The sequence below is a fragment of the Diceros bicornis genome, chromosome 16, assembly GCF_020826845.1.
Source record: "Diceros bicornis minor isolate mBicDic1 chromosome 16, mDicBic1.mat.cur, whole genome shotgun sequence".
Lineage (NCBI taxonomy): Eukaryota > Metazoa > Chordata > Mammalia > Perissodactyla > Rhinocerotidae > Diceros > Diceros bicornis.
Window position 1 is genome coordinate 31,936,594 of NC_080755.1, and position 72,089 is coordinate 32,008,682.

Genomic DNA, 72,089 nt, shown 5'->3' on the forward strand with positions numbered 1-72,089 from the left:
AGGTTCTTCATGAAAATCTTTTCTCATTTTTATAAAAATGTTTGACTAAAGCAAAATTGAATCTGTTTTGGCAAACATTTATTTTTAAATCTTAGTTCTTTCTTTTGAATTGCTAACAGTACATAAAGGAAGAATACAAAGGCTAAAATTGTAACTTTAGATTATCTACAGCAGAATAGGACACCACATAAGACAAATGACTTAATCCAACACTTTAGATTTTGCTTTTTCCTGAAAGCTATTCTTCTTGGATCTACAGAATACACAGCCGTGAATTGGCATCCAGATGGGCTCTAATTCAAGAGATAAGCAGGGGGAGGCCCAAGTACCCCAAAGCGATGGAATTACACCTTGTCTTGAACAGATGGCAGAGCCAGAGACCTGGGATTTCCTAAAATGCAACCAAAAGGAACATTTTGTCTTAGTGCAAATGTGTTAAATATCAACATTATTATAGAGAATGCTCTCCAAAAGCTAGCTTCAACATGGACATGATGTGGGAACAATTAGAACTCTTTGTAATGCCCGATGCTCAAGTGAAAAAGGGTACAAAGTGGTCCTTTGAGGGGCTAGCACTGAGCCTATGACAGGCACAAGGCATATGAATGAATCAATAAAATCACACTCTGACCACTCCGCGATTATTAGTCATGGCCAAATGCAAGCATGTCCCTTGAGCAAAATGTTGGGCTTGTGTAGCCCCTCACTCCCCACTTCCCTCTGATGTCCAGGTGAGCCTCTGAGTAGAGCAGTGGGAGGTCAGAAAAGGCAAGGTCCAGGTTAGGGTCAGCCAGCCCTCTCACTGGTTTATGCAATGTGTAACTTAGGTCTGCCTCTCAGGCAATGACTGATATGTTATCCTCTAATTTACAAAGAAGTGTTCACACACCCACCTCTACACATTTTCTCATGCTGATCCTCCCCACTCCCACATTTTTTCCATCTAACCCATTGAATCAACCCTCACCATTCTTTAGATCTCCTCCAAGAGACCTTTAGAAAAACACATGAAATTGTCATGCCGTACTATCAATTCTTGTTTTATTTACTATCCATTCCACTCACTGGGAACTTTGTTATTAGGTATACCTCACATGTATATCTTATCTGCACAAATCAATTTCTGGGCTCATGAAGCCAGATAAACTCACACATATTTCTTTGCCATGGGTCCTTCGTTTCATCACTCAGTGCATAGCTTAGCATATATATATTTATATATGTGTATGTGTGTGTATACATATATTACAATATATACATACATTATCTATAGCTATATAGATATATAACATATTTTCTTCAGTAACCAGTAGGTGTGCATTACAGGGAAGTCAATTATGACTCAGTATGAAACTTTAGCAATGGTAACAGTTCAATAATGAAATATGGTTCTCCTTCCCAGATTTTGGTGCTCTCCATTCATCCATCCATCATTAAGCTGAGTTTCCTTAGAGATGATATGATGTAACTGCCTGAAGAAAATGCATATTTTTTCTTTTTGGGAAGACCTTTTCCTCTTTCCAAGGTGAGTTGTGCTGGGTAATGGAAAGGAAGTGTCAAAATTCCCTTTATTATTTTATAAAGTCTAGAGCCTAGAACAAGAGGTAAGTAGCCTGATCTTTTTCATTTTCTCTGCTTTTTCCCACTGCCCATTGACTCCTCTTAACACTCTAGATACCAAGCGAAAGATACGCTTGGACTTGTACCAGGGGCCCTGAGCCTTACCGTATCCAGTGCCATTCCATGTGGGAAAGAAAAAGTTAACAAAATACTTTCCTAATAGTCACCATTAGTTCTTATAGTTTATTTCTTTCATGAAATTCCTCTTCTCTCCTCAGTTCTTGGATGTCCACACACAGAGAAGAATGGAAAAAGTCTGCCACGTGCCAACTCTTGTTTGAGTTCTTCAAGTTTTTAGTAGCTATAAAAACTCTTATTTGTCTCCTCACTGACCATCTGTTAGGGTTGCTAGGGCATCACTAAACTGAAGATTTTGGAAAGGAGCAGGACTTGTTTGGAATAAGGGAACTAACACATTTGTGATGTATAGTTATACATTTCACTAGAAGTGTTCAAGCACAGGTTTATATGTTTTGTGTGTGTGTATGTATTCATGGCGGGGGAGGATTGATACATGGGTGGAAAAGCTGGAGAGAATTTCCAGTCCCAGAGGAAATTGTGTGGTCACTCTATTGCTCCTGATTCATATTTATTTGAAATTTGCATCACCATTTCCTATTGCATAGACACATATATCTCATTTGACAGTGGGTTTGACTTCAATTCATGCTTTGTGAGTCACCCATACTCACAAGTTTTGGCATAATCACAGAAAAACTTTCAAGTGGGGCGATTGCATGTACTTAGCTGGTCATTTGGATATTTCAATCGATTCAGCCATTCAATGGAAAGGTCCAGCAAATGCCCCTAACTTGACATTGTTAGTTGTGGGCTATTTTTATCTCCTGTATCAACCACTGTGGTTAATTACAGAGCAGATTCGAATCTTTATGAATTTTTCAGTCTGATACGTGTTCCTTCCCAGCGCTAATTTGCTGTTATCAGAGGAATGACTCTGGTGTACATTGTTGGTGGTGTCTGACTTTATTCTCCTATTCAGACTGAAATTAGTTGAGGGACTGTGGCCAAGGAGGTCATTTGGTAAATCATCTCTCAGAAAACAGGTCTGCTTTAGAGAATGTCTTTTTCTTGCTCCTCTTCATTACCTATCTTAGCCTCTGCTACTGCAGGGCCCTAGCAAGAAAGAACAAGATTCAGTGAAACTTCTACCCAGCATTTCAGAAACTTAAAAAATTGAGTAGAAACCGTACTTATAAAACTTATGTAGAAGGCTAGAATAATTCCTTTCGATGAGCTTTCTGTGTTAACAATGAGGGGGATGTGGCATACACAAGTAAGGGACAGAATTTTCTATAACTGAATGAGAAATAAGGAAAACTGCTTTACTATGTGATTTGTTATACCCATGGGATGTCAGAAGAATCTAGGTTTCCTGGGATGGCAAAGTAAGGTCATCTCATTTAACCTTCTCCTCTGGCTATATAGGAGGAAAGGCAGGGTACAAACCCACCCCCCAGTAAGTTGTTTTCTAATCACAGCTGATTAGTGGCTGGAATTATTAATAAGAATCACACCACTATTTACGTTTGTTGAAAAAGTCATCAGTACTAATTTCCACAAATTGGTTGCAATTTCCAGTAAGAAAATACCAATTAATTCATTCACTAAGAATTGTAATGAGTTAGCCCAATGGAGACTGGCATAGTGGTAAGGGCAGAGAAGTAGTATTCAGGACTTCAAGGTTATAGATTGCACTTGGCAGTCGTCAGTACTTTGGATTTCCACCTTACAAGAATTAAAAAAAAGATAATGTTCCTTACAAGAAATGAAGAGAATATCTCAAAAAGGACTATTTCAATCCCCAGTTTTCTTCCGTTAGCAATTTTTTCCCTAATTTTCCATTGGGAAGAGACAATATCACACTTAATCTCTTTTCTCCTTCATGATTTATATATAATTAGGGGCTCAGAAATGTTATCCTTCAGCTCTAAAAGAAGCTGCTATATTGGAATACAAAGGGTCATTTTACTTATGGGTGTACATACATTTTAATTAAAAATTATTTTATTGCTTTCGTTAAGTAACTAAAATTTAAAAAGTGATTTCTCACAAGTATTTATTAATATTAAGTTGTTTCTGGCATACACCAGTAAATTGCAAGCAATTGCTTTACTCTGCATGTGTAATTAAAGTGACTGCGTAATTATATTTTTTCCTTGAGTATAGTTGACACTGTCACATTTTTCTAAGTTTTGGTTCATTTTTATTTCCATCAGTGAATGCTTCATAGAAGCCAAGATAAGGGATGTCAGTTAACAAGGAGGAAAGCTGCTTCTCTTATTGAGGTTTTGAGAAATACAAAGAAATATTGTGTGACATGTTTGCATTCTCATACTCTTTGTTTTCCTAGATTTCTTTATTCTTCCTTTATCTACCTGCTTTGCATCTCACCATTATTATCTGTATGGCTATATAAACATTTCCAGAATGCATATCTTAACTAAAAAATTCCTAATTTTACATATTTAGACTTTTATTCAAATTGGGACAAACAGGAAGTATATCTATTCAACTACCCCATTTGCTCTGGTGAGTCTTTATCGTATCCTTCTCTCTTGTTCTTCCTAGCATCTCCTTTGAATTCCTCTTTATCATCAGCAAATGCCCCGTAAGAGTCCCCAGTGTGCAGGCTTCATGCCATATGCAGGGACTTCTATGCATATCAACTTACAGTCCTTAGCTGCTGAAGAGCTCAGCCTCAGATGGAGGGAAGGCTGAATCAACATCATGGTTTCCTTTCAAAATAAAGGAGAATGAAAGGTAAACGTGGAACAACACACTTGGAAACATCTGTTACTATTAACCACAATACAGGATGAAGGGCTGTCAGTGCAGTGAAGGTTAAATAATGGTACAGGATCATGCTGAAAGAGGGTCCTTAGGTGAATATCTCAGACAATGAAGGCAGAGCCCAGGTCTCCAGCTTAAGTGGTGCATTCAGAGGAACACAACCAGCAACTCTTCTCTTGGAACAACGTAAATGGAGGGAGCTCTCCTGGATATTGTTTGGAACAAGTCTTTAGTAGCAAGAAAGTTGGGGCTAAACAAAGAATTACTATAACCCAGACTTCTCCTTGGGGCCAAGATGGAGTAGCAAGAACCAGATTTACCCTTCAACATGAGACGACCCCCTGAAAAAAAGACAAAATTTATGAAACAATGGTTTTCAAGAACCTAAACCTCAGACAGTAATCCATGAAAGATGGGAAACAAATGAAGTAAGTCCTACGGTTTCCCAAACTTACTGTCCTAAGCGAGTTTCAGGCTCTGGAGTAGAGAGGGGGAACCCAGAAAGAGCCCAGTGGACACCCTGAGTTGAGGAGATGGGGTTGGGAATTTGAGTAAGTCTAGGTGGCTAGAGTTTGCAGGACAGATTGACAGAGAAGAGAGAGCTGCCCAGAGAGAGAAACCTGGAGATCTGCAGAGGGAGACCCTGAGGACTCAGCAGAACACTGGTCAGCGCCTGCTGTGATGAAACTGCTCCACGCCAGGGAAAGAACCACCCACAAGGATTCGAGGAGAGAGCACCTGGTGCTCGTACAAGCTCATAACAGTGCCTGTTCCCACCAGCCAGACTGGAAACCTCAACATTCATGAGGCTGTGGTAGAGTCCTCAGAAGAGTCTTGCCTTGGTAGTGAGGGATAAGTAGCCCTGGAATAAATGCTGATGTGGTCTTGCCTAAAAACTCTTGAAAGTAAGTCTCAAACGAATTAAACTGTTTCCGGTAACATCATAATCCAGATTTGCAGGAAGCTGGTCTTTGGTGAAGTGGGTAGCAGAGAAGCCTGCATTGTGGAAAGCTCTGCAGGGCTTGCCTTGACTGCTGGTGAGAAATAATGGCCACAAATGGCTTTGAGAATTCACATACGTCAGCCTACCACAAGCCATAATGAGAATCCCTGCAAACTCCAACCTGCCACCAACAGCTGATTCTGGAAGACATTCCCCCATCCCAAGATGAGTAATAAACAAAGATACATAGAATCTACCTTTAAAAATGATCAAAAGAACAGGAAAAAGAAAAATGAGACACTACTAGACAATGATGCCTCATGAAAGAATATGCTCCAGGAAAAGTTACCACAGATCAGCTGGAAAATGGATTGAACATATCACCAAGGTTTTATGAGTAGAAAACAATGCCTCCATCAAATAAAAATACAAGGTAGAACAATGCAGAGGTAGAAGAGATCCTGTAAGATACAGCACGGAGATAGAGATAGAACCAGGATGGGAACAGCTTAGAAAGGAAAAGGGGAAGAAACACAAAACCATCGCAGAAAAAAGGCCACACACACAGCACCGGGGAGAATAGACTCTGAAGAAAACAAACAAACAAGTAAACAAATCAAAAACAAATGAAAAAGAGAGATCCATGTCAGGAGTGAGAAGACTACTGAGCAAAAAAAAAAAATGGGAGGAACAAAATTAAAAACAATGGACATGGTAGATATGGGAGACAAACAAGGAGGTTTGAGGGTAAGCATAAGTAGTGCCCCTAAAGAACAGAAGTGAGATACTACATTAGAAAACTGTATTTAAATATGAAGAAGACTTTTCACAAATAAAGGAAGATTTGAATCTCAGTCAATAGTTCCTTTACTTCTTTCAATTCCCAAGTCAAGATGGGTCTTCCCCAGAAAGCCTTTGTGACTAACTCCACACTGAACTTCCTCTATTCTTGCAGCACAAATTGCTATGTGTTATGATGTATCTTTTCTCCAAAGACTACACTGGCTTTTGTGGTTGTTTTTAGTTTGGAGAATTAAGCACTTTTGTGAGGACTGGGGCTGCGTCTTTCTCCTTTCATGTTCCGTTTTGTACTTCGTACAGACTCTGTGCAGAGTCGGTGCAGTGTAAACAATGGAGCAAATACTTAATTGCAAACTTTCCTCTTGCCTCAGTGCAAGGGTCTCTGGGTGCTGATGTAGAGGTTCCGGTCTGTTACTGAGGATGCCGGTTGGCCCTACTGATTTTCTGTTGCTCTCTTAAAGGTAAGTGAATAACTGAAGAAGGACAAATATTTGATCAGGACATTGGAAGTTAAAATGTACTTTTTTTCTCTTTTTCTTTATTGCCAAATATTCTGAGCCATTTGAAGGTGCAGGCGCTGTCAAGAATGCTGGATGAGGAGTGACGGCACTGGGGCTCTAGTGTAAGGTTTACCACTATCTAGCCATGTGCCCTCGATCTTTGTTCTGTTGTATCTTGGGGCTAGAACAGTTCCTGCCTCGTTATACGCATTTAATAACCATGTTTTAAATGGAAGAATAACTAGTCTGAGTTTCCTCCTATGTTGAATGAGGGGCATGCACTAGCCTGGTCTCTAAAAACTGTTTCCACCATAAAAATCTAAAAACTACCTGCTTTCCTCTGATTGATAAGCTTTTATGCTGCATATTTCAATTGCAGCAACTCTGCAGATGCCTGTTGTTTTTATGGAAGATGTGTTTGTCCCCACATGTGCTATTTACACGTTCCATGTAGATTTTAATGTCCATCCCAACTTGCACAACTTTTGAGAACAGCCAGACAAAAAGTCCAGAGGGCACACTGAAGGATTCTTACAGGAAGCTTATAGCCTGTCTCCTTTGGCTAATTTGCAAAAGCATTTTTTGATTTAAAACAGAAGGAGGGCGAATTCCTGGGAGAAAACTCACATCCACTAATGTTCCTTCTGGAGTGAGTTATGAGAGGAAGCCCCAGATGGATTATAGATGAAGGTTAAACTTTGAGACACTAATTTATTGAAAAGGTAAAGATAGTAAAAGAACAAAAAGTGCCCTGAATGCTATGTCCGCGTGTCCTTTTTGCCCCATGTCCCATGCGTTCCAGTAATTTAGAGATCTCTAAAAGAAATATGTGCATCCGTAGAGGCAGTGTCACCCAGATGCCTAAGGAAAACCTTTCCCCTTTCGAAACAATGGAAATAATCATTCTAATTGGATTCTCCAATTAGTCAATAATGGACACACTTTAAAGAAGACGTTTCATTTTTGAAAAACAGCAAGCCTAATAGAGCTGTGTGGGGGCAATGATTTCAAAGCCTCCAGGGGTATTCCGGAAAAATATTTTTGTGTACAGAGAATACAGTGATATTTGATACCATATCTCATCAATTTGAAGGTGCCCATAATTTTCACATTTTTGAAATCATAACTAACAACATCTCACAATTGCTGTGGGTCAGATAAAAGTTGTGCCCAGTTGTCATCAAGTTTACATATGTGGCCTGGTTATTATTCCTGGTGGTGTAGCCTCGCAGCCATAACTTCCCAATATTTCAGTCAATACACTTTTTAAGGACCATTTGAGGAAGGAATATGCATACTGATTCTTTTCTGAAAAACTTCTGTTGACACCATCTGGTAAGATAAAAAAAGCACCTTCATCTAAACTAACAGAATAGGGGGCAGTGGTTTGGAAGAAAGTTGTGGATACAATAATGGAACACTCTATTAAGAAGTGCTGTATCACCAACATGCTTGAGGAAGGGGACACAGAGGATAATAAATGTAAATCTTTATATATTTTCTGAACATCAGTACTTTGACATCTATTTTTGCTTTTCTTCTTTTCTCCCCAAATTCTGGCCAATAAGTCATGCATCCACAGAGCTCTCATTTGCTACTGTTATCTGAGTACATAGTGAAGAAGTTGTGATCAGATGAACTTTGGAGAGTATACTTTAAAAAAAAAGAATGAGATTCTTCAAAAAGTGTTGAGGTATGATAGGTGAGTACATTAATGGCCTCGCTTAGTGGTTTCTATATCCACACCCTTTGCAATGTGACTTTGCAACCGACGCACCCCTTGTCAAGCCATGCTGTGGCGGCGTCCCATATAAAGTAGAGGAAGATGCGCACGGATGTTAGTGCAGGGCCAGTCTTCCTCAGCAAAAAAAGAGGAGGATTGGCAGATGTTAGCATAGGGCTGATCTTCCTCACACACACAAAAAAAAGAATTGGGAATCTGTTTTTCTACCTCTTGATCCTGGACTGGCCTTGTGATTGTGGTCGAAGAAATAAGGTGGCAATGATGGTGTGCTACTTCTGAGACTATGCCTTAAGATAACTTGCACACTTATGCCCTCTCTCAAAATGTGCCATCACCACATGGACAAACCTGGGATAGCCTGAGGGAGGATCAAAGACCATGTGGAGGAGTCCAGTTGTCCTATGAAGGTCATCCTAGACTACCTTATAGCCAGTCAACTTTCAAGCATGTAAGATAACTCAGCCAAGATCAGCAGAGTTAGCTTACCTTACATATAGCTGACTGAAGACTTATGATTGATCCCAGCCAAGAACAGAATTGCACAACTGACCTATAGACTCATTAGCAAGAAAAAATGCTTATCGTTTTAAGCCACTGTGATATGGAGTGATTTGTTACACAGCAATAGCTCACTGATACATGAGGGGCAGCATATGCTTCTCACATAAAATCAGGTCATCCTGAAGTTCACATCAAGATGCTTTCCCTGAAGGTGTTTTGAAGTTTTGAATCCCATATATCCATCTATTTCTGCATTTCCCAGGAGTAGAAGCACTGAAATTCTGTATGACAGGCTGCTCTTGAGATATTTTCAACTTAGCTGGAATCAGAATTTGCCAGAAATGTCGTGAGACAGCTTGTTTAAGTGAGATTTCCTGCTCAGTTTCTTTTTTTAAAAGAGAAAGAGAAAAAGAAAAAAAAAATAATGATTTTTGGATGGAGTTCATCTGTGCCAGACACATTTGGACGTGTAGCTGAGGAGAACCAATGTGAAAGGATCTTCAAGTTCTTTAGAAACTTTGGCAATGTCTTAATCCACCTGAGAATTCTTCAGATTGAATGTTTGAAGTGTCATTCTAAATTAACAACACTGACATCACAAATTGCTCCCATAAATCAATCTCTCACTCCTCAAAAATGTTCTGTTTACAGATTGCTCTGTTTTCCTATGGCTGCTTTTTATTTAAGCTGGATATATTCTTTTACTATCTTGCTTGTAAATTACAGGAAGATTGTTTTCATTTCTTTTCAGGCCTCAAAATGAAAGGTGAGTTTTAGACACCTTACTATTTGGTTAATATTTTACATTTCAATTTTCCAATTCAAGCTAGGGAACCAGAGAAGGTATGAATAAAATTTAAGCTATAGGTGCACATTTAGAAAAAAGAAAGAGCGAAGGATGAATATGTATGAGACTTATTTAAAATGCCATATTTATGAGGAGAGGAAAAATATTGGAGCCTCGCTTTCCCTTTACATATTTTCAAAACACCACATGGGATTGAGTGGGACCAAGTGAAAAGTATAAAATTTGTTGACTGTGGCGGGTGTTTGAGTGTGGCAGTGCAGTAAAAAGTTGGCACTGCGAATTATCTAGGGCTTGTGGGTAGGAAGATACACTGAGCGCTTGGGATTAAGGAAAGAAATGAGTTCCCTCATGCCGATTTTCAATGGGACATTCGGCAGGTTGCTTTCCTTCTTTCTAGGTCAGTTTATTTCATCCTGGAGACCAAGAGTGTAAAGGCCACTACTTACTCCTCAGCACGCCAGGACATGGGCTCACTTTTGCCTCTGCAGCATCCTTATTGCCTCTGTGCCTGCTCTGTCCCTGCTCCAAATCTGAGTGGTGGTGGCAACAATGCCAACTTGTTAGAGTAACCCGTGAAAGGGAAGAAAAGGCCAGAGGAAATAGTCAACTCAAGGATTTAATTCACCCATTCTGTGCTCAGGCCTGCGTTAGGCCCTGATTGGTTGAAACATGAAATGGAAGAGACAGGGCTGCACACTCTGATCCAGTGATTCCACGTATAGGTGCCCAAACCACGAAAAATCACACATGGGGACAGAACACATGGACAGAGGAGTTAGGGTTCATGAAGGAGGCTCTGGCTAAATGAGGTATGGATAGCTGTTATTTGGGAGTCCATGCAACAGCCAACATGAATAATGTAGATCCATGTATTAGCACAGAAAACCCTCTCATACAGATGGTTGAGTAAAAAAAAAAAAACTTCAAGTTATGAGCTGCAATGTAATACCACTTGGTATCACCATAAACCAACTAATGAAAACTATATATTTCTACCTTCTAAGTATGAAAATTCATAGAAAAAGATTGAGATGGCATGAACAAAACAGTTACCCCTGTAAGGGCACTGGGATGTGGGGAGGGGAAGTATTTTTGTATCTCATCACTTTAATGCATTTGTGTACTAACTGAATTAAATGAACAAATTAAAAATAATTATAATAAGTTAATTATGGGCATAAATAAATAAAACTTATTTGCCAACATTCCCACTTCTCCACCATACACATAAAAACAAAGGCATTTCACTTTGGGTTCCTTATTTTCTTGTAGAAATAAGACTCATAGATATATTTCATATGTTAACAAAATGAGATATGCTTTTTTCTTGATTTCCATAAAACTTTTCTTTTGAGGTGCCCCATCTCTCTTTTTCTCTTTCCCTTTCCTGATCTCTTTTCTTCCTTCTCAATTCCATTACTGTGTGTTTTCTCCGAGGTTTGTCCTCAACAACATTTCCTCATTTCTGGGACCTTTTACCCATTCCCACAGAATCAAAGATAACGTCTAACAAAATGACTTTCTTAATCTCTGTTCCCAGCTTTGCTTTTCCCATTCTCTTGGGCATCACCCCTTGCATGTTCTGCCACTATTTTTGGCTCAGTTTTTCTAAATCTAAAATCATCTCCAGACTTCCCCAATAGATTGTTTATCCCAACTTCTTAATTTCTACCAAAGATTTTGTTATTTTCCATTCTCCCACACATAGGAACCTAGCTTACTCTGTAAATCCCCTTTTTTCATTTCTCTTACCATTTTCAACATCCCATCCAGTCTTCCTTTCCAATGTCTTTTGCATCTATGGTTGCTTCTCCGTTTGTACATTTCCTTATTGGATTCTTACAACCAAAAGCACAACCAAAAGCAAAGTGGACACTTAAGCTGCTTCTTTCTGCAACTGGTGGCCTCCAAATGTTTATTTATCTACATGGTTTGTCTGAACTACGATGGTTATTTTGAACTGTGGTTTGAATTGCATGACCACTTTTTCACTCTCAATTATTAATCAGTCACCAAGAATTTACCAAGTTACCAGTTTTACAATCAGCCATGGGAGATATTATAGACATAGAAGATATGGGCTCTTCTTCTGAAGAACTAATTGGTAATAGAAATCATCAATACATAAAAGAAGTGGCTTGAATAAATTTCATAGCAAGAAGAAGCACAAAACACAGTGGAAACTAAACCCATGAAGCTGCCCTCCTCTCTTCTTTACTTCCACAAACATTAAGTATCTACTATGTGCCAGACATTAATCTGGGAGCTGAGGATGTGGCATAAGTCAGTCATATAATGCCTTGCCCTTGTGGGACCCTTATTCAAGTGCAGGGAAATAGATACTAAACAAGCAAGCAAATAATTAAGATGGTTTCTGAGCATAATAAATGCTATAACAAAAAAATAATAGAGGACAATATGACATAAAGGGCCTGGGGATAAAATTTAGCTAGGAAGGTCAGGGAAGCCCTCTCTGAAGAGCTGATATTTGAATTGAGACCTAATGTCAAAGGAGCCAGCTATGGGGAAATCTGAGTCACAGGCTGGGCATATTCCAAGAGCAAAAGCCCAAGGTGGGCGTGGGCTTGGTGTGCTTGAGGAATTGCCAGATGAAAGAGGCAGTCAAGAATGATGAGAAATAAACTGGGTTATGTTGAATACCATGGGCTGCAGGTCCTTTGACAGCTGGAGATCTAGGACTGGACCTGTTTCAAGGGAGTAAAGTACTTTTAGAGGGAAATTTTATAAATGCCTTCTCTGTGACCCTGGCTTGATGAGCAAGTGGCTAGTTCTGACCACACAGACTGAAAAACCCCTCCAGAACCCTCCTTCTACTCCATCACACACATGTTTCTATGGAGTAGCATTAAGTCAGATGGATAAACAGGGAAAAGAAGAAGGAATTTACCAGGAAAAGGAAAAGCTAAATTAATTAACAACATTTTTCTAATCAGTTTCCAGAAGTGTTTGTCTGTGCGAGAATGAGATGTTTGATATTCTGGTTAAGTTCTTGATTCCAGGTCATCAATTATGATAATAGAACAAATCAAAAAGTTTCCAGCAAACAGAAATTCTTCATTTCCTGACTCCTACTCAAGTTTATTGATTGGACTATTGGGTAAGACTATAAATTTCACGTAGAAATGCTAGAAAAACTTTGGCTTGGCCCTATGCTCTTTCCAATCTTAAAAAGGGTGTGACATGCTTGTGACAGTTTGGATCATTCATCCTTATGGACAGAGGCAGGTGCTTCCTGGATAAAATTGTCTTCACTCTTGTCATGGGAGGAATGACTAGCTATATACATTACATATTGAATTGAATATCTACAACCTTCATTTTCTTCCAAAATATTCCCTCCACTTATCTTCTAAAATGCTAAAATACTAATCATTAGAACCCCTTCCTTAGAGTTATAAAATATAGATTCCTTCTTAAATAAATATATGTTCCTGGGAGAGGGCCCCAGCTGTGTGACTCACTCATCTTTCTAAATAGGTTCATGTTGATATTAATATTTATATGTTAATATTAATGTTACTATTTATACATGGACAGACAGTACAAAGTAGTAAAAATTACATAAAATTTGGATTCCAAAGATCTAAGTTCAAGGCTCAGCTCCTCCTCTCACCAGCTGTGTGACTTGGCAAATTGTTAATATCTATAGATCATAGTTTACTTCTCTGCTAAACCCAAGCTTTATCTGAGATTTAGTAGAGATTTGTTTTTAAGATTTATTTCATCATCATTTTGGAAGTGACTGGAATTCTGAAAAGATTTTAAACAGCAAAATCCCGTGGCTTTTGGGTGAACTTGGAATATAGTAAAAAGAGTAACAATTAGTGATTACTTATCATGTCTTGGAAAAGATGCTAAGTGCCTTACATATATTCTCATTTCATTCTCATAACAGCCCAGTGAGGCAGCTACCCCCAAAATGCAGTGAGAAGTCAGGGTCATATAGGTTAGTGCACTTTCTTAAGGTCACTTACTAGTAACTAATGGCGACCTTCAAAGCTCGAGTGCTTAGGCATTCAGTAACACTGCCTTCCACACTCACCACAGTGCACCAATGCTGGGTTTTAGAAGAAAGCTAGAGTTTCAAAATTTGAGAAATTATAACTCAAGCCAAGTATTTATCGAAGGTGATGGGAGGTAAGAAAAAAGGTTCCCTTGGAGAGCAAGTTGGCAACTATGCTCTTGTTCTTTCCAATTTTGCTTTCAGGTATCACTTGTTAAGACACACCATTTTTTTTCAGTTTTAATGTCCTTCTTGTATTGTGCATTTGGTACCAAGATTGAATGATACCTCCAATCTCCATTCTTTCCGACATAATTCCCTCTTAGACTTCAACCTGTGACTTGCACCCAAAGGAAGAGCATCATGACCTTTGTCACCCTCCCTACCCCTGTTCTCTGACACAATTACCTGGTTTTACCTTCGAGCCATTTGCATTAAACTCCTAACACTCTAACCTTCCACTTATAAAATAGTGATTTTCCTAAGAGCCAGAAGTGGTCTTTTCCTAAAATTTCATTACAGATACTAGTTCAAGACTGGGAATATAGTAAATAATAGATAAATATTCCTGGATGGTTTGTATTAAAGAGATTGGGACTGAGAGTAAGCATAAATGATACTTTCCTTATACCAAATATTCAATTTAATTTGGCACATTGGCTTAATTATTTTGAACAATTTGGTCTTAGGATTTGACACACTGTTGAATGGAATGGGGAGAAAAAATAGAAATAAAGGTTTTTCTGACACTCGAGATATGCATAGTCTTCAGACACCCTGAGTGGTGTATTCGTGCTTAGATGACTGAGTGGAGACCACCTTCAATAAAACACTCTTGAACAGATTCCCTCTTAAAAGTGCCTCTTCCTTGAACTCTCTCTGTTGATATCTCTCCTAGAAATCCCTCGTCAATACCTTTAGGTGACACAAGTTCTCAAGTGAAATTCACCCTACTTTGGGCTATGTCTCCTTCCTTTGAAATCCTAAAGAATGTCATTTCTTTTCCACTCATTAAAATATCTGCTTGTGGAACCCTCTTCTTTAAATAAGAGAACCATATCACCTCAACTGTTTGGACTTTAAATTCTTGGGGGACAGAGATCATGTCTTCTTTAGGTCACTTCTCCAAAAAGGTTTCCAAATCCTGCAAAGTCTGACTCAAGTCCAAGTTCCCTTAGGAAAACTGTTCTGAATATTCCTGCCCAAAGACATACATCTTCGTTCTCTAAATCCCTCTTATATATTTAATCAGTGCTATTTGCTTCATGGTCTTAATTTTTGATGTGGTTGTGTTTTATCTTCCAAATAATGATGTTAAATTCTTTAAGATAAAAGCCATGAATTGACTTTCTATGCATTTCTTGCAATGCCTAGCCAAGGTTTGGGGGAAAAGTGTTCATTTCCCAGTAAATTATGATGAATGAATTGCATGCATACATGCATGAATGAATGAATTTATCTCCTTGTGACTGCATAGCAGCATGACATTTATAATTTTTCTGGCATTTCAGTTGGCTTAGTGACTTTTTATTGGATAATTATTGCACAAATGATTTCTGTATCTCTCCACCACCATTTAAAAAGTCAAATTTAGAGAGCAGATTGACTGTCTGTTTGCAGAAACGTCTTTCCTTTTCTCAAGAAAACCCAGCCTTTTACCTTCTTCCATCTGTGACTGAGAATCTGCCCTCTCTCACTAATAAAAATGATTGAAAAGCACCTTGAAAATACAAAGTGCTATATAAATGCTAACTGAGGCAATAATAAAACAGTAATAATAACTGTTTGCTGATAAACGTCACTTTCAAGCCCAGGGGAGACATTTCGCAGAGGGGAAGGAAGAATGAGTCCTGTGCTTGTCCCCGGGCCATGCCTCGCTCTGAATTATACTATTCTCCCTCCATTCGGACACTGTCATTTGCAATGGTCATGAAATAGTACTGATATGTAAAATTATTGTCATCACCCACATTGTAGAAAGCAATGTGTAGCCAAGTAATCCATTCCCTGACAATTGCCAGGGCTACCTCACTCAAGCTGATGGTTTAGAAAATAAATGGACTTAGGAGGGAGTGCACAAAGACTGCGCAGCTCCTGTTGGCCACAGCTCAGCCCTGAGGTAGCTGCAGCATCCATTCCAATTTTGCTCAGCCCTGAGCCAAGTGGTATCAAGGAACTGGCTCAGTGTGGACCCAGAGGAGTTACCAGCCAATATGGTGAGGTTTGAGGAGTCTTTTGCCATGGACTTCCTCTGTGTATCCATACCCCCTTCTCTGATAAGAAATAAGAAAGCAGGGACAGAGAGGATGAGACACAGGGCAGAATGTAATGGGAAATTGGAAGAAGAAAAGAATCCAGAGCATAAAATGCCGACCTAAGAGTGCGTACCTGTAAGAGATGAAGACGGTGTTCTAAGAGAAGCAGTCACCCCAGATCCCTGCAAGTAAGAGAGGAGGTGTAGGGCATTCTGGCACACTGGGATTTGACAACAGAAGGAGAGAAAGAATATGTGAGGAAGGGACGTCCAGGTATGATGAAGACAGTGTTGTTCACACTAATTGTATGGACTATGTCCCCTCCCAATGAGCATTTACAAGCAGACAAATTCTCATTCTCCCATGTAGGCCCCTCGTCCTCTGCTCAAGTCTCATGGTATTCCTTGGTCCTCTCTCTTCTCTCTGCAGTGTCCAATCGAATATATCTTTTTCTCTTTGTCTCCATGGCTACCACTAAAGTTCACCTGGATGTCCCACATTCAACTCACTCTACTTGTCCAAAAGTACTCAATACCTTCAGCTGCTCAGAACTAGTTCCTTCTCTGACTTGCTTCCTGTACTGACTTGTATCACCATTCCCTGTCGTTTTATCAGAATCTAGTTGTCATTCTTAATTCCTTCCCCCTTTCCCCGCTTCCTGCTTCCCACATCTAGTCAGTGACCAAGACCTTTGATGTATCTTCTGTGCTCATCCCCTCCTTTCCATTCTCAGCATTGCTCCCAAAGATCAACACTTTGAGGTAAAATAACATGGAAAGTTTGGAACTGAGTTTACCTCCAGGTCTACATGTTGGAGAGAGGGACTGCTGTGAAGTTGAGGTCTTCTTCTTGGGCAGAGGATGAGACTCAGAAAGAAGCTGAGTTTAAGTGAAACCCCTTTTACAGAATAAGGGCAGAGAGCAGGCTTCCATTTATTATCATATATATCTTTCAGGCCCAAGATCAAAGACACAAGGATTTTGTCATATATGATAACATTTATGACTTTCAGTTGTTTATGATTTTGATATCCCCATAACTATTGCCCTGAATTTTTAGCAATACACTCCTCATAAGGAAAGGACTGTGTGCTTATCTTCAGTGGTAGTATGGAAGTGAGCTGCTAGGAGGAATGTGGAAGATGCATGCCAATCTTAGGGGGAAGAACCCTAAGAGATAGAGTGAGTTGTGGCAGCAACCAAGAGCAGAGAAGAGTAGAAGCAACCTGTATTGCTGCCTTTCCCACTCTCCTGCCCCCAGCAAGAAGCACGTAGAACAGGGGCAAGACCCATGAGGTTCTTAGGACAAGATCATTATATATAAGACACTTTATATCTGCTATCTCTAGTGATCCTTTTTACTCTTCATTTAGGAATATTTATTTTCTTATTACAGATAAAGAAACTGAGGATCAATGGTCGAGTGGATGATTATTCTTTTTCCACAGCCAATGTTCCTTCCCTCATCTCTATTCCTACTGGTCTTTTTCATCTGGTGAGGCCTGCTTCTCCTGTCTCAAGTCTAGACATGTGATCCAGGTCAACCCATCAAAATACTCCATTCCTCTGCTGAGGAGTTCAGAATGGTCTGGTTACCCAGATGACCAAAGTCCTTTCTCAGGGATTGATGGAGATATTTTGAAATAAAGGGTGTCTCTTCTTCTCAGAGATGAGCTGGCAGGGCCACGTAGGCCTGGAAATTCCCATGGCCATCTTTACTGCCATGTGGAATGAACCTGCTGAGACTTAAACCAGAAAAATTGGAGCCAGGAGGTGTGATGGAGACTATGACAGAGATGAGGGCAATGATAGAGTTCCTTAAAGGCTTCATGCCTTGGCTTCCTTCAGGCCTCCACCCAAGCATCACCTTCTCCAACCACCTGGTAAAAAACAACCATTCCTGTCCTGCCTGCCCCTATGTTATTCTTCTGCATGGCACTTACCACCATCTGTCATGTTATATATTTAGAGATCTGTCTGTTTTGTTCACAATTGTATCTTCAGCACCTAGAACAGCTCTTGACCCAAGCAGGCCCTCTGCCAATATTTGTAGAATGAATAAATGAGTCACCTGAACTACTATATCTAGCTCTGACTAAAGCGGTCCCCAACCCTTGGATTTCCCAGTCACTCAAGCCAATATGGTTCCTTTTCTACACATGCAAGCTCAAGTTTAACTTATGTCACTTGGAAATAAGAGCCCTGACTAATAAGAAGATGGAGTGCCACATCCACGGTCCCACAGATGGTACATGATAGAGCCAAGGGTGAACCCAGATCTCCCAGACCCTGAACCATTGCTTTTCTAGATGCCAATGTCCCCCTGGGGCATGATCCATTTATTCCCTGACATTTCAGCTGGAGGGTCTTTGAGAGATAATTATTTCCCAGCAGCATTGGGCAACTAGAGAGAGAAAAAGGCTCAAAAGGTGGAAGTAGGAGGCTGGAAATAACTGTACTTTGGGAAGGGTCAGGATGTGATGATTTCCTATGATCTTTCACCCAGACCAATTGTCTTTACGGAAATATTTTATGATTTATTTAGATTCCTCCAAGCTTTAGCTGAGGCTAAACCTGGGAAAACAACAACAACAAAAAAATCCACAGATCCCTGGGACCAGGCAAGTCTATGATGACCACATAAAAACTGTATAACCCCTTCCTGGGATGGAGGGGGATGCAGGCATGATCTATCCTGGCTGAAGCTGGGATTATATGGTAATAGTTAGATTATTCCATATATATTTGAAATAAAATATATGACTAGACTAAATTTTAGTTATGGATATTGATTTTATTGACTAAAACTGCCTCCTTACAAACTCCTTGGTTTGTCTAACAGAAATGTTACCATTTGACCTGGGTAAACAGCAATAAGACCCAGAGGTCCATGAGCTGAATGAGTAAATAAGACTGGAGACTTTTCTCCTGAGAAGGAGTGTGCAGAATTAAGACATCATTACAGTCATCTTTTTTGTCCCCAGGATTACTCCTTCTCCAGTTTCTCTTTTCCCTCAGGCTCCTTGTTCCCCTCTCAGACCCCTCATTTATAACAAGCTATAATTGACCCAAATCAGCCTAAATCATAGCTCTTCCAAGGATTGATTTACACTTTGATCACAAAAGAGAACTCCATTTAAGCTAAAAGTATGCATTTCAATGGGAGAATTGCAGGCACAGTGACCAACTGGGGAATACTGGGAGTCCCTAAAGTGTTCATATCATCCTTGAAGTCTTCTTATGCAGGCAGATTTTCATTAATTCATTGCACTAGACACGGAAGTTCAGGTATTTCTCAATTCAAATGGGACTAGCGGTAGTACTGCAGCCATTTGGATACACATTAACTTTTAGGCTTCAAGGTGCCTTTAGTGCAACTTGAAGCTGTGGGAGGGCATTGCTAATGTGTGAGCCCTGAGTGCAACAGGTGAGCCCTGCAGGCTGAGAAGGGAGAGTCTTTCAGGACAGGGTACCATGTGCTGGTATATGGATGCTAAGCGTGGGAGATCCTGACCTGATGTAACACTGGGAGAAAAGTTTGCTGTCTTGCTAGAGGCTTCCCTGGCATGTGGATGACACAAGATTTGCCAATCCCCTGTTGTTTTGATTCTCCATCTCCAGTGGCTTTTCTCTTGATCCATTTTAACAGACTCCCACCAGAAACACACCCTTGATCATGTCACGTGTGGAGACACACGCACTCTGGCCACAGCATCCCTCCATTCCGAGTATCTAGGGCCTCTCTCCACTGCTCCCCACTGCCTTGATTGGCTACACCATTTCCCCCTGAACTATAAAACCTTTTAAATCTCCACAACTGTCTACATTCAGCGCTGCCTGTTATTTAACTTCTCTAATCTTTAATCCCTTCACCTGGAGAAAGGATGTACCACTAGGTAGAGCCCACTATGCAGACATTTCGTGAGGATTGAATGACTTACTATGAGTAGATGAGGTAAGGCTTCCTGGGGGCCTTGGTTTCATTTGGAATGATCACTCAACAAGTGGTGGCTCCCAGTGGCAGGGATGTTAACTGTGGTAGCAGTATCACTTGAGACACAAGGGAAATTCTGTCCCTCTTTCCATGCTCTCTGCACATACCATTTTTAACCATCCTATCATTGTCAGGTAGGTCAGAGCCCAAAGCATGCATGATGTCTGATTTTCTTTAAGGTAGGTTACTGTACCAAGTTTCTGATTTTTCTCTAGTATATTACCTCTCATTCTTGGGCAGTCTTGTCTCTTGGGGAAAACAAGCCATGACTCTCCATTTCTTTTCCATTTCTTCAAGCAAAGACTTGAGCAGGTAATTTAGGTCAGGATCTGCTCTGTAAAGCTAGCAACTTTGTCTTTCTTTCTCTGTCCCTGTAAGCATGCTTGAATCTACCCGCCCCAAGCTTTGGGGCTATGAAGGGGCACAGGAGGAGATCTTCTTGAACTTCATGACTAAGCACATGCTTTCATTTACCTTTCACCTACACTGACATCTCAGGTACTTCCTCAGCTATTAATAAATGGGTAAATTTATGTGTATCGTGAAATTGTTCCTTGTGTGTCTAGCTCCCCTGACAACTCATTGAGAGGATGGGCTTCATCTAAGGTAGAATTCTGGTTGGCTGTTTTTTTGTGATACTACCCAAATCAGATGCTTAACCTCTCTTATTCCTATCACCTCCACCATTATCCCTTCTACCATTACCTTGGCAGCCACACCATACCTTCTGACCAAGGAAATAAAGATCCTCGAGTTGCATTTTAAATCAGTCATTCTGGTGGCAGTATGAAATTAAATAGGGAAGCAATAATCCAAATGATAAATGATGAGAATGTGGAGATTGAGAGGAGAAATCTGAATTAAGAGATAGTAGGGGATAGAATGGAGAGGACACGAGGAACAGCTGCATGAGAGAGGGTTCCAGGCATTGGGAATAGGTGCTGGTAGTATTTGTCAAGCAGAAAATCTAAGAAGCAATCACATTTTGCAGAGAAGATAACAAGCCATTTAAGACTACTAGATATATAACAATTCTGGTCTGCAGATCAAGTGTTGGTCAAAATATTGAAATAAGTGCCTCTCTGCAATACCATAGTGCCCCAGGCACTATATTGTGCCATCTTAACCATGTTAAATGTGCATATTTTACAACTTATACATTCCCTTGTTTGCATTAAAAATTCCCAATCTATCATTCATAGTGATGATTATTATTTTGATAAACTAATTCACAATAATGTATGTAATCAATAATGACCAGTATTAGTTTTCCTCTCCCAGCAGTGTTTTAAACATACAGGTTCAACTCAGAAAATTGAATTTCAGTGGTAGAATTTTCTGAGTTCCTATTAAAGTGTCTATTTTTAAATGCTTATCCCTAAATGTGTGTGTGTTTATTTACATGTGTGTGTATGTATTTGTAGAGATATAACCTTTTTGTACTATCCCACCATTGCACTAAGAAGGTGTCACCTACATTTTTAATTGGAGGGCAAGCCGTATTGTGCCTTCTTATACTTATCATTGCCTTGTGCTCAGTGAGTTGGGAAGCAAATGTTTCTTTCTCCCTCTTTCCCTTCCTATTTATTTATTTATTTATGGAAGATTGGTTCTGAATAATGGCCACAGTGATAATATACTTCTAATTAAGCAGTCACCTTTTTTCACTTTCTTGGTAAATACCATACCTTGGAAGTAATTTAAATATAATATGTAATCTGATTAAATAAGTCAGATATATTTGTATTTTCTTTTAATTTATTCAGCAGCTATTGATTTCTTGGTTGGTCAATATCAGCATTTATTAAGTTGAAGTTATTGTTCATCAGTCAACTACAGCCTTCCAAATTAAGGCATTTAAAAATATTAACTATAGATGTGTGCACACACACGTTCTTGAACTTCATTTTATTAGTCATGTACTGAAGCAGAATTCATGTTTAGTCTCATGAACCAAAAACATTTATTCTATGTGTTCTCTAAACTCGTAGATTACCTTACCCAATATTAACAATTTCTGCTTGTAAAGAATGCTTTGCGGTATGGCCCTAGTACACGTTGTTAAAGTTGCATGTTGGAGACCGGGGCCTGGTTCTAGCCTCCTGTGGATGCGTGGCAGGCAGCCTCCTGTTTCCTATCATTTGAAATATTTGCACAGGTTTCTCCAGCCAAAAATGTCTTCCCCTTGGCTGAAAGACATGCTGCTTGAAATTTTCAGAGATTCACGGAACTGGGGAGCCCCTTGAGATGATCCTTTTGAAGCTTCCATTCAGTGCTGGAATTCTCTCTACAACATTCCTCCCCCAGATCTTATTATAAGAACATTCTTATGTGTATTGGATCTAAATTTGTTACCTATAACTTCTATGTAGTGTGATGCTGTACCTTCTAGAACATGATCCCTTTAGATATTTAAACAATTATCTTACTGCCACACAATTCCACCACTGCGGCTCCATTTCTTGGAATTTCTTTCCCTTAGGTCCTCTTGCGAAAAGCAAACAGATGTGTGAGAATTGTTGGATCATCTTTCCACAAAAAGTGTAATGCCACAAGAAATTAAGAATAGCTTTCTGGAGAGAGAGTTCTTTCCTAATTCTGAAGAACTATAGCGTAGAAGGAACAGTGGCAGGAGGATATGACAATGCTCTTCCAGCCTGGCGATAAGAATTCACCGGCCACCACTGTTCCCATATTCCAATAGCAAAATGGCAACGTTTGGGGAGTAGGGGCATTATAACTACCTAAAACGTGACAGAACATGAAATATTGGGGTCCATGAAACTAGCTATGGAGGCCGGCCCCATGGCTTAGCGGTTAAGTGCACGCGCTCCGCTACTGGCGGCCCGGGTTCGGATCCCAGGCGCCCACCGATGCACCGCTTCTCCGGCCATGCTGAGGCCGCATCCCACATACAGCAACCAGAAGGATGTGCAGCTATGACATACAACTATCTACTAGGGCTTTGCAGAGGAAAAGGGGAAAAAATGGAAGAGGATTGGCAATCGATGTTAGCTCAGGGCTGATCTTCCTCACAAAAAAAAAAAACTAGCTATGGAAATGATGAAACAAGTCACAGTTCTAGTTGATTTCTTACACTGAAATATTGTCAACATGGAAACTAAAAACAAAGATAAAATATGCACATTCTCTTATGAAGGGACATACCAGTTCTACCACAAAATATATCTTGCCAATCAGTTTTTCTGCTTATTTTGGTAAGGATGGAGTGTTATACTATGGGATAACATTGTTATGTGACTCATCTCTATGCCCAATTTTTTACTATTAAACTATGCAGTAAATGTAGTCTATGAATAATAATGAGAAACAGAAAGGAAATGTGGACACTTCAAGGTAGAACAAATTCTATGATGGAAACTAGTGTTTTACTGATGGTAGATAAGGATAAAACAGAGCAGCATTTCAGCATCATCACCATCATCACCACCAGCATCACTTGCATCATCATCATCATCACACCACCACCATAGTTCTTTTCTTCCTTACTTCTGTCCAACCTTCTTTTGCAATATTCAGTCACATTTGCCTTCTGCTCTAGAGAAACTCTTCACCAATCTACAATACCATCAGGTTTCATCCTTCCATGTCTGCCAAAATTTTACTCCCTCTTTTACATCCATATCAAAACTCACCCCCTCCTTGAACTTCTCTCTGATAGTCTCAACACATGGAGTTCCCTCTCTTCCATCAATTTTGTTCATGTCATGTTTATGCCATGCGTAATATACTTCCAAGTATACTGTATTCCACTTATTGTGTTAATAACTTATTTTCCCCATTGGAGAGCAAGCACTTCTGTTTCTGGGGATATTGCTGCTGGACAGGGCGGTAGCTTAATAGACTCCACAGTCTTTCCTCTGGAGACTCCCAGGTAGAATCTAAGTGGCATTCAGAGAGGTCTGCGCATGGTCTGCTCAAGTCTGAGAATCTCTAGAGAGAGAAATCACCATCACCATGAGGTTAAAAGGAGTCAGGCACAGAAAGATCAACTTTGTGAAAAACACTTTTTGTGTGTGGGTGTTCATGGGGCAGGGGCAGGACTGGGATGGTAGATATAGAACTGAATGCAGCATAATATTTAACGATCACATTTAATGATTAGCACATTTGGGAAAATCAAAGGAATTAAGTCAGGGGATGGGGTCCTGTTGGGGTCCAGAGGTCCTGCATGAGTAAGTCATAAAAAGAGCTGGTGGAATCTAAGTTATTTTCCTGTGATCGACTTGTACCCATAGACCAGTGAGACCCATGAACAGTATTAAACAGCCATTTATTTACACTATTATGGACTAGAGACTTCAAAAGCATTTGTTTTCTGGCATTACCAAAAAAAGCCCTTGAATGTAGGATTATTATTTCCATTTTACAGACCAAGAAATTACCAAGGCACAGAGAAGTTAGGCAATCTAACCAAGGGCACACAGCCCATAAGGACGTGTGGTTGTGTCTTTATCCAGGGCCTAAGTCTCCTTCCATCCTCACAACTCTGCCCCACTTTGGAGGCGTTCAGTTGAAGTTTGTTGAATGATTAAAAAACTGAAGACCAAGCAAAGAGTTTGAGGTAGGACACTAACTATGGTTTAAATGCATCCCTTTAGGATAGGAACCAACTTTGCAATAATAACATTAATTTTCATGAGATTATGATTTTACAAAGTCCACAATCCTATCGATGATGGCCATGTTTCATGAAAAAACAGATTTTTAAACACAGATTTGATATTTCAAAATAGGAGTGTGATCATTCTTATTTATTAACAATATTAGGCCAAGAACCCTGCTCTTCTTCTCTCTTTGCAACAGAGAGAAAGCTTATTCAAGGCCACATGACTCAGGGTGCATCATGGGGACAATATTTTTATTATTCAATATTTAAAAGCAATAATTTCAGGAGACTTAACCACATAGATTTTTCTAATACAGTAAAATTAAATAAAAAACATCTTAAATGCAACCGATATAACCTCTTCATGTGCAATTAGCAAATATTAAATAGAAACTTTAATATTAGCATTATTCTTTATGCCCCAGTGAGTGGGACATTATTTAAATTGATATGACATACGACGATATAAATAATTCCTAAGTGTAGATTTAAACTGGAATTTCAGTCAGAGTTTAAAATCAGTAAGTATTATCAATTCCCTATTTCCCAGTGTATCATTTATTACCAGCCTGAAGATTTTTTTTCGAAGAGATTAAATTAGCATTAGGGCAATGATAAACATTATAAATAAATACAAAAATTGCTATTCTGAAAATCCAGTTGAAAAGAAAGTAACTGAATTGGTGTGGTATCAAATTCCATCTTCCCCAGAAGAGCTCAGACACAATTCCAAGCATAAGTAACCTTCCATAACTTCTTTTGCCATCAAAAATGAAATATATTAAAACCCAAAAGTATAATTTCATTATATACTATTCTAGAGATATAAACTAAGATTCAGAAAGAGCTGTAGCATGAGGGGAACTTTGATTCACTTCATACTGCTAGTTGGTCAAATCAGGGGAGAAGCTGGCTCTACTGAAATCTCAGAGTTGTTTCCAGGCCTGAGGGCTACCTTTGACTTGTCTTAGGCAAAGAGCTGAAGGTAACAATGATGAACCCTCTCCTTCCCAGACAATATTCTTTCCAGGTGTGTATGAACTTCTCAGCATACAGCTTAGGTTGTTACCATGTAGTGGTGGAATTGGGCTTTTTATAGTGTCAGTCATGCCCTGGAGGGGTTTCTGGAAAGGCAAACAGCCCATACGTCTCCACTCCCTTTTCACATTGAAGATATTGTGCAGAGCAGTGACAAAGTGAGGCTCCACTGAGTTACATGCATATGGAAAATTAACACTTCTTGTACTATGTTGGCCATGTTGGTTTCATGCCTAGGCATAATGGAGAGCCACCCATCTGGCATTATTTGAGGGTTATCCAGAAAAAAATCCCAATCTAAAATATCTATGAGGTGTTGCCATCTCCAGAATGTCCACTGCTAACACAACATCACATTCTTTATAGCGTTATTCTTTCGAGACCTGGGTCCTAGGGCTGAGTCTTTTCACCTAACTTGATGTCCAGGAGCCAACCACTGAGTTCCCCACTCCTGTTGTCATCCTCTGTAATCAAATCACATTCTTCAGCCTCTCTCCTATCCAGTCCTGGCTTGCTTCCTCTCTCCAACCAACTGATTGATGTTAAGACATCCATAATGCCACCAAATGGAACACAATTGAGGAATGATAGACATCAGTCCCACATGTTACATTGTTGTGCTTTCTTCCTTCTTAAAATATAAATACTCTTGATAATATAAACATGCAATTACTTATATTTTCAGTATATAATAAATAATTCCATGATGTATGGGGCTGTGGACAATAGATAACCAATGGACACTTGGTCTGGACACTGTTGTCAGAGATTTTACTGCTTTCACTGTGCTGCCTGATAACACTAGAACTGTATTTCTTTTTTCCTTATTATTTTTTTAATTTTCTATCAGAACCTACGGTGGAATTCTACTATAGGCTCCAGGCCTCCCATTTAACCTCAAAAATGAAGAGAAAGCAATTCAGTAGGTGGTTAAGAATATGTCGTAGGCACAAACTCAGCTTAAGGCACTATGAATTTTCTGTGGAGAAAACGTATTTATTCATTCTGCTCTAAGACAAGATGGCTGAAACCCATTATCTCAAACTTTGAAAAAAAAACCCCTTGGGTTGTGAATAGCCTGTGGAATATTTCAGTCAAAAATGAAATTTTTGGACAGAGTGAGGGTCCAGTTGACACTGATGGAGTAGAGTTTAGGCTTGCAATCGTCAAAGTTTCTCTGGGCTTTCTAGATAGAAAGGGGCATAGAGAGTTAATGGGTGATATTATCCTAATTATTATTGTATAGCATAAGAGGGCCAATCTATTTCTGTAGAATAATAGAGCAAGGATGAGATTTGACAGCATCTGTCACAATAAATGCAAATATATAGAGAATTGACAATGAGCGGTGATCTCATAAGTGATTCTATTTTCCTTCTGAATAATGACAATGCTGCATTTCAAGCTCACATGACAGATACCTTCGGAGGCTCACTGGGGTTGGCACTGGAGGCCCTTTCTAAATGCACTTGCAAGGGTGAATATATTCGGACTTGGATTTTTCTAAAGCTCTTTATGTCCCTAGAGAATTTTCTAGGCATTCTTTTTTAGCTTAGGTCTTAAAACATGCTTTTTCACAGGCATTTATTAATTAGTTTTCATGTGCTCACTTCTGTGCTAGCAGCTTAAGGAAATGCAGAAGACATGGTTTCTGCCCTAAACCATATCTCCAATCTTATTGGAGGAGACATGGGGAAATCCTATCATACAAGCCCAGTGAAGACAGCTATTAAGCGCTAACTTGTGCTCTCTACAGCAAGTGCTGTCTACAGAAGATCATGGACTCAGGGGCTCAGGAGGAATTCATAGAAGAGGGAGGACTTGAACTGTGCCATGTGGGATAGAAAGGGCTCAGATAGAGAGGTGAGAATAGAGAAGTGAGAGGACTCAAACAAGCACCCACCCAGAAGATGCAGGGCAGTGCAAAGGCATGTGTGGATGGAACATACTAATTACCACTGCTGAGATGGCTAGGACACCTGACCCAGCCTGTTACCTTCATCAGTTACGCAAGACCCTTCATCCCCATCCTCTGGCCTCCTCCATGACTAGTACGGAATGTGATAAGGGCCTTCTTTGTAAACCAGTGGATTAAGCAACAGAACACTCTTCCCATAATATTGCAGGTTAACAAAAGGATGAGGCAGGAGACTGGGCAGAGATATCCACATGCCCGGTATTCCCTACTCCTATTTCTAGGGGGAGAGAGTTTTGGGACAAATGGACACTTGGTAGTATCCAATACCACACTGATGTTATGTGTCAGATCAACCACAGTCTTATGTCCCTCTCCCAGGCAGGTGAAATGTTAACTAACTATTAATTAAACCCTTCCCTGACCCCTTTAGGTCACAAATGTTTGCCCAGCTTATCCTCTTTTCTATTGTCTGCTCGATAGTCTCTTCTGCTTGAAAACATTTCAAGCAGATTTCTACAGCACCCTACAAACAACCATTCCTTGCTATCCCTAAATAAACAGGCCTTTTTGTTTGTTTGGTTTTACAGTTATTTATAATAATATCGGTAATAAAAATAGGTCTCATTTTGCAGATCTGCCACCTGCTAAGCACTAAGATAAGCATATCATATGCATTAGCTCATTTAATCCTGTGCAAAACCTGTGGGAGGATGTTTTACCTGTTCAGAGAAGGTGAGTGCCTCCCCTAGGATTGAATAGCTGGTAAGTGATAGATTGCAGACCCATGAACTGCTAAATGGCTCTGTCTTTCACACAGCACATTCAGGGGGGAAACAAATGTGGCAATGCTGGATGAATTAAAACAGTTCAAGTGGCTACGAAAAATACTCAAAGCAGTTAGCTATTCCTCATAATCAATAATTGGAGTGAAGTACATTTGCTCAGTTTTGATAGGATTTGAAGCACTGCACATAGCCCAGAATGTAGGTTACCTCCGTGTGATGTCATGGCAAGTGTAACTCAGATTTACTTCCTAGTTAGATCTTATTCATTAATGCTCCCTTCAACTGCCCTTCAATTCAGTTAAAAAAAATCGGGCTCAGCTGAGATGAATGGATAATATGGCATTTCCCTGTGTCTGTGGTGGGGTGAGATGGACTAAAATTTAAAATAATAACTTCAATCAAAATTGTTGGGGGCTAAGGGAGACGGAGGAGAGGCCCAGCTTGTGGAAGGCGTACAGAGTTTGGTGGCAATTCCCGAGGAAGATGACAAGAGAACCAATCTCTCACGGGAACCTATTCACAAAGGAGACTAGATCAAGCCTTGCAGGTTTTACCTGGGGGTTGGACTTGCCTCTGGATCGCTGCTAGTTCTAGAATTCTGCAGTCTGTTTATTTTCTCCCAGAACCTGTCTCTCCCCTTTCTCAGGGTGAACCCTGCAGTAGGCCATCTGGACCCAGATTAGCCTTCTTCAGTCCTGCCCTTGGCTGATCCCCTGGGAAAGGGAGGCAGTTTCATATCTGCCTCATAGTAATCATCCCTTGAGCTCTAGACTGTCCAGTGGAGACCTCACATTATTTCTCCAAGAATTATTGTTCACTCTGGCCCCAAACTCACTTCTTTCTTTCCTGACCCATTTCTCTTGGCCTGAAGCATATTCGCCTGCTTTTTTTTTTTTTTTTAAAGACATATGGGAATCTTAAATCAGTGTTCCAAAATTATATACTTACATCAGATCTTTATATCTGTTAATAGATGTTACATAAGAAGAAACTTCTGTGAGTAAACATGTTCGAGAAATGCTGGATTGACCAATTTAAAACATGAACGAGAGGATCAACACCAACTTCAATGTGGTCATTACCTCTAAAAAGGAGGGGTGAGAATGTTTTGAGGATTCAACTGCATCTAGAACAAGCCACAAGACAAAATGTTAATCTATATTTAATCTGAGTGGTGAGTATATGGGTGTTTGTTTTATTATTTACATGTGTTTGAGACATTTCATCATTAAAAATAGTTAAACCTGTTGGAGGTTTTTTTTTTTTTTTTTTTTTTTTTTACGCAGGGCTTCTAATTATTATGTTGGTTTGTTTTTGAATCTTTAGGAGGGGCTATAGCATTTGGTATTTACCAATTATTTGACCAAGGAAAGTTTTAGGAAGGAGTAGTCCTCAGGGCTCTTGTCTCTGGGACACACTTTGGGAGGCACCATGTTAGGAGACACTGGTCTTTCTCATCTATTCATCTGATGCCTATTCTTAGTGTTGTTGTTAGCCCTAGGGCCCCAAAGCTGGGAACTATTATCTCAGAAGACTCTGTACTACTTATTAGTTAGGTTCCAACCAGGGTTAGCACATGATATTCATTATTTCCTGTTTCAAAGAGTTATCTCTCTATATATATATTCCACTCAGAAAATGATTGCTTTCTGAGAATCCTCAGTTTTGGATTTAATGTCAGAGCTCAGATGATTGGCATGTCCAAAGTTCAACGAAGAATCTATCCCTCCCCAACTTCTCCCTTCTCTCCAGATATTCTTTGAATCCTTTCATTTCTCTTAGATTGAGGACCTTCACACCCACTCCCGTTCCTTCCAGGGGAAGATGTTCTATAATCTCAAAATATTTTAAGTGTATGGAATCTATAATAAACTCAATCTTCTAAAATGGAAGTAGATAATTGTATTCTTATACAAAAAGTTCCTTTCTGTTTCCTGCTCTACATTGAAATCATATTAGTTATCAGCAAATGAGTTTGAAAGGCATGATTTGACCTCCTCAAGAAAAAAATATTTTTGCTAATTAGGCAATGGGGATAAGTAAAGTGTTCTGATATATAGTGCAGGAAATAAATAAAGTGACCACTAATACCATGCAAGGTTAAGATAACAGGCCAGTAATAGGAGAGAGGTACAATCTACTGGGAATACCATGAGTTTAGGGGGCAGGGACTTAGCATGTAGACTAGACTCTGCCTCTAACTTGCTGTGTGATTTTGATCATTCACTTTATTTCTTTGTTCTTGAGTTTACTGGTTGAAAATGAGTTACCATAAAACCTACTCTGCGCACTCCATGCTGTTGATCAAATGAGAGAAAATGTTAAAAGATTTTAAAAAATCTAAAACGTTGATGAATGAAAATGGGACAGAAGTCTACTATTAACATATTTTAAGGTTATTAAATTGGATATCTGTTGATCAAAGTCAGTGGACTATTTCCACAATGAAAGGCACGGTAATAAAACTTTGGTAACTGCCTTTGCTTGGTTCACAGTTTATTCAAACTCTCAACTGGGGTAAGGCATGGTTGAGAGGAAAGTAATAGAAGAAGGGTAAATGTACTGTTTAGTAAAGAGCTTGTGAAGTCATGTCTTGAACCATTTATGAAACGTGGATTCTAGGCAAAGACCTCTGTTCAAGTCAGTTACCAAGTTAACTAAATCCTGCTTTTCTCCATCTCTAACAGCACCTAGGACAGCCTGGCAAAAATGATCCTTGTCTCTACCACTGGATGCCTAGTCGATTTGCCTAGTGAGAGGGGAATGGAGTCAGCATTTATGTGGGAATCTACAGAAGCATGTTGGGGATGAGGTGCAGGGATGTGAAAAGGTTTCCCCACACCCTCCCTCTCTCCCTTGCATTTGATATCATCCATTTGTGAGCTTTGGCTGCAATATCAATACAATTGTATTCCATTTACAAATAGAGAAAATAAGGGCATTTATATTTTGACAAACAGAGAGCAAAATAAAATATTAAGAGGAAAGAAAATAAAAGGAGAGATTAAAGGAGAGAAGGAAAGTAAGAAAATTAAGAGATTACAGGGAAAAGAAAAAAAGTGGAACAAATCCTAGAGGGATCTCTGCTCAAGTTGAACTCGAGGAAGAATCATGACAAAGTAATGGATCAAGAACAGAATGAGGGACACGTGCGTTGGTATACCTCCACATGCAATTGAGAAGTCAGTTCTGGGCTCCTCCATGAGTGTGGAATTCCATTTTAGCATACTTGTCACTGGGGGCATAGCATGGCACCAAACCCAATTGGGTTTGGGGAGCCCTAGAATTTGGGCCATTGCAGACTACAAAATTTCTCAAATATCAGGTCTCAAAAAATTATTTAATGTTGTTTTGCCTTTTCAATCTCTTTTCTCACTCTATGGCCACAACGACTAAGGAAGATCATTTGGCCACTGCTATCTATCCCATCATAAGGAATATCTTGGTAACCTAAACTGGCTTGGAGCTTTTTTATTTAATTTGTAGATGCTAGAGCTTAGCGTCACATTCAACGCTTTATACCCCTGTCCCAATCTCACCCCAAATTTGCCTTCCATTTTCCTTTCCAAGTTTATACTTTGCCCAAATTGTGGTCCTCAGTGTGTTCTTTGCATAGAACTAGTCCTTAGTCATACTTTAAAATGGGTTCCGTGGTATCTTTGTCAGCAATAGGTTTTAACTTTGTTTGGGTTTCTGCATGTAACCTATGTAAGGTAATAAAAATATTTATTCTTAGCAATCTTATAATCCAAACACTTTTCTATACAGACTGCATTCCCTCAAATCATTCTGATTCAGTGAGATTTCACAGAATTACCTTAAATGCCTGTTCTGCCAGGATACTCACCAATATTTAAATCCCATTTAGGCAAGCAATTCAGAATCTTTTGAGTGTGAGAAGTATAATAAAAATAAATAAATTCCATTCTTTCTACAGTTTACCTTATGGTCTATATGTTAATCACCCCAAAATGTCCACAAGCATCTAGGAAAACAAGTACTTATTTAAAATCAAAGCTGCTTGAATTCCAGATGGTTCCAAGTATATCTTAATCTATCTTGCACAAGGCCCCTAATTCTGCAGGAACAAATGGTGGAATGTTATTAAAATGTTAGTTAGTTAAATTTAGTCCCCAAAGTATAAAGAAAACAAAATTGCACCTACATGATTTTATTTTTACTAATAGGGGAAAGAAATTCTGATATATAAAGAAATGAGGTTATTTTAGAGGAAGAAGAAATATATGATGTGAGTTTTAGATTAAAATATCCAGGGGTGTAAAGCAAGTCTGAACAAAATTATTGGGGCATGTTTCCAACCTTTTATATGAAGCTATTTTCAAAACAAGCTATTTTTATCTTGTATCATGAGTTCTTTCTTTATTCAAATGGAAATTGGAGAGATAGAGATGCCAGTCAATGACAGAGCTATTGGATTTGCACAATTTGATTTTTTTCCCTATTTTTCCAGCTATTGGAATTGGAAAGCCCTTCAGAGGTTTCTGGAACCATCAGATCCTTCCTGAAGCCCTGCCTATGTGAAGAAAACATTTCTGTCTGATACTCTCCAAGGAAAAGGCAGAACAATCTCCCTAATTTAAGCATCTTGGGTATAAATCTTTAGATTGAGATTGCATAACTTCAAAATAGTCAATAAAAAAGACTAACATCAAGATATAACAAAATGCATTAGTGAGAGGGTACATCAGTTTGTTGAGAAATCAAATTTTCTGCTAGTCATTATGATACTATTGAGTAAGTTGCGTTTATGTTTATAATTGGTTTAACTGCTTCATTTTAACCATATGTTTGTATCTGGTTTAGTTAAAAGAAAAAAAAAGTAAAAGATTTGCTGGGTTCAATCATGTAGTTTTTAAAAAGGTTTCGTAATGGGAAGCCAGCAAGGGTTTCTGAGCAGATGTTTGATGTTATTGGACTTTAGGAAGATTAATATGGTCAATCTACCTACTGCAATAGGATGCTGTATTAACTAGCCCACGGTGGCAGTAGCAACGGGGCTTTCAGAGCTACTGCTTTTGATCAGGGAGTAACTTATAGTGCTTCTTATGTTATCCTGTATTACATAGTGCAGACTGCGCTTCCGTATAAGGTGATCCTCTTGGACATCTGAGTGCCTTCCTGAGTACCCAATACAAGGTCCAACTCATTAAAGACAGACAACTGCAGGTAAAGACCCCAAGCCAGTGGACTTCATTGGCAGAGTTCATATTGCTTCTCTCTTAAAGTGATCAATCACTGATAGGGCAGCAGTTGGTGAGACTTGAGTATGGTCCAACCGTTAGAACTGGCTCGCAAATTATAGGTATGTAAACACATTTCACTGTTATGAATTTTATGAGCACCAGAATGAAGTACATTTGACTCTCTATCCTTGGGCATTAAATAGGGGAAGATGCATGCAATGCAGTGTTCTTTTTATCCTTTATATTATGTTCAAAATTATTAAGCTGCACCTAGGACACATTTGAAAAAAATACTGGGATTTGAACACCACATAGAAAAGCCAGTCATTGTTCCATAGGGTGTTGGGCTTTAGGAAAGAGATAAGAGGTAGAGGGAGGACAACAGTATAAAATAAAATAAATATTTTCCCAAAGATTTCAGGTAATTGAAATATATTCCTGGATATTCCACTGAGCAGTGGTTTCTGGAGTCCATGCACAGAAGAAAGATCAGTTTATTATCTGCTGAACAATAGGCTGACTTGAATCATTTTTATTATTCATTCGGAAAGTCTAAGAAAAGGCTACATTCTTGGACAGAACAAAGAGATGGGTCTCTGCCTGCTAGAAGTGATGGTGCTTGGCCAAACATAGCCAGCAGAATGTAAGCTAGCCAAGGAAACAGAGATAAGGGCTGGATTCATCAGAGACAGTGAATCTTGGAAAGGTGGACAGAAGAAGCAAATTCTGAGGAGGTATTTAAAGAAGGAGGACAGACTTATCCCTATTTGGAGACAGACTAAGTAAAGCAGATGGTTTCTTCTGAAGTGTGAGTTTAGGCAGTCCTCACTGCCCCAAATTATCTTTAATGTTGACCAATCATTGTATCAGAAATTCTTGCCACCAAGAACTTCTAGGTTGAAGCACTGATCACCATGGTTAAACGCAAAGGCTAACTGGAAAGGGAAATGCCTAAACTTATTGTAGAGATATTGTTGTTTGTTCATAGATAGGCCTTTATTGCTAACAATACCCCAGTTTTGTTCAGGTATAGGGTGAATATTATTGGATTTCTGGGAAGATGGACCCACCAGTTTGTTTACGGGTGAGCAAGTTACCCAGTTCTGGCCAAAGAGATATAAGGAAGATTCTGCTAGAGGGAAGTCCTTGGAAAGATTTTTCTGCTGATAGGAAAGAGACATCTAAGGTGACACACTTGCCCAATTTCTGACTTTTATGAGGTCTTGCGAGGAAATGATGACTGTAACTGCTGCATCCATTTTGAGAGTGTGAAAAGGGCAAGGAACAAGCTGAGATCCTAACTCAAAGCTGATGTCCACATAGCAATTGGAGCTTCTGCTGGGTGAGAGAGTAAATCTACATTTCTTTAAGCCACTGATGGTTCACCATTATATTAGACATCTTAATTGATAACACACTATTAAAATTTACTTCTAATACCTTAACAATTGCTAATCTTTGAATCTATCTCCAGCTGAGAGCAATAGTGTGTTTGAATGACTCCTCTCTCCTTTGATGTCTCAGCATTTATAGTCTCACTCAGTTGACTACTTTGATCATGCTTTGCATTATTAATTACCTTTTCCTAAAACTAAATAGTAAAGATGTAAACATACAAGGCATGTTCAAGGATCTCCCCCAAATGGAAGTTCTTTGAGGTTAGACAAATTTGGGAGATAGGTAAACAGATAGGAAACTATCTACAGATAAGATATTCCCCTTAGAAAATATTGCACAACATAGAATTTTAAGATTTGGCCCTCAATTAACTTTAGTTTCACCATCATGAACGACTAAATTACAGCCATGCTCTCCAAACCCACAGCTTTGTGGCCTAAGCAAACTATGGAACTCCACTGTTCCCCTCTCCAAAGTCTTCCACATCCCCTCTCTCTAATGCTTCTTACATTTTAGGAAATATGAGGTCCTACCTCAAAATGGCTAAGAGCCTGCCCAATTTCCTAAGTGGCTCCAAATGGTCACTCTCTGTGGCTTTCTTCTGTTGGCCCAGTCCTCCACATTGGGATTCTACTTAGATACACTACTCATGGTCTCACTGCTTGGTCTGCCCAAATCCTTAGACACTATATAGGATGGAAGTCTAATGTTAGGGGATTTGGAACCCAGTCCAGCTTGTGAGAAGTTACCTTTCTCAGGTCTGGATCCTGGTTACCATACCTCAGATCACTATTATGAAATTTCTTGTTGCGTATAGGTAGATCTTGTGACATGGAACACTTCTATTGAATAACTGCTTATATCCCTGTTTGTACCACCCTGGTGCTACGCACATGATTGCACTAGGTTAGCTTGAGTTTAATATATCCTTTCAACACTGTGCATTAAACCACCTGTTGCCCTTGTGCCACCAGCATCTGCAAGTTGGAAGTTTCTCTAATCCTATCATTTTCTCCCCCAGGAGCAGTAGGAGATGCAGTTGAAAAGGTAGGTTAGGGCACATTCATGGAAAGTTTGTCTTGTTTTTTTAATTTTATGTATCATACAAAATTTCAAATACTTACAAAAGTAGAAAGAATAGTATCAGCCAGCTTCTCAGCTGTATCTTCTAACATCAGTAGACTCTTACAAGAAAAAAGCAGACCCAGATGCTGGTTTAACATCTCTAAATTATTCTATTCTCCCAATATTTGACCCATAAATTTCCACTTCATTGTAACTGTCTAATATCTTTAAGCAGAAAATTTTTTGTCCAGCTTGTCTAATTGCTCTATTCTAAAGGTTGCTTTGAATTACTGAAAGCAGAAATCTGGAAGACTTGATTTGTGTTAAAAAAAAAATTCAAAAATCAAACTCCATGCACTCTTTACCTGGGATCATACCTTAGAAAACAATCAAAGCAGATGGGATATTGTGGTAACTGATTTAGTAATTGGAAATGACATGGTTTTAATCCCATCACAAATTTTTAATAACTGTGAGTCTTTATGGAAATTTCTTTATTTTTCTGAGTATGAAAATATAATAATGTCTGCTTTGTACATTGTGGTAGCCTGTTAACAGAAACTCACATGTTTTGAAGATTTACAAGAGTAATGTAAATGGGCCAGATATCATTAAACATTTTTTATGCATTATCTCATTTACTTATCACAAATTTTCTCAGATAAGTTATAGTTTTAATGTAACATTTCAGATGAAGTATCTTGCACAAGGATGCTTAGTAATTAACAAAACCAGCAAAAGCAAGGCCAGAGCTGAAGTCCAAGTTCACAAAGATTTAGTTGGAACTCTTCACCACTGCTAGACTGCCTTACCATACCAGTTTTCATACATCTTAATTCGCTCTCTCTCACTCCAAGTCACACATTTATAGCTAGTTTGCCTTATTGTCCCACATGCTTCACAAAATAGTGTGCTGTGAGTCAAATTATTATACTCTTCACTCAACCCTGATGAATAACCTTTTAAGCTTACTTTTGACAATCCTTCTAGAATTGTCCTGTAATTTAATCAATCCCCTAAGAAATTTTGAAAAATACGGAAATGGCCGATATACGCATTTTTAAAAACTTAAGTTGCTAAAGGATAGATTTACAATGCTTTTTTTTTTTTTTTCCTGTTTTATCATTCTGAATTCCTTCTCATACTAAACCATATATCCTTACAATGAAACTCTGGTCTTACGGGTTTTCCTTACTTTCCTCAATATAAGCTAGTGCTTTTTTGCTTTTTATTTTTTAACCTTAAAACTGACATTATCTGGGACTGACTCAGTTTTGTATTTTTACTGACAAATCTATATTAATAACAACATCAATACTGTATTAAACCTGAACTATGGGAATAATTTGTAATCACGCCAAAATTAATAACATTGTGTATCACCCAGAGAACCTCTCAGGGAGAAGAGTGAAATGGTTATTAACTTGGGTTATTATCGCAGCATTATGGACATTTAAATAGGCTATAATTCTAGAAATTTAAAGGTCAGTTTGATTTATTCAATTTAGTTTGTCATATGTTTGGAAAACTAATTAAAATCACAAACAACATGGTTATAACATTTTTGATGGCAAGTCAGAAGCCTGTATTTTGAGACACAATAAGTAATAATTTTGCTGGGCATGCTAGACTTTCCCTTGAGGGTGAGAGAGACAATTTCTTCCATTCCCATGATTGGGTCTATGAAGGTAGATTCTGTAGGAGCCTCTTTTTCTGGATGCGTGAGCTTCCTCCTTATGGATTTCTTGTATCAAAATGCTATTCCTCAAATCCTACTGTGACTAGGGTGCTGCTTTTTTGATACTATTTAAAGATCTAAAATAATCTCTCAGACCAAAAGATTTCCCTCTTCATCTGTTTCAGAGTCTCACATTCCTTCTCACTGGAAATATATTCTTTTGTCTTAAATAATTTCAGTTAGGAGGAGACTGATGTAGCAAATACCCCTGGAAGGGTAACACAGCATCTTGAGTTGTGTTTATCTTATAACAAAGTTTTACAGGAAAAGGAAGTATATGGGGCAATGAAGCCTGAAAATAGAGAAAATGAAAGATGGATGTCAGAAGTTGAAAGTGAGAAGATGACAAAAAAATGTAATAAATGGCTGATGTCAGAGTAAATCAAGGATGAAAAAAGGGAGTATTCATTTTTCCAACTAGTATTAAAGTGTAACATTATATGTGCCTCTTTTTTCAGGTAGTATATACCTATAGTTTTAGAGAGAACAATTCAGACATGGCTATTAGTATCAATGGCAAAAAGAAATATGTATTTCATTTTTATAATGAAAATATAAAGTATAATTAAAGGGCAATACATAAAGAAAATGTGAGCCAGGTCTTTGGACCATCTTAATGGATATGACTGGAAGGAAATGAAATAATAGATTTGAGACCAACTTTCAAAGTACTCTCAACATTTAGCTGCCTTACATGACTGTAATTATCAAGCTATATCTTATAGCCAAATAGATTCTAAGAAGTTCTTAAATTATTTGGATGACAACTTAATGATCCCCAAAGCAGAAACTTCAGCCATAGGAATACCTATTTTATGTTGACTGCCTAGTGACAAGGAAAGACTGATGGAGAGTGGGAGAGATGAAGGAAGTAAAGACAAAAAAGTAGTAGACTGTTAGGCTAGTAACCACTGGGTCAGATCAGTGACTGTGGTAACTGTAAACATGGTATCTCCAGACTTTATCTTGGCTGAAAATAAACCCATAGCTGTTTTCTTAGGAACTATTCTGTGTCCCATTTGATGTGGCTGAAACCTTTCTATGTATTTATGAAAAAATATCTTTTAATCCACCTATATATGAAATCACATATATGAGAGTAGAAGAAGGGATAATGTGAAAGAAGGTGACATAGTTTTTAAATTTAGAGCTCATAATCTAAGAGCAGAGAAAAAATAACTACGTAAAATATTAGGGAGTAGAATTAGTTGTTCTTTAATAAAATTTTGAGTTTCATATATTCCGAAATGAATGTCTGAGGTAAAAATCATATTGCTATAGGCAAGAGATGGTGCAACTTATTTGAGGTCAGTTGGAAAGAATAAAGTAGGAGACAAGATGTGAGTTTTTGTCTTTTCAAAATGTCTTCTCAGATATGACGTGAAGAAGATCAAATTCATAACTGGTAATTAAGTGGTAGACTCCTTAATCTATAAATTGTACTGTGGATGTATAAAAAATACATGTAAATATACTTTATGAGAATATTTTGGGGAAAATAACCTAATATGCGAGAATATCTGAATTGCCAATGCTACCAACTGTAAATAGAAAGGTAGGAGATTGGCCGGCCTCGTGGCTTAGCAGTTAAGTGCGTGCACTCCGCTACTGGCTACCCTGGTTCGGATCCCGGGCGTGCACCGATGCACTGCTTCCCCGGCCATGCCGAGGCCGCGTCCCACATACAGCAACTAGGAGCATGTGTGGTTGTGACATACAACTATCTACTGGGGCTTTGGGGGAAAAAAAAAAGAGGAGGAGGATTGGCAATAGATGTTAGCTCAGAGCTGGTCTTCCTCAGCAAGAGGAGGAGGATTAGCATGGATGTTAGCTCAGGGCTGATCTTCCTCACACACACACACACACACACACACACACACACGCACACAAAATAAATAATAGTAATAAATAAATAAATAAGCAATGATGCTGGTGACACCTTCCTCTAAAAAAAATAAATAAATAAAGATAGGAGAGGCAAATAGTTATTCATCCGTTCTTTACCACACATTCGTTTGCTTGCAATGCTCACAATATCACGTCAGGCACTATCTGGCTACCATTTAGAAGCTTATGATGAAAGATACACTAATGTCAAGTTATTACAAGTACAAAAGTGCTGGGAATTATGTAAGGTTAGCATACCAAATAAGTGAAGCCAAAAAAATAGTTGGGCATCAGCAGAAGGACAAGATGACTGCTGTGAACTATATTTGCCAGAGAGAAATTTATGATGAAAAAGAGTTTTGAGTTGGACCTTGAAGGCTAGTTAGGATTAAGGCAACTCAAGAGAGTGTGCTCACTGGAAAGCTACTTTGCATTGGCAATTTGTGAGATTCCGTCGCACAGGAATTCAGCTCTATATTTCTCTTGTGCTAGATATTATTCAGTATCATAATGTGAGGTTGTTTATTGCAATACAGAATTATTTGAAACTATTTAGAAAATATGATCCATACTGATACAACATCCTTCAATTTGCCTCTTACTAACACCTACCTTCAGGTCTCTTGGCTGAGCTTCTAGTGTAGCCGTGTCAGAATTTAGATATGTTATGACTAGAGTTATGAATATGGGAAACACTCTATCACCCAAAAATGGACTATCAATGTTGCAGATTTGAAGTGGATGTGTGTTTTCAAGTTGTATCAGCAAGCAGATTACCTTAAATTTAGGGTAAACAGATTATCCTAAACCTGTTTGATTTTTCAGGTTATGAAACATTTGTCCTCTAAGTGTCTTGGTTAAGAAAAATAAATACTGTCACCTTTTCGCTCTGGACTTTTTTGGAGTAAAGCAATCACCTTCTTCAAGCCAATGAGCATAGGACTTTACAAAAGTACTTGCTAAAAAAATATCTATTATCGACTAAATCTCATTTAGGCCAATGCTTTTCCCTTAGATTGATGCATTCCCCCATAAGCATGAATTGAATACATGAACAATTGAAGAAAATTGAGAAGTTCAACCATTTAGGAGTTGTTCTTGTAGTAGGTCTGTCTATTTCCTAATCAAAGACTTTTTATTTTATAGCAAAGTTATTAGGACATTAGTAGCATTGGGGACATCTGTGTCTAGAGGGCAGATTGAGGATACACTGAAGAACATCTGTTGTAAATAGACTTCCTAGAAGTGAGAAAAGATATAAATTCATAAATGAATATTTATCCATGGAGAAAAGTGAGAAGGAGGGACTTTATGTGGAAGAGAAAGTATACAATACCAATGAAAGAGAGTCATAGGATCATATTTTAGAGGGAAATCAAAGCCAAGGAATGCCTAGGAAATGCTGCTGTGAAGGTTAAGAGTTGTGTATAAGGAGTCTTATGTCCAGAGGTGGTGACAGCTAGCACCAGGAGGGCAGATGGAGGCACCTGACAGGTTGATCAATGGGGGTTTCTCAGTGAAGAAATCTGGCTTGTCAAATTCTGAGCATTCACCTTACCTGGGGCTAGGAAGCAGTATCACAGCTATTTGCCTCAAAGCAGAACCAGCAAGTACAGGACCTTGAGTGGAAGAGAAAAGCAATTCACCAGGTGATGCCTGGGTGGAGTGGAAAGCATCCATACTGGGAATACCCACTGGTGAGGGACCTTCCCTGTCAGACTATTTCACTGCTACAATTGGTAGACCATTGTTTCTAATACTTTCTCACCATCCTATTCTCTCGTATAGCAGCGTCAAAGCTACCAACTTCTACCAAGTAGATTGGCTAAATAGATTGAGCACGCTTCCACACAGATCTATTTTATGCCCTTCTCTATCTTCTCCAGTGACCCTACAAGCTGACCAAAATAGAATGCATCAACCAGTTTTCCACAACCTCTGAATTTTTGTTGAGTTAAGCCATTGGAAGAAACTAGCAGAAGAGAGGGCCAGAACAGAGAGAAGTTTGGGTGTTTATTGCTCTTTACTCCCTCCTACTTTGATGAGACTGTCAGGGGCTATACTTCTCTAAGGCTATAGCCCTTGAGGATGGTGTCTTTTTATTTCACCAGCATCTAGTAACTCCTATTTCTCTCCTTGATCCTTCAGACCTAGATAACGTATTTCCACAGTCTATGGTACATACTTGTTTGTCTAATCATCACTTGGTGGTACCTAATGTTGCCCACACTTCTACAGATTGTTCCTTCAAAGTATACCATCCTTTTCCCAAAGGGAGCCTAACGAATAGAATTATTGGTGCCCAGGATGTCATTCCCCCATACCCTAAAATATGGAATTATAGAATAAAATTGCTCTTATTTTTGAGTAACACACACTTAATCTCCATGAGGACACTGATAACCCATGATTACAGTTATTAAAATTATTACTGGTAAAGATATAGAGTGAACTACAGGTAGAGGGCAAGGTAAAGGGAGATCAAGTGGTTGAAGTACTTAATTGCTACGGGGATAATGGTGGTTACATAGGATGTGATGGTAGGGCAAATGATTCTAACTGTACTAAAGAGCTTACAAAAAGAATAACAAAGAAGCTTAAGGATTCAACCTCTTAACTCAAGGCACGGACAAAGAATCAGAAAGCTTCTAAGGTGGTCTTAAGAGAAACCCTTCTTTTTGTTTAGCTACAGAGAGGGCATGGATAAAAATCAGGCGTAAGGTCTGCATATACACATTTCTAAGTTGCAATAGACACCAGACGAAGCTCGTATGCTATGTAAGGGTATTGGCTGGGGAAAAAGTATAATTTGGAATCTCGGATAAAGATATTTGGACAAAGATGAATTTGAGAATTTTGAATCCTCATATCCCTCTGGAAGGAGGCCTTCTCATAATCGGAGTGATCTAGCTGTCCTAGGGAGAAAAAAGAAAATAAAAAAAAAATTTGGTGAAGTCACCTGGGGCAGTTGACTTACACAGGAATGCCTTTTCTTCTCACAGCCCTCCTGCACCACTCTCCATTGCTTATAGTACTGTAAGCGGGTAAATTCCAAATACAGAAGTAAAAGAATTCTGGGAAGAGTTAATATATGCACCAAAAGAGTTTCAGGACCTTGCCAAATTAGATTCCAAAGGGATGTATCAGGTCAAATATATACAAGTGGGTGCACACCTTTAGCATTCCATATTTACTATACAAGCACAAGAGCCTAGGAGCATTGTTAACTGCTGCTGAGTCGATTACTTAAAGCCTGAATTCAATAACGCCCCATAGTCATTAAGGTTGAGGTACCACAGCTTGCCTGAAGTATGTAGAGAAGGCTTAAGGAGATGGGATATTGGAATGGAATTTGCCATCTCTCCTTTGTCTTATTGTTTTTAATCAAGTGTTTGATGATTCTAAATTGTGCCATCATGTTTTTATTTGACATTTCCTATTGAGTATGGATCAGTATGAGTTTTGAGAGGAAACAAATGGCACACTCAAAAAGGATTTTCCTGAAAAAAGCTAATTTTTTACAGGCATGTGGGCAGAGCTAGGGAAATCAACAAAGGATGGTGAGACACCCAGCAACCAGCAACAGCAGCGAGGAATTACTGCCCTTAGCCTGTAAAGCCAGTAAGAGAAAATGGTGTGCCTGGTCTCTGTTGATGAGTGAAGTCAAGGGGAAACCATTTAGGAGCTTTGGCCACAGAGAAATGCAGACACGGCATAACAGTGGCACAGCAGGGAAGAAGTGGAAATAAATACCCCTACCTCTCTGTAACCTCCTTCACTCTAATCTTTGCCCATATCTTCCATTTGACAAACCTAAACAGAAGCTGGAGGTCAGGGATCCTGAGTGACTTGGTCCATGGAGGTGAATCTCTAAAGCATACAGTAGCACAGAGAAAGGTAAAGACTGGATATGGGGAAGTAATGGAGAATAACTAGAGCATTCTATCCCTTCTCAAATCAGAAGAAATTTTTAGAAGTTAATGTTATTCACACCATGTTTTCTGACAGCAATTTAAAAATAATTATCAACTCAGATTTTTCGTCCAATAAAAATCTACGCCCTATTAATTAAAATACCCAAACATCTGTAAAATATCCATGCAGAGACATATTCACAGACACACTTTTAAATAACACTTATTGCAGAGTAAATGTAAATGGAAATTGCAAATTATTCATAATGAATGAGTCCAGTCAATATATTAAAACATGGAGGAAGCAGGTAAAAGAATACCTGAGGAAAACTTAAAGATTTAAGTGAATTTATTGGAAATAAAATGATAAAATCAGAGGAAAATCAAAATGTCATTACTTTCAGATGATATGCTTATCATTTTGGAAAAAAAAATAAAACTAGTAAATAAAACTATTGACATTTTTAAGAAAGTTCAGCAATGTTATTATATATATATATATATATATATGACAAACTTTAAATACTAGCAAAAATTTAACAACACCAACAATAATCACCTGGAAATTATAAGTAAAAAATAAAATACAATTCACAATAGCAATAAAAACTATAATGTATGTAAGAATTAACTTAATCAAAAATAATAAGACCTCTCATAAGAAAAGTTTAGAATGCGAAGAAAGTACAAAGAAGATAATTTGAATAAATGAAAGCCCATGTTCTTAGATGAGATGATTGAATATTATTTGTATGTAAATTATCTCTCAATTTAGTCTATAATTACAATGTGATTCCACTAAAATATCCAGTTAGATTTATTGTTTGACTCAGTAAACTTAATATAAGATTTACATCAAAGAATAAAAGTCCTGGAAGACAGAGTAAATTTTTAAAAGAAAAAGTTTGCGGGAGAGGGCACATAATGTTATGAGAAAGTAAGATGTGATACAAAGCCATAGTAAAGTAATGAAACAAAACAGTATGGTTTTCTTATAAGGATTGAAAAACAGATCAATGAAACATCATAAGCAACAGAGACACTGATTCATATATTTGGAAGAATAATATACAATAAAGGTGGCAGCAAAAATCAATGGAGAGAAAACCACAAATTCCTAAACAGTTTTGGAAAACTAGTTTACTATGTGGAGAATTACAACACGGGGTAACTACCTAACAGCACATACAAAGATTTATTCCAGATTAAAATTCTACATATAAAAGTAAGAGTATTAAGGCATTAGGAGTACAATGTCTCTGTGACGTATGGTTGCTAGAGACTTCAAAAATAAAAATTTAAAAGCATAAACCGTAAGGGATGGAAAGATTCAGCAATATAGATAAAGGATAATACATTTGACAAAGTGAAGTTTATTCTAGGAATATAATATTGGTTTAACATTCAAAAATCAAACAATGTAATTCAACATTAATGGAACAAAAGGGTTAAAAACATATGATCTTCTTAATAGATATAGAAAAACATTTGACAAACTTCAACACATATTCATGTTAAAAACTCTCAGTAAACTAGGGTTAGAAGGGAGCTTCCTCAATCTAATAAAAATCTGTAGGTAACATATTTAATGGTGAAAATGAATGGTTCATTCCCTGGGATGGGGAACAAGTAAAGTTGTCTGCTCTCACCACTCGTTTTATATTGCACAGAAGGTGCTAATCAGGGCAATAAGGCATGCCAAAGAAATAAAAGGCATGTGGATTAGAAAGGAAGAAGTAAAGCTGTCTTTATTCGCAGATGATATGATTGTTTATGTAGAAAATCCTAAGGGACATACAAAAATCTGTTAAGAGAATTTAAACAGATCTCAGGATATCAAGTCAATATAAAAATCAACTGGATTTCTATATTTTTGCAAAGAACTATTTGAAAATAAAATTAACAAATAATATTTACTATAGCATTGAAAACAACAAATAAGGATAAATTTAACAAAATATGTGCAAAACCAGTACACTGAGAACCGTACAACATTGCAAAAAGATGAAGACAGACTTCTAAAAATGGAGAGCTAGTCCATGTTCTTAGTTCAGAAGACTCAATATTGTTAAGTTGTGAATTCTCTCCAGATTTGTGTACAGATTCAATACAATTCTAATCAAAATCTCAGCAGGATTTTTGTATAAATTGGCAAGCTGATTCTATAATTTATGTACCCATGCAAAGGACCTACAATAGTCAAAACAGCTCAAAAAATAGAACAAAATTGGAAGACTTACACTATCTGATTAAAAATTTGTTATAAAGCTACATTAATCAAGAGTTTGCTTTTTTGCTTAAGAACTAACATATAGATCAATGCACGAGTATAGAGTCTGGAAAAAATAAATGTGGGGCAAATATTCCTAATGTTTAGAAGTGAGGCTGTTTAACAAATGGTCCTGGGACAATTGGATATCTTTCTGGGAAAATAAATACATCTTGACCTTTACTTCACACCACTTATGGGAATTTACTTGAAATGTTTCATAAATTTAATATGTAATGAAATTTAAACATCTAATTATACCACATCTTGGTGAGAATACAGGAAATAATATCATTTTACTTTGTCAGCAGGAGTGTAAACTGGTACAACCACTTTGGAAAACATTTTGGTAGTTTCTTACAAAGTTATGCATTTTCCATACAATAAAAGGTACTTATTAAAAGAGAAATGAAGACTTTTTTTTATAGACTTTTACAAAATTGTTCACTGTCTCTTTAATAATAATAACTGAAAACTAGAAATAACTAAATGTCTACCATCAGGTGAATGGATAAACAAATTGTGGTATACTCATAAGAAAGAAACAAACCACTGATTACGGAAAGAATAGAGTTGAACCTGTTATGCTAAGTGAAAGAAGTCTGGCACAAAGGAGTGCATACTGTATGATTCATTACATATATGAACTCCCAGGGCAGGCAAAACAAATCTACAGCGAGGGAATGCACATCAGTAGGTCGCCTGGAGTTGGGAATGGTGAAGAGTGACTGCGAAGATGCATGAAGGAACCTTTTGGATCCTTGGAAATCGTTTACGTCTCAATTGTAGTGGTGGATACACATGTGTACATTTGTCAAAACTCATCGAACTGTACAATAAAATAGATGTATTTTATTCTATGTAAGTTATACCCAAATAAACTTGATTGAAAAAGTAGAAAAAAATCATAAGAAAGAAGAGATTGATTTGACTAAATTGAAATTGTTTTTCCATTCAATGAAGGACACCGTAGGCAAAATAAAGAGCAAGTGACCTAATGGGGAAGATATTTGCGATAACTGAAACTGGCCATGGATTAAGATCATATATCTAGGATATGCGAGTAACTCCTGACAATCAATTAGAAAAAGTCAGTAAATCAAATAACAAATGGACAATGAATATAAACAGAAAATTTATAGATGAGGTAATCCAAAAGACTGAAGTACATATGCAAAGATACTCAAATTCATTAGAAAACAGTGAAATGTAAAATAAAACACAAAATAGGAGATATCGTTTTGCACCTACCAGAGCCAGCAGAAATGAGAAAAGCTGGATAATCCTAAGTATTGGTGATGAGTGGTGTAGACACGCAGGAACCCTTCTGCATATATGGTGAGAAAGTGGAGTGGGTGCAACCAGGTTGCAGAGCAATTGCTGGTCTGTGGAGTATGTTGCCTGTATAGCCTGAGAGAAGTCAATTATAGTTTCCTGCTTAGAGTATGGTTTTCATCTATCCCCTAGTATATTACCAGTGGTTTTTGTTCTATGCTGTGTATGTGGAAATTAGAAACCATTCAAGTTTCTTTGCATTTAACTCTTTATCACACAACAATTAAAAAGTACCTTTCTCTGTCCCTTTTATGCTTTTGTCTTGAATTCAAACCTACCTAACATCAGGAACGTGATACCTGCTGTTTTTTTCTTTGTATTAGTCTGGTTTACTTTTGTCCACATTTTATTGTCATCGGTTCCAAGCCACTTTGTTGTAGGTGTTTCTTTTTCATTCAACAGAGGTTTGGGTTTTATTGTATGACTCAAATTAACAGTTTCTATCAATGGGTGTATTTAACTCAGTTGTTGACTTGTAATGAGGATGACTGATCTATTTGACCACTGATCTGTCGTTTATCTTATGAAATCTATTTTAATGGAGTTAGTTCTGTATTCATTCATTCTTTGGTGTGTGTTTCTTCACAGAAATAGCAAAATTCTTCTGAGGGACACAAAAGGTGACTTGGAAAGAAAGAGAGGCCTTCTTGGATAGGACTTCTCACAATTGTAAGCATGGAAATTTTCTCTAAGTTAAACTAAAAATTAACACAATCTTAATGAAAATAAAACCTGATTTTTTTAGTCAAGTGAATGTTTAGTTTATTTAGAAATATTAAAGAAACAGGAATAGTTGAAGATCTCCCACAAAAGAAAAGTAATATTTATAATAATGTACTTGCCTTGGCCCATCTGTCTTGATCTCCCAGTTCTGCTCTCCAAAGGCAACCAATTTTTAGCTCTTTTTGTAGTATATTTCTAATAAGCTCCTAATCTCAAAGAACACAAATTTACTATTTTTAGTTTATTATTTTTAGATATTATCAAATAATTTCCTGCTCTGAAAGGTGGGAATTTAATTTCTATACTACCTTCCTCTAGCCTCTCCATCCTTTCAACAAATCCTTCCTTGTCTATAAACCAGGAAGTGGGCTCTCAGCAGACAAAGAGTCTTCCCGTGACTTGATCTTGTACTTTCCAGCCTCCAGAACTGTGAGAAATAAATTTCTATTGTTTATAAGTCACCCAGTCTATGGTATTTTGTTGTAGCAGACCGAAGGGACTGAGACAACACTACATCAGTTATTCTATCAATTACCATTTTTTCCCAATTGCCTTTGCTTCTGGAGACCCTTGTCCTCTTGCTTTATCCTGGCCTGGGTCTTCTCTACGCCTGTTTGCAAGGCTATCAGCTATACATCTAGAATGGGGTCTCCTGGGTTGAATCCACAGTTTCCTGCTTTGTATCCTCATTTCATTGGAGCTAAGATTTTGCTTTAGGGTTTTTGTTATGTTAGAGAGATCTCACCTATCAGTATTAGATGTTTTGTCTCTTGGGCTATTCAATTTCTCCAGATAACTTTCTTCCAATTCTCCCTGAATGGGATGATGTTGACTCTAAGGTTGAGGTTCCTCAAATGCCAGAATAAGGAAGGATTTACTCCAAGGTTCCAACATCACCACTCTAACTACCTTCAATGATTCGTTCCATTTCTGTTGAGAACAATGTTCTATTATTGTGCCTGGGAATAAATGTTGGGCTGCCTTTAACTCAAATTAAGGAGAGCAGGTTAGAGTAGAGGGGGACAGAGGTGGAAATGTCACTGGGCTCAATTGCTCTATTCACAGAACTTGAATCAGCCTCTTTGTTGTCAGTCCCGTCTTTCATACCTGCTGTCTAGCATCTAGTGCCTCCACTGAGCCCAAAGCCCCACAATTCAGGATTCTGAAAGGCAGACCATGTTCCATGTGGTCCACAGCCCTGTCTGGATGCTGCCAGGTCATGTAAGTTTCATTCCTCTGATGTTATCTGCTAACATGTTTCCGTTCACTTTCGTCTTCCCCAAATCCCTGTACTCTCTCATCTTTGGTGCTTTCCTTCTTCATCACTATTATTGGTTTGTTCCTTGTCATACCTCAAAGCTTTCGTTTAGGTATTTTAGGGGAGATTTTAGAGAAACTTGAAGTGAGAACCTGCTGGGTATGAAATCTTGTACTGGAAATCTATAAGGTTTTATTATATACTGAGGCAAGTCCCCTCCGAAATACTCTTCTTTTTCTAATTTGCCTTGGCTGTTATTTTCTATTATCCATCCACATAGAGTTTAGAATCATTTTGTCAAGTTCAAATAAAAAAAATCCAATTGGAATTTTAATTGGAAATGCATTAAATTGATTAACTTGGGAATGATTGCTTTTTATTTTTAATTAAATTTCCAAGAACTGGTTTTTTTTTAGCTTTGCTAATTATAAATTTCTAAATTTATTGCATTTTTGTCAGAACCTGGTCTCTGCAATTTCTCCTTTTCTAAAGCAGTACATTAGTAAAGTGTTGTCCTTGGTATCACCTGGCCCAGTGCTTCTCAACATGCAGGGTCTTGGACTAGCAACATCAGCACCAATTAGGAATCATTAGAAATGGAAATTACAGGACCTCTATTCAGTCCCACTGAATCAGAAACTCTTTGAGTATAGGGCTCAGCAAACCCACCAGTGGACTCTGATGCACATAAAAGTTTGAGAACCATGAGCTTAACATTTGACTAGTCATGTAACCTTGGAAAAAATACTTAACCAAAGTCTAAATGTCCTCATATGTGAAATGGAGATATAACTGCTTAAACTTCATAGCATTGTTATTAGGAATAAATGAACTAATATACATGAAGGATTTAACATAATTTTTGGCACGTTGTGAATGTAGAATTAAATGATTACTAGTGATCATCATTAGTTAATATTATAACATAGTTTTATATTACCATAATTGTATTTTTTCTAATACAAATGTGAAATTTTCTTTGTCATGAACAATTTTGGCAAATGTTCAATGTTTGTTGTAAAAGTGAGTATATTCCCCATTCTTTGTGTGTGAAACATTTGCTGTCTTTAGGAAGACAAATGTTATAATTTTTATATCTTCTGTATATTATTCCTATTTATTAATTATTTTGTCCATTGGATCTATAAAAGATTGCATATTTTGTTAAACTCTCCCAAGGCTGTTGCATTTTGTAAAATATTTCTTTCAGTTTGAAGATTTGGTTGATATGTGTCAGTGCCCTATTACACAGCACATAACTACCCCTCGGTTTGTCTGCAGTAAATTGCATTTTTATTTTTATGAAAAAGTTCTTTGGTTTGGGGGTTTCATTTATTATTATCATCCTTGTGTTCACTTTGTTTTAATTTACTTAATATATCCTTACCCATTCTTTTAATTTTGAGTATTTTCTTTTTTAACATTAAAGTATTTTTATAAGCATCATATATATAGTTGTTTTATTTAAATATACATAGACATGTACATATTTAATGTGAGAGCTTAACTCCATTAGAATTATGATGATAAAGTTGTTCTATATCCATTCGCTTTTGTTTTGCATTCCTGGTGTATTTGTCTATCTGCTTATCTATCTACCTATCTATTTATCTATCTATCAATCATCTGCCATGGTATTTATTTGTTTTTTAACTTTTGCTGTAGACACTATGTTTTCTTTTTTATTCACACATATTTTGGAAGGTTTTATTCATGACTAATGGTTATTTGGACATTTTTCAAAACTATTTTTCAATCCATGTTTCTCTAATTTTCAATTTAAAAAAACATTATCTATGTGACCTCCTATTTAGAGGTTATGAAATATAATATGCTTTTAATGTTCTCATACATTCATATTCAATATAGCATGATTTTTATACTGTTATGGAATGAACTGTGTACTCCTAAAATTCATGTGTTAAGGCTTTAACCCTCAATGTGACTAAATTTAGAGATATGACTTTTAAGAGGTCATTAAGGTAAAATGAGGTCATAGGGTAGGGTCCTAATCTGATAGGATTGGTGGCTTTATAAGAAGAGGAAGAGAGAGAGATCCTTCTCTCCGTGTGCATTCACCAAAGAAAAGCCATGTGAGCACACAGTACAGCTGCAAGCCAGGAAGAGAGCTCTCACCAGAACCCAACCATGCTAGGACCGTGCTCACCTCAGACTTCCAGCCTCCAGAACTGTGAGAAATAAATATCTGTTGTTTAAGCCACACAGTCTATGGTATTTGTTACGGCAGCCCGAGCTGACTAATACATATGCCAGTCATTATTGTTAAATTATCTTTTTTTACACTGTTTATCTTGTTTCTGAGAAGTTATTGATATTTGGGCTCTGTTTTGTAAGTATTTACAATTCTTGACTTAATTTCAGTTATATGGCTTTAGCATTTGTATTAGTTAGGATTCTCTAGAGAAACAGAACCAATAGGATATCTAGATATCTAGGTATATAGAAAGAGATTTATTATGAGTTGCCTCATGAGATTATGGAGGCTAAGAAGTCCCTGATCTGCCACCTGCGAGCTGGAGGCCCAGGAAAGCCAGTGGTGTAGGTCCAGTCAAACCTGGAGTCCTGAGAACTAGGAGCACTAATGTCCAATGGCAGGAGATGATAGATGTCCCTTCCCAAGCAGAGAGCAAATCTGTCCTACTCTGCCTTTATGTTCTATTCAGGATTGGATGATACCCAATCGCATGGATAGGGGTGATATTCTTTACTCAGTCTACCAATTCAAATTCTAATTTCTTCTGGAAACATCTTCACAGCACACTCAGAAACTGACACATAAAATTAACCATTACGCCAGTCTTTTCTTTTTTTTTTTCTTATTCTTTGTTCATTATTGTTGTAGGTTGTATATCTCCAAGTCTTTTTTTTCTCTTTAAGAAGGGTACATGCATATATGAGAAGATCTTCACAAATGAAAAACAAATTGGATAAGTGTAAAATTCTTATTACTCGAAATTGTCTTGTCAAAACCATGTTGCACATTTGTACTCCCAGACCCCCAGCATTTTGTTTTGCAAATGTGAATTTGGATGGCAACATAATTTTTATGCCTTTGAACATTGCCTACTTACTTTTCTAGTTTGATATTTTTCAGTTCTGTAATTACAACAGAAATTGGCAAATATGGATCTAAATGTGACTTTTTTTCATCCATCTTGTGGATGAAAACCTAAAAGTGAGAGACCTAAAACCTGTGGACCTCTCAATGTGTACGTACTTTCTAGAGCTGAAGAAAGACTTATCTTACAGTATATCTTCTGCTTTCATTGTTCTTTTCTTTAGAAATACTTTTTGTCTGTACATTTCTTATCCATTTTGGATTTTCTATGAGTTATGATCTATTTCAGGACTTAGGTCTTTGCTATCTGTGACCGTTTTTCAAATTTGTCCTTCAGATCAGTGACTGAATTTCTTGTCATTTAACAACAATTCTTCTCTGTACACGCTCCACCAGGTTTTTGAATTTTATTTTTATTTATAATAATTATCTTATCAGTTTTCCTGTCCTTTTATTTTGTAGAATTTGCATCTTAGCCTGGTAGGTTTCTCCTTATGGACCTCTGCTCCTTTTAGAAGAGCCAAGTATTCTTATGTCCTATTGAGAAAACCCATCTCTTGATTCTATAGGAGATAATTTCCAGAGGTTTTCTATGAGGTGCCCCTTTCTTTTTCTATTTTTTTTTTTTTCCTGTTGCTCATCTTTAAACAGGTGGGGCTTAGCCACATATTTTAGAGCTGGCTATTAATACACATTATTCCGGATTTCTCTTGGCTTACTCTGAGTAGTTCCAACCTCGGTTCCTACTTTTCATCAGATGTTCATTTACCGCAGATTTCTGCTATGGAATCTGAATTTGCTCCCACCCATGTTGACCTAGCGATAGTCAAAATTGAAGAACTGATTTTTAAAACAATGGAATTGTCAAGGTACCCATGAATCCAGGTTCTTCTGACCTTCCTCCTGACTCCATTCCTCTGTGACACGTATGTGATTTTCTATTTGCGGAGGATCTTATTCCCCATGTTAAAATGTGCCCACATATATGCTTAAATGTGTTCTAAGAATTTCTGACTTCCAAAAGGAAATAAAAATTGAGGGGTGGGAGACAGTGTCCTGAATGCCTGAAAAATCAGCACCTGTGCAGAAGAGCAGCAATTATGCGATTCTCTCACTTTTCGTCTGAGTCTTGGCCCTATAAAGGCTGAAGGATGAGGTGATTTCCTATCTTTATACAGGTAATTTTTCTTTCACGATTTAGAGTTTGCTGTGCCCTGAGGTGAAATCTAGTCAGGTTTTCCCTGATGCCAAAAAAGAGGAAAGTGGGGTCCAGAGAGGTTAACTAACTTTATCAAGGTCACACAGCTAACAGCAGATTTGAGAGCGAGCATCAAGGTCTCTAGACTCAGCACACTCTGCCTTAGCAGAACATCACACTGTTTTGCTTAAGAGAAGTTGTTCACTGATAAATCTAAGGAAAACCTGATGATCTGAGGATTCTTCAAGCACTGAAGAGCATTTTCTTTGCAAGATATACTATCTAACATTCCCTTCCTGAATCTTCTATAAAATAGCAGCATGATTCAATTAATGCTTACCCACATGTCATTTATCAAGTGGAACTTCATTGCAGTGCATTTTTACCTCTTCGTAATGCCTTCCTTAATTGCACTAGCTCATGTAATTTTCTCTTATTCTGACCTCTTTTCATCCATATTATTTCCAATCCCCGTTATACTCTAATGCATGCTTAGAGTTCTTTGTTGGGCCTTTTTTCCCCCAGATGACACTCAACATTCTTGTTGGCAGAGGCTATGTTTTATTGAGGGGCTCTCCCATGCCATGTTGCATAAAACTAGGCCCACATGTAGTAGCCTAGTCTAGGGTACAATGCTAAAATAACATGTTTCTCTGGAGAATACTTAGAGGAAATTAAAATTTAATTAATTATCTAATAGTATCTGCATTTCTCTTAAGTTGGCTCAAAATAGCTTTCATTTACCTTTTTTGTTTCCTCCTTTACATAGGCAATTTTTCATGGATATTAAGATATCTTGTTCAGTAAACATTTCATGAGAGTTCCCTGTGTGCTAGGCACTATGCCTCTTTATTGGGAAAAATAAATGAATAAGAATCAGTCTCTGTTGCAAACAGTCACTGACTGAAGAGCAAAACAGCATGTATGTAAGTGATCTCAGTCAAATTTGGGAAATGCTCCATTAAAGTTATACATTAGACAAAAAGAGTTCAACTAATTTACCTTGAGAGAGTGTCAAGCTCTCTAGCTCATTCTTTTCAGAATAAAATCCAGCAAAAGAGCCCAATCCCAAAGTACCAATAAAACCGTAGTTCTCTGGGGACTTGAATATATTGAACAAACCTCACCTAATCCTGTCAGTGGTGCAATTTGGGATTCTAAGGGCACTGGGACCTCAAAAGAACACCAGTAGACCATGACCAACAGCATAAGAAATAATGAACATTTTTACAATGATGAAAAAATAAATCCCTTTCCTGTGTCCTTTTAAATTTACTTTGACTAGCTATTGAACAGACGTTTCATAGATTCAATACATCACAACATATTAAGTGCTGCTCAGCTCCTGCCAGTCCTGCTGCCCTGCTGCGGCCCGTCTCTTTCTGTTTGCATCCTGCCCGTCCTCTGTGCATATAAACTAAGCATCTCCATTTCTGCTCTCAGAGTGTACCATGCCATACAACCGAGATTTCAAGAACAAATATCAACAGTGGCTAAGCCAAACATATCTTGTCAAGAGAGTGCCACTGCAGTGTAAAGATTGATTTGTCGAGGGAGGTCTTGCATATAAGTAGATGTGAAGGCAAGGACTGAGGTTAACAAGTTTCCACTGTGGGAGTTTATTTATAACAAAATAACAAAAGGACAGCTCTGCCTCTGCCAATTACTTTCCATCTCTTCCTGTATCCATCGCCATAGCAGCTTTATTCATCACCAGAACTCAGTCTCTTCAGTGTAAATCCAGGTAGGGCTCTGTGGACAAAAAGCTTGCCCTAAGAACTTATGTTTTCATGTCGATTAGGATCATTTCATGCCAGTCAGCACTGTTTGGAGGTGCTCTGTGTCCCCAGCTCAGTGCTTATATGCACAGAAGGAACAAAAGAGAATGAGAAGACTGGACTTTACATGTGAGGTGCTCCCAGAGTCCAGGCCCACAGACATCACACAGAAGATAGTATGTGTCTAAGAGTTAATTGCATAAATTCCAAACACTGAGTGCTGGGGGTCAGAGAAGGGGACATCATTTTGGCCTGCAGCAGTCAGACATGGCTCAGTAGAAGAGGTGGTGATTGAGTTGGTACTTGAGGAAGGGTTTGATTGGGAGCAGATTGTCGTCAGTTACAAGGTTGCTCGTGGATGGTAACATGTGTCATCATCTTCAATCTCAGTAAACTGACAGAATCAGAGCCAAGCCAGGTGGGCTGGATACATAGAAAGAGTAGGCAAACATGGGGAGGGTTTGCTTTAGGTACCCACCCACGCAACAAATATTTATTACATGTTCTAGGGGTTAGGGACCCAATATTGTAAAAGATCCAGTTTCTACCCCATTCTTAGTGGAGAATACAGAGAGTGACAAGCACTTAGGCAATTACAAGAGGGCATAAAAACTATTGTAATGTCACGGAAATATAGATGAGGGACATCTAAATTGGACTTGGTGATAAAGGAAGGCTTTCCACAAGAGTTGATATCTGAGCCGAGAGAATGTGAGGCATAGGAGGAAGAGCTATACTGACTCAATACTTCTGGCTTCTAGAGGCCAAAAAATGTCCAATTTCACGATTAAATACTTTGCCTTACATACACACTGTTCTTGGCAAGCGCCTCTTCTAAAACTACTCTCCTCAAAAGGGCAGCAAGTCATGACCAGGTCTAGGATCGGTCAAATCACACACAGCAGTTGGCCTATTCTATTCAAGAGCAGGATGGCAGTGTGTACCACAATAAACTTTCAAGTCCTTAGGGAAAAATATGTAGCCAGTTCACGGCCATTTAACGCAGAATATCAAAATCATTGTGTGGATAGCACCATGGTTAGATACTTGTACAGTGTTCCCCAGAAAAAAAAGGGTCTCCCAGCCCTGGGAAAAGCCTGTCCCCTAACCTTGGCCCTTAACTGATCTTCTCCTGCATCTCAAGACTGATGTCAATCATGGACGATTAACTCTCAAAAATGTGTCCTTGGACATGACAGGAATGAGGGGAATGTGTGGACAGCATCTATTTCCAAGTCATGGATTTCAGATTGTATAGTGGTAGAGACCAAACTAAGCTGTAAATTGTTGCAGAACAGCCCAATTGGCAGTGAATTTAAGTGATGCCCCCGCCCTCCTCATCATCCCCAGCACAAATTTTTCACAATCTGGAAGGTGCCATAGTTGCTATTTTAAATTCTCTTTCCTCCAAACAACCAACTCATGGCCCTCGTCCTTCCTCCAACTCCAACCTCCTCCAATCCTATTCTGAATGATTACATCTGCCTTCCCCAAGGGTAGGCCTTGATTCTTCTCCTGACTTACCTAAGTGCTCAAAACTCCAGTTCCACCAAGGTTCTGCCCACTTTGCGTTGTTTTCTGAACTATTAATGTCATCCTACAATCCTTTTGTAATATCTGATAGCATCCTGTGTTGGGAATGGCCAACATTAATGAGTTGGAAAAGTGAAGAGCTAATTAGTGAAACAGCATGGTTTAGAGGGGTTATTCTTAAGGTTTTCAGTGTTCACTAGCACCCAAATGTTTTAAAACACACTGTGAATGAGAGAAGTCTCATGAAGAAACCAAGAACGTTGGTATAGAAAACATTCAAGTGAAAATGAGCCCAGAAAGTTAGAAAGAAGAATAATAATTAAAAAAAAAAAACCCAGTAATGTGTATATCATACAAATATATATAGTGCTATAAATTATGTATTCAACTCTATCACTCTCCATTGTAGAAATATCTATTTAATGTAAATAACCTTCCCCAAAAATGTGTAAAAAATAAGTACTTAATTTATCAGAATTTTAAAAATAATTTAATGGTTTTTGATGATTATATTGCTAAAATATGTTTTATGTCTCTAATTTCTTAAGTAGAATATATGAAATTATCTTTTAAAACAATTATTGTGCTGTATTTCATACAATTTGCAATTTGCTTCTAGAATTAATGACCCCAGAGCTGTGTTTTGGAGTTCTTGAGGAAATTTCTAGAATTTTCTATCTCTTTTTGTACTCTAAGGCTATTGGTAGTAACTTCTGCTTTGAGTGTGATTTCATTGAGCTGCCTTTGCCTTTCAGTCTGATGATTTTAATCGGCTTTGGGCTTGGAGAGTTAAATGTTACTCTTGTGAGATTTTGTCATAAAGTGAGTGCCAATGGGTCGTGATGACCTTGCTTAGGAACTAAGATTTGATATCTTATTTCAGCAATCGCTATTTAAACCAATGAGCCGCTTTTCCATTTAATTCCAGATTTTTATTTCTGTTCTTAAAGTTCTAGGTTGCCATAAGATTGACATCAGAGCAATGGGTCATTACTATTTTCAATGTTATAACATGAAGATTTATTGATTTACAAAAGATACAAAGTTATAAAATCTAGAGCCAGAAGGGACCTAAGTCTTAAGGGAGTTGCCCATCTTCTTGGTGTTCAATCATCCCCAGAATATAAAATGAAGATGAAACAGAAGCCAACAGACAACCTACTCCAATGATTTAGTGACAGGGTTGTGTGAAATGTATTGAGAATAAAGTTTTAGGTTGCTTTTTCAAATAACCATTTTCCATGCTGGAGCTTGCAGACTAGTGAGCAAGTTTAGCTTTGACAATGGGACCATTTGGACTGTGTTTATCTTATCCAAGGCTCTGAAAATGATTGTTCAAATAGAAGCAATGCCAAACAACAGAAAGTTAATTAAATCTGTACTTGGTTGTACAGGTATTAGACTAGAGCTCATTTAAAGCTAATATGGAGCTATTTTTATATTAACCAAAGCAGGTACAAAGACATCGCGTTCTCCCATTAGTGAATTTTTGGAGTATAATGGGTTTCCAGACTTGAGGTCACTAGTATGCAATGAGATCTTGGCCCATAAGAAGAGTTCAGTTCTTGAGTTAATGCTGATTCTGGAAAATATCTCAATTACTCCTGCCCATAACCACCAAATCCAGAAGTCATCACAGATTCCCAAAAAGAAAGAGTGGAGGGACAGAAAGAGAGAGGAGGACATGGATTTTTGATACTTGGAACAGCATTCCCTTTGTTTCTTATTGGCCTAAGGTCTCTTCCTTCCTTCCTACCTTTCATTTTTAAAAACCATTCAGCAAACACAGGATACTTTGAGGTATTGAGAATATGATGCCGGACAAGACACCCACCATCCTGCCATCATGGAGCTTACTTCCTACAATTGAATTACTTGCTTTTCATTCCACCACTGAAATTCTGCCTTCAGCCTAATGGCGCCTTATAGAGAGATTTTCACAGAGAATTCCACAACAGCAGGAAAGAGGAAATATAAGTAGATCATTACCACTGAATTTGATACATTTTTTTTTTCACTTTTTACTTTTTTTACAATCTACCAATCACTTGCATTTACTGACAAGATATTTTTTTGGGGAAGGGGCAGAGAAGCAGATGACTTCACATTCCTTCTCTTAGAGAGTTCCAAATCCCCTAAGAGAGAGAAGAGTCTTCCACATGAATAGACCATAAACCAAAGGCAGCATTTCCATGTGACCTTACTACCTGGTTGATTAAGCCCCAGTACTTTGCTTTTCACTGATCATTCATATATTCGTTCATACAATCACTCAATGAACACAAGTTGAACATCCATTAAAGGTAAGGCACTCACACGCACAAAATGTTTTGAATGATAGCAACCAAGTCAAGGACAGCACTGAAGAGCCCTTACGACTCCACAAACTACTTCCAGACATTTCAAAACAAAAAGCTTGACCCGTGGTGACACTTGCCCCAGGAGACCCTAATTTCCAATAGGTCAAGTCATTTGTTTAAGTTTTGGTTTGAGTTAGCAGTTTTCTTCACTTCCTCCCTTACCACATACCACCCCTCCTCCACACCCTCCAAATAAAACATATACAGACTCTCTCAGGCAAATATATGCACCAAGAAATGCACATCAGGTAATTCCTGATCTTGTTCCCAGGTCTGGTAGTCATTAATAGTTTCTAAGGGGCCAGTAGGAACCTGTATTTTTTTGTGTGTGTGTGAGGAAGATCGGCCCTGAGCTAACATCTGCCAATCCTCCTCTTTTTGCTGAGGGAGACTGGCCCTGGGCTAACATCTGTGCCCATCTTCCTTTACTTTATATGGGACGCCGCCACAGGACGGCTCGACAAGCAGTGCGTCGTTACGCACCTGGGATCCGAATCGGTGAACCCCGGGCTGCCGCAGCGGAGCACGCGCACTTAACCACTTGTACCACCGGGCTGGCCCCAGGAACCTGTATTTTTATCCTAGGCATCTCCTAATATCAAAAAGTGGCTTTAGAAGTGCTTAAGAGAGAGGTAATAATGTTTAAGTTTTGTGATTTTTTTTCTTTTCTTATTATTTTTTACAACCAAAATAAAATGAAGTCTGAACAAAGTTTATACTGATTTTTTTTTCAAACAGTAGTAGCACCCTAATACATCCTAATCTTTCAATTCTAATTGGACACAAAGAAGTCAACAATTGAGCTTTATTTCTAACTTCTAATTGGCTGTAAACTAGTGAGGTGAGCATGTACTTTTACTAAACTTCACCCATCAAGAGTATCTGCCTTCACACTATTACAAATTCAGCTCATTACAGCAGCCCACCTGAAGCTCGCCTGGCCCCCCATCCATACTCCAAAGCCAATTACATTCACGTATTTGCCATGCAGTTTGCTTTCAGCTTCACCAAGTGTAGCTGTGAGAAGATAATACAAACTCTTGGCTATTATTTTTTATCTTAGTGAAGGTCCTATTCTAAGTTAAGTTTCCCATGTACGTCTCCTCACTCTGGCTTCTCAACTGAATTCTTGTGTTTCTCTGGACCTTTTAACTCACATTTTCGTCTATTACAGGAAGTACTATTGTCTACCTCTGCCTTGAGCTAGTATATCCCAGCACATTCCCACTTCACAGATGAAATATAATTTAAACACTACTTTCCTTATAAGTGAGTCTCTTCTGAGAAGTGGTGTTGTCGGGATGGGGTAGAGACGACACTTTTATATTGGGATGTAAAATGACTGGTGGTCAACTTGAAGGTTCTCTCCACCATCTTGGAAACTTTTTCTACAAGGACATTTGTCATAGTCCATTGTTTTGGCAGATTTTTTCAGTGCTTATATCCTGTTCTAAAAGTGAAGCTCCCTGAAGGCAGGTTCTGTGTTTTATATCTTTTCACGCTTCTACCCACCACCCCCCACGTTAATCAAATTGCCTTAGCAATAGTTGGTGCTTAACAAATGTGCACTGAATGAATGAATTCCAGCTGCCTCTATCATTTCCTCCCTTGCTATTCCAAATTGGCATGTCACTGGAGACCAAGCCTTGCTGGGTGAATGAATTACATTTGAGCACTGTTTATTTCTCAAGTGCAAATCACTCACACTCTGGTTGAGAGGGGCAGGCTTATTATTAAGGATGTTGGGGAATATGCTTTGCTACTCGGGGAGGGTGGAATGCTTTTCATCAGACAGAAAAGCCTCAGTTAACCAGGACTCAGTGAGCCATAATCCTCAATTAGAATTTGTGTCTAATTTAAGAAGAAAGAGACGAAGGACAGAAATCTTTTTCATATTGAGGAATTAGTAAAATAAGAGATAATGAATTTAAATAAAATCACATTGGTAAGGAACAGTTTAGGACCAGCTCTATCTCCCACATCATAGGCATCTTCATCTGCTCTTCACACGAAGATCACATCTGTGATTTTTATTAATATAAAAAACAATAGTTAAGCAAGTCGTTTATAACTAAAATTTTTGAAAGTCAGATAACATCTGAGGGTCTCTAGATTTATAAACTATAACATACTTATGAGGAGCTCAAAGACCTTAGGAAAAACAAAACAATTAACAAAATATTACTTAAGAAATAGAAGCCTGGGGCCAGCCCCGTGGCTTAGCGGTTAAGTGATCGCGCTCTGCTACTGGTGGCCTGGGTTCAGATCCCGGGTGCGCACCGACGCACCGCTTCTCCGGCCATGCTGAGGCCGCGTCCCACATACAGCAACTAGAAGGATGTGCAGCTATGACATACAACTATCTACTGGGGCTTTGGGGGAAAAATAAATAAACAAAATCTAAATTAAAAAATAAAAAAAAAAAAAGAAATAGAAGCCTGATGCCAAGTGTGGTGATAGAAGAGGTTCCTTACCTTGTACCAATGCTCCTTACCCTGGACCAGAGATGAGGGACATTCTGACAATTTTTATACCTTCTTGGGAAGACTGGACAAGTAACTACTGCCTTTCTCTTTTTCTTCTCATGGTCGCTCTCCATGGAGAGACTTGCAACCAATTAGATTGGTCAGTCATGTGCTTTCTGGGACTTGATGATAGCAATGCACATGTTGTACCCTGACTCTGCCTGGGACCTGTCTGTCTCTTGGATTGGTCATTAAAGTAGTGGGCTTTCATCTGCTTCGTTCTTCCTTATGGGAAGTTCTCCTCCCTATGCAGGCAAGAACCCACCTTTAGCCTCCCCATTTGTAATTAGTGGGCAATGAGGTCTGTGCATTCCTGTGGACTCAGCTGACCCTAATTAATTGTAAATGGAATATGATACCCTATTTGGGTCCGCAAACCATAGCCATTTCTTTCAACACAGTTTACCAGAGACTGTTTATCAATTCCAAATGATTAATAAAGCTGCTGTTTTTAGTCTTGTTCGGCAATTGATTCTCATGTCTATTCTTGCCATAGATTAAAACTTTGGGAAAGGAGGATGGTATAATTATCACTGCCAATTTCTAGCTCTCAGATACAGTCAAATCTGAATTAACCATTATCTTAAGCTAACTTTTTGTACTAGGCTTGTAAAGAGGAAATAATTTACTTAAGAAAAACTGACCAATGGAATTTTTTAAAAAAAAATTTCAGAATTTGTCCATATGTAATTTAATTTCTCATCTCTCTGAGTTGAGACTGAGTAAGAGGGATATTAGTGGTATGATGGTATAAGAGAAGGGAGAAACTTCTATACTTAAAAACATGGGAGAGCGAATTGACTGGTGAGACACAATAGAATCTCTGGATAGTGTTCAAGATCAACCTGAAGTATGTGGTCTTATATTTAAAGTGAAACTAGTTAAGAAGTTAACATGGAACTTCTCAGTAATTGCATATCATTTTTCCTCCTTGCTCTTCTTCTTTCTTAAAGCTATAACCACTTTTCTGAATTCTACCCCTATTCTGCACTTGTGTGTGTTTGTGTGTTGTTGTATATATATATTGTCACTACACACAAATGTAGCCCTAGACCAAATATTGCTTAATTTGCCTGGCTTTAAACTTTAAAACATATTGAATGTGTTCTTCTGTGACTTAACTTTATTCCATATTATATTTATCAGCTACATCCATAGTGTTGCTTAGAGACGTAATTCATTTACTTCCGCTTACTGAAAAGCTTTTGTTTTTGCTATGATGAAGATGTTGTATGGCCATTCTCATGCATATCTTGTGGTGTATGTGTGCAATTTCTCTGAGTTACTCACCTAAGAATGAAATTGTTTGCTCATGGAGTAGACACAAGTTTAAAGAAAATGCCAGCTTGTTTCCCAAATTGGTGGTAGAAAATTAGACTCCTTCCAGCAATGGTTTCTAGAACAATTTCAGTTGCTTAGATACAGGCACTAAATAGTCTGAAGGATAGGTTTAACCAGATTGAGGGTTTGCCCAATGAATATAATAAAAGGGCAAGGGAATTAAGATTTTAACAAAGCAGTGATTAAAATGAAGTTCCATGGAAGTTAAGCTGGATAGAGTATAAAGTAAAGATCTGAGTGAAAGATGCATAAGATAGGAATGATATGAAATCCATGAATTAGGGGTCCCTTCAGCTGCACTGTAGCGAGGTAGATGGTGAGGGGTGGTTGCACCCTTGGCCAGAGAGCCAAATGGAAATTCTGAAAGAGAAGCTTTAGACCTCAGACAAAGGGAGAACAGAGTGTGTAGATAGAATTGGGAGAAGGGAGCAAAAAGTTCTTCTTGGACCTATCCAGATATATATTTTTCCTCTTTAGTCAAAAACTGTTCTGAGGAAGTACAAAAACAGTGAAATCTAATAAGTTAAATTTTGCATTCAGGTATATTTGAATGGCTGTGACTAGAGTGAGGGGGTGTCATTGTGGGTATAATCCTGTTAAGAATATTTATTTGAACTATGTGCATGAAACAAGAACAAGATCAAAACAAAAATAAAAACAGAGTGTGTAAGTTGCTTGAGGAAAGTCATTCAGCTCACAGGTTGAAAAATCAAAATGAGAAACCTGGTTCTGATATGGAACCTGAAGTGAGTTCGCCCACCCGTTGTGCAGCAAGCCAATCTCTGACACCAGCTGTAGTGGAAGAAAGTAGGAATTTTATTGCAAAGCGCTGAGCAAGGACAAGGGGCAGCTCATGCTGTAATCCCGAATGCCCCAAAAAGCTGCAAGCAAGGGTTTTTAAAGGGGAGATCAAAGGAGAGAAGCCGCAGTGTTTGTGACCAAAGGCATATGGGGGACCGATTGTGCAAGGGTCCGAGCAAACATTCTGAGGTCGAGTCAGTTGTTATTTTATCCATTCTTTATCAGTACCTTGAGACCAGGTGTCTTGGGGTCTGCAAAAGCAGCTTTCTCTGTCATCTCGGACCCTGTGAGTGATTATACCAGGGGAGCTGTGGCTTTGCAGGTCAGCCCCTTCCCACCAGCCTGCATTTGGCCTTGTGAGGCTGCTTGCAGAGAGGAGAATGGAGAGATAAGAGAATCCACAGGTGGGTGTCCTTGGTTGTCTGCCTCCGTGGTGGATGGTGGATTCTGGCACCAGGAAGCCAAGAAGTTGGGGTCCTGGAAGCTTCAGCTTCTTGGCATTCTCTGGATATCAGTTTCCCTGTGATAAACTTCAAAGGATTGGTGATTAGCCAAAATGTTAGCATGAGGCCACCTGGGATTTAACAATTTGTAACTTCTATTTGCCTTGTGAAGTTCAGAGATACAAAGGTTTAAAAAAACTGCTATTTACATATGAATGTAACTTAGAGGAGCAGGGAAAGGGAATGGGTGCTTTTGGTTTTAACCCCATATATGCTGACTTTAATGTAAGGGAACTGAGATCAGTCCATCAACTCTACTACCAAGGGTGCCATAAGATTGGGTGTCTGGAGTGGTGCTTTTTAAGCATTTTTGGCTTGGACTTCTTGGGGAAATTTCATAGTTTGCCCTCTCTCTTGAGAACAAGCATAGACTTTCATAAATACTACAGTTTGTAGACCATTTCAGGAAGTTCCAGAGCTTCTGAAGCTCCATTTTTGGATCCTCTCTGGGCTCAGGGCAGAAGCACCACACAGGGAGTTGTGTAAATTGTGTCGTGTACGGAGGGACTCAGACTGGGGAGCAAGGGGAAGACACAAGTCTTGCTGGCTCCCCACTCACCAAGCTGGGTGCTGGTAAGCAACTGTATTCAAAGACAGAGAAAGATATTTTTTCCTAATTCATCTGTCCAAAGAAGATACTTTTGTATAATTCCCAAAAAGATGTGTTAGGGGCAAGCTCAGATTAGATTTCTCATTATAGATGGTCTCAGTAGTTGATTTAACCATTTCACATTGTAATTTCTTTTTCAATTGGTTGTTATCAGAAAGTTAACATATATATTGTTATTGTCTAGCTATTGTCAGCTAGATTGTCCCCCTGGCTGTGTTTGCTAGTGCCTGGAGGGCATGGATGATATTTGCATCTTCCTCAGCACACAGCAGCGTCATTATACACTAAGATACTCAAACAGTATTTGATGCTTGATTGATTACTGATTCGTGGATGAATTAAACCTAAAAGAAGTTTAAAAAATAAACTATTGTTTAACAGAGTCTAGAGGTATCAATGTTTTGTATTTTATTTAAGCTTTTCCTTTGGAGGAGAAGTAGACACAGCCCCAGGCGGAAAAGAATGAACTGCACCCAGCACCTATGTTGCTTCTGTAAGGTTACTGCTGCTGGGGTGAGGTGGGGGCGGGGGGGATGAGGGTTGGAAAACAGTAACTTGGAAATTAGAGAGAGCTGTGACCAGCAAGTGGAGCAGATGGGATCCTGCATTGGAGAGAACCAGAAAGGTTTAATCCAGTTTCCACCAGACACCGAAATGCACTCTGATAGAAGAGTTTTCTCGAGATTGAGAGTGACGGAAACAGACTCAGAGATATTCAGGGAGATAAATGAGTGGAGAGATTTATTGATGAAGCATGTGTAGAACTAAATGTGGAAGTTAAAACAGCATAAAATGAGGTCCAGGAGAGGAAATTGAGGGAAGAGGCAGCATGTGTCAGGGGAAGAGCACGTGGGAAACATGAAGGCAGAGCTGGGGTTAAGAGTCACAGGGTAGAGGGTGAGTTAGAAACGGAATGATTTGAAAAAAACCACTCCTCTGGGCATTTGGGACATACCCTGGGTCTTGACATTAGGAATGACATATGGATGTCATAAATTATCCCTGGGGGAATGTAAACTTATTTATGCCTTTATCTCATTCTGTCAAGTCGAATTTCTAAATATTGTAGGCCCGCAATGAATGTCCAAATAAATAAACAGCTACAAGAATGGTCTGTTTGCAAGTCACACAGAAGTGGGCTTCAGGGTCCAGAGTCAACTGTAAGACTTGTTGTGTGCTTATTCTCAGAAACTTAAAGCAAATCTTAGACTATAATAATAATGAAAAAAGGAGGTCAATTATATTGGAATATACTGCATTTCTATTTCATTTTATAATTCAGTTTTTATTCAAAGTATTTTAAGCTCCTTTGGCTCAGTGGAACTGATACCCTAGTGAGAGAAGTGAGGCTTGGGATGCTGGAGCACAGAGGAGAATGTGGATCAAGCTCTGAGTCAGACGGGTGCATGACCCACTTTGCTGCAGCATTTTTGTTTCAGTGAGCTATTTCTGTGTAATAAGTCACTCTGAAACTTCACGGCTTAAAAAACATGGACTCACTCATGTGGTTGCAATCAGACGGCAGGTAGGAGAATAGCAAGGTTCCAGATGACCTCTCTCACATTTCTGGGGCCTTGGCACTGGGCTATCTCCATGAGTCTCTTATCATTCAGTGATCCAGGCTTCACCTCCTTACAGGTGGTAGCACCATTCCAAGGAGCTGTAGCTTCTTCCATTTCAGATTCCCAAACTCACACAACCTCATTCCACGCCATTTGATTGGACAAAGCAAGTTACAAGGCCAGGCCAGCGCAAGGGATGGGTAAATGGACTCCACCTCTAACGGGAAGAGCTACAAAACACTGTGGCCAAGGTCTCCAATCTGCCACAATTGTCACCTACCATTTATGAACTTTTAAAATCCAAATATTGAACTTGATGATCTCTAATGACTTTTCCCTTTCCAAAATTCAAAAAAAAATTCTTTTAAGTTTAATTCTCTATTTACTTCTGAGGCAATAGAGACTAGGATCTATAACTCACTGAGGAACCAAATGGCAGGTGAATGACCGACTGAGGACAAGATACTACCACCATGCACTGGGGCTTCTTCCCTGCTGTGGCTTTGGACCTGTTTTTTTTTTTCCTAGCTTTATAGAGGTATATGACAAATAAAATTATAACATAATTAAAGTGTACAGTATGATGATTTGATATACCTACACATTGTCAGAGGATTCCCATAATCTAGTTATCACATCCATCACCTCACACAGTTACTTGTTTTTTCCTGTGGGAACACTTAAGTTCTACTCACTTAGCAAATTTCAACTATGCAATACAGTATTATCCACTATAGTCACCATATTATACATTAGATCTTCAGACTTTATTCATGTTAAAACTGAAGTTTTGTACCCTTTTACCAACTTCTCCCCATTTTACCCAACCTCAGCCCCAGGTAACCAATATTCTACTCGCTCCTGTTGCTATGAATTTTATGGGTTTTTTTTTTTTTGGTTTTTTTTGGTGAGGAAGATCGGCCCTGAGCTAACATCCATTGCCAATCCTCTTCTTCTTGCTGAGGAAGATTGGCCCTGGGCTAACATCCATGCCCATCTTCCTCTTCTTTATATGGGACGCTGCCACAGTATAGCTTGACAAGCAGTGCACTGGTCTTTGACCGGGATCTGAACCTGAAAACCCCAGGCTGCCAAAGCGGAGCACGTGAACTTAACCACTACACCACCGGGCCGGCCCCATGTTTTTTTTTGTTTTGTTGTGTTTTTTTTGATTCCACATATAAGTGGCAACATGCAATATTTGTCTTCCTTTGTCTGGCTTATTTCTCACAATCTCGACATAACAAACACAAATACGTTTTAATCAAACCATTGAAATCTATTAACATCTGTGTCTCCTCTTAGCTTCACTCCAGACCAACTAAAAGAGAATCTTGGAGGCTACAACCCAAACTACAGCATTTTTTGGCAAGGACCACAGCTGACTCAAATGGCCATTGATATTTGAGAACCATTGCAATAATATTTATTATTACAGACTAAATAAGAAGTGACCTTAGAGAAGTGACCTGCTCTAAACCTCAGGTTTCTCATCTAGAAAATCACCTGTTAGGGTTTTTGTGACACACATGTAAACAAATGCTTGAAAAATATAGGCAGCATTCAATAAACGAGACACTTTTTTTTTTACTATTATTACTATTACTATTAAAATGGTGACTATTAATAGAACAATAGTGTGAGCTCCATAAGGGTAGGGATTGTCTCTGGTTTAAAACTATATTTAGATATATCTGACACATGGTAGGTGCTCTCTAATTATTTGTTGAGGGTATGATTGATTGAATGGATTACTTTAAAAAACACTTGGCATAGTCTATCATGTCGTAAGTGTTCAATACATGTTAGTTACCATTTTTTTAGTAGAAAGTGCTGTCCACGATATCCGTTTCAAATAATCTCTTCATTCTTCTTTCACACATGCTGTTTTATACGACTTTTGGAATTTACCATGCTTTTCACGTGCAGTGCAAAACTGATGCATGATCCCTGTTCTCCGGGAGTTTAAACTAAGAAGTGACAATAAATGTGAATTTGAAAAGATAAGAAGTGTTTGCTCCCTGTCAAATCATCAGATTCAATGGAGAGTTCTGCATATGACCTAACAAGTGTATAGTTTTGAATGATGGCAAAGATTTTACAGAGGAAGTGGAACCTCTGATGGCCCTGAGAGATTCAGAAGAGAACGTAGGGAAATTGGGGACCATGAGTGAAGGTAGTTGTAGGAATGAATATGGACTTTAGTGGGGAAAACGTGGGGGCTATATGGGATAGCAGCACTGGATTGGCAAAAGTAAGAGGCAAAATTGGAGATGTAGATGGAGCCCTCCTTGAGGGGATTAGATGCCAGGAGCTTCTGAGGGGTTTTGAGGAAGAGAATGTCATGAAATGTGTTAGTTTTTGCAAGACCAATTCAAGTGTTTTCCCTGAAGGCAGGAGCGAGCCAGACTCTATCAGGCAACAGAATCCTGATTGCTCTGAGTAAACAAGAGTCTGGCTTGAGGAAGTAATCTGGACCCAAGACTATGAATAGTTACCTCCTCCCTCACTCGCCCTCCCTGTTCACAGGCCCGTATCATAGCTGGAGCTTTGCTGCAGTCCCATTTCCACCAGTTTTTGAATCCCACTCTGAGCTGCTTCTTGTTCCAGTTCCCAATTAAAGTTGGAGTTCTAGAGCGAGGTGTCTTAGCTAGGTGTAAAATAATATGAAATTTATAATAATTAATGATTATTATGATAGCTATGAGTCATTAATGACATTAGAAAGAACAAGATAATGTCATTACATCTTTATAACAGTGTGAGGGGACATGAAAAAAATAGCAATTGCCGTAATGACAGCTTCTGTAATAGAAAGATAGAAGGCATTTCTGACAATAGATCAATGAAGAAGGAAAAACTGGAAAGTGTCTGAGATATGTGAAAGTGGAAAGTTGTTAGCAATCTGGACAAGTAAAAGGAACAAAAAAGTATTAACCTAGAGAGGGAGCTCCGCTCAAGTACCACATCCTCTGAAAATATCAGCACTGGTCAACAAAGCTGCCAGGACTCCAGGGGGCAAGGGATAGGGTGTCAGGGCTTCCCTGTTGATTGGGTTGGGGTGGAGAGCAATCAGTAATATAGCCAACAGCCCTCCCATACATCCATACACGTCTCCACCCCAAGGGAAGGATTGTGTTTAAAACTCCAGTTGTGAAAACATACAAACAACTAATGAAAACACAAAACTCATAGGAATAATTCTACTAAAAAAATTATAAAAAACACATGACAAACATAAATCTTCCCTTAAGGACTTTTAAAAATCCAAAGAGTTGGGCTGGCCCAGTGGCACAAGCGATTAAGTGCACGTGCTCCACTCCTGGCCACCCAGGTTCCGATCCCGGGTGGGTACCGACGCACTGCTTGGCAAGCCATGCTGTGGTGGTATCTCATATAAAGTGGAGGAAGATGGGCACGGATGTTAGCCCAGGGCCAGTCTTCTTCAGCAAAAAAAAAAGAGGAAGATTGGTAGATGTTAGCACAGGGCTGATCTTCCTCACACACACACACACAAAAAAATCCAAAGAGTCATTTTGTGTTTCCTGATGAGAAGATACAATATGATATAAATGTTTATTTTTGTAAATTAATTTATAAATTTGATACTCCCAAACAGACTAATAATTTTTAATGTTTATTAACATTTTTACTGAATTTGACAAGTAAATTTTCCAGTACACATGATAGAGAAGATGTGCAAGTATATTAACACATTTTCAAAAAAGAATAACATAAGGGGTAAAGTATTCTTCTAGATATTAACACATACTAAAAATCTATAGCTAAAACAATTGATACTGATGTAAGACAGATGAATGGAAGAAAAAAGCAAAATAAAGAAGCTTACCCATAGGATTGTAGAAATTTATCTAGTTACAGCTGGTATTTCAAATAAGTATAGAACTAATAAACTGCTGAAGGAATTGTTTTGGGATATTTGCATATTCAATTGGAAAAAATAAAATTCGGCCTCAGACTTACATAATCTATGTATTGCTTATGGATAATAAGCCAAAATGTAAGAAATAATTCTATTACAGAAACATTTAGAACTGTTTAATCATATGGCAGGAAATTGTTCTTATAACGTTGAAGAGGGGAAGGTTATCGTAAGCATCACAGAAACCCTGATGTCAAAGAATATTCGAGAATTTGATGCATCAAAAATCTTAAAGGTGCAAAAACATAATTAAGAAAATTAAAAGGAAAGTGAGGAATGAAAAAAGTATTTATAATCTCTATAAAAATAATATTAAATATATATAAAGAAAAAAATAAGAAAATTTGGAGAGATAAAACACAGGCAATTGTTTAAATAAGTGCACAGAGAAGTGCAAATGAAAAATAAACGTGTAAAATACTTGATTTTACTTTTAATACAAAAATGAAAAATCAAGGATATTTAATTATTGAATAGGTAGCATTGAAAAGCCTGATAATATCTAATGGGTGAGAACTTGAGGAAATAAAATTTATCTTTGGTGACTGTGGAATGTGATAAGATATTTTGGTGAAATTTTCCATTACTTTTTAAAATTGACTCAACAAAACTTTTTTTTCTGGTATATACTTCTATGACTTAACACACAAATAGATTTGTTCTGTTCTATTGCTGTGTAGTATAATATGGTGACATATAGACTATTTAGCTAGTCTCTCATTCAAGGACTTCCCTGTGATCGCCCCCTTTCTTTCCTAGTGTTGGTAATCTGTTTTTTCTCTCTTTATTCTATCTTGTAGAGGGTCATTAATTTTACTGATCTCTCCAAAGAACCAGTTTTTGATTTCATTGATTTTCTGATTTGTTTTTCTATTTTCCATATAGTTGTTTTCAGTTCCACTGTTTATTATTTCTTCCCTTCTGATTGTTTTGGGTTTATTTTGCTTTTCTTTTTATAGTTTCTTGAGATGGAAACTTAGATTGTTGATTTGAGGCAAGCCTTCTTTTCTAATATAAGTATTTGATGTTATAAAATTTCCTCCAAGACCTGCTTTAGCTGCATCACACTAATTTTGATATGTTGTATTTTCATCTTTGTTCAAAAGATTTTCTAGTTTCCCCAGACCTATGGAATATTTATAATTATGTTGTTTAATTTCCATTCTTTGGAGACTGTCATGTTATCTTTCTGTCATTGAATTCTAATTTCATTCCATTATAGTTGGAAAACATAATTCTGATTTTTTATTTCAATGTATTTAAACTTAAGATTTACTTTATGGGGGCGGGCCCCATGGGGTAGTAGTTAAGTGTGAGCACTCTGTTGCTTGTGGCCCGGGTTCAGATCCCAGGCATGCACTGATGCACCGCTTGTCGAACTATGCTGTGGCAGTGTCCCATATAAAGTGGAGGAAGATGATCACAGATGTTAGCCCAGGGCCTGTCTTCTTCAGCAAAAAAGAGGAGGGTTGGCATGGATGTTAGCTCAGGGCTGATCTTCCTTACAAAAATAAATAAATAAATAAAAATAAAAATAAAAGTTTTGTTTTATGACATGGAATATAGTCTATCATGGTGACTGTTCCATATTTATTCTATTACTGAATGCACTATAATTGTCAATTAGATCCAGTTGATAGATAGTTATTCAATTATTCTATATCTGTGCTAATTTTTTGTCTACTAGTTCTATC